The sequence below is a fragment of the Microchirus variegatus genome (assembly GCF_963457635.1).
Source record: "Microchirus variegatus genome assembly, chromosome: 23".
Classification (NCBI taxonomy): Eukaryota; Metazoa; Chordata; class Actinopteri; order Pleuronectiformes; family Soleidae; genus Microchirus; species Microchirus variegatus.
In genome coordinates this window covers 11,267,190-11,337,922 of record NC_139824.1, presented here as the reverse complement: position 1 = coordinate 11,337,922, position 70,733 = coordinate 11,267,190, and the positions used below count along the sequence as shown (strand labels likewise).

Here is a 70,733-nt window from a genome sequence, read left to right as displayed (position 1 = left end):
ACCTGTGCGTCATGTCAGTGTCTTTTGTTGAACTGACTTTTGAACAAACAACAGAAAGAAAGAAATGTTTACTAAGTGATTAAAACAACATTTGCAGTGAAGAATCACAATCAATTGCAGTGCCTTGGAAACAGCATTGATTACTCAGTGTCCTCGTCTGCAGACATAGTGAGTGACTTTTCCCTTGTGGCTGCAGCAGCTATGCTCAACAACAAAAAACTGGAATATACACTTTATTTATTTACAGCATTACTATTATCATAATCATATTCTGTTACGCCTAAACAAGGAATTCACTGTGTATTACATTTCCTTTATATTTTATTTAAGACTAAGAGAATCAGTAGATGAAGAACCTCGTTATTTTCAATGAATACAATTTATTTCCGTACAAAAAGCTTGCTGTCACTTGTACACATACGACTTAAATAGTGATTACATTTTGGAAAAGTAAGCGATGAATGTAGTTTAATTTGTGTTAAATATGAGCTCTAGACTAAATGGATTATTCTGCAGAGCAGTTCTACAGATCAAGCATTTCAATATATAATTATGTCTGAATAGAAAATTAATAAGTATCATTTATGGAACAAATGGCAACAATATGCAAGACTTAACTCCTCACTCATAATCTGTCCATTGTTGTCATGCAGCCACTGCGTGAAATACAGGATTAACATTCGTGACATCCCTGAAAGCCTCAAAGTTGCAGTGCAATTGGAAATGTAAAGATTTTAGATACACTTTGCATGCTTTCTTATCCTTTATAACCAGACTAAATGTTAATTATTTCATTTGTAATTTTGTATTTTAATGTTTTAATTAATTGCTTTCCAAATGGCGCTGTGGAAAAGGCCCACACAAGACCACATCTGACAGGGAAGATATAGCCAATACTGCAGGGTGGCACCTGGGGTGGAGAAGCAGGGTTGCCTCTCACATCCACATGCACTTTAAAGTTTCTCCAGTTAATATAATCCCAATGTCAGTCCGGTCTTTGGACAAGGAAGTGTCCACCAAAAGCATGAAAAACATGCAAAAATGTTCAAATGAAACTAGAATTCGAACCAAGACACTTCCTGCTGTGACACTTGTACTCAGCTGTGCAGCAGAGGTGACGTCGTAATACTAAAACTAAATGATCTCATTCATTTAATCTTCAAATGCGAACACAAACGTTCCCCCGACTTCAATTTCCAAACATGTCTCACATGCGTCTTCTCTCATTAAATGTTTTTTCACTGCCTCCTTGAGGCCAGAATAAACGAGGAGTTTCTAAATGAAAAGGGGAAATGGCTTCCAGTAATGTTGTAATAACATATTATTACTATAATATTGCTATGTTTAAATCACATTTTAAGCCATTTTTTGACAAAAGAAATCGGTTTATCGGTTGATCATTGCAGTTTATGTTTTGGCTGATAAGGATGTGTCATGCACTCTCAGTGGATTACTCTGTGTTAAATATCAATCAGTGTTGAGTGCTATATATTAAGTGTTTGTGGCAGAACTTTTAAGAACTTTTAAGAACTTTACAACGTTTAAAAAACATAATAATGAATGGAATTCATTTCACTTAACAGCTGAAGGATAAAGTTTCACATTTATTCCAAAATATTCTTTCCTCTGGAACAGATAAACTTAATTTTTTTTTACTTATTATTACATAAACTGTTGAAGTGCACACACTCACCTTCGACATGAGAAGACGACTCGTTAGCTTTTTCCGTGAAGTAGATGGCGATGAGGCCGACGCAGGCAGCAGTCATGGCCACAAAGAGAAATATCAAGCACTTTTCCAGGGTGCTTAATCCCCTGGACTGACGGGAACCTTTCTCTTCATCCATTTTTTCCATTTTATCCATCAGGGCAAAGGAGATGCACCAGACTGAGCTTCATCCAACTTCTTCACCAGCGTTTTATTCACACGAATTCAAAGGTCCAGGAATTTTGTGCACAGTGTAGAATGGACCTTGAACTCACGCTGATCATTTGCATAAAGGCAGAGGTGAAGTGGGCGTGACATGATAGGTTTTTACGAGTGTTGATGTTGTTGTTTCCCAACAAAATCGCTCATTATGGGCTATCTTTAAAGCGAACTGATGGAAATAAAAGGTGAAAACCTCGGATCTGTGCCACAGATTTCAAATGTCGTGTTTAAGTTCCTGTTGTTGACTTCCAGACATGGAGCTTTTATTTATTTTAAATTACTAGGATTATCACACTGCACCGTTTTGGAATAAGAGTTCCAAAAGTGTCCTTCACAAGGGCTGAGGTTCTACCTGGAACCATTTGCTTCTGAAAAACCCTTTCCCAAAAAAAGGGTTTTTCAAGGGTTCTTGGTGGAACTCTGCACAAGTGCTCCAGGTAGAACCTATAAAAAGGTCCTACCTGGAGCCAAAAAGGGTTCTCCTATGAGGACAAGTTGGAGAACCTTATATGGTTCTACTTAGCACTTTTATTTTTTTTAAGAGTGTGAGATAAATCCACGGGCTTTACTTAAAGTGTTCAAAACAAAATACATCGTTTTACAACAACGTTTAAAAGGTTTCATAATTTAATACCTAAAACTTTTGGACAATGTTTGGAGACTTATATATAAACTTAAAGACACCATTTATCATGTGGTATGAAGTTCTGTCACACTCATCTTCCTTTTCTGTTGAGTTTTTCTGTCACTTCCTGTTTTATTTTGGTGACGGCTCCCTTTCCTGTTCATCTGCACTGTGTCTGTCTTTTCTGATCGCCTAAATGTCTTCACCTGGTGTGATTCCTGATTACCTGGCACCTGGCTCACTCTTCGCATAGGCGTCTCCCTCCCTTTGTTCGTCGCCTGTGTGTTGTATGTGCCCACACTCTTTAATTTTTGGTTTTTAGATTTAAGTTCTAGTTTACTCTGAAGATCAAGTTCAGCTCAGTTACAATTTTTAGTTCTTGTGACTCGTGTTTGTTTTTTGACGCAACTTAGAGCATTAAAACACTTAACTACGCTCCGGTCTTGTCTCGTGCATCCATCCTTAACAAGTTCCCACCTAAACAACAACTAGACCAATGTTGACTCAAGCATAATCTACCTAAAAATAAAGAAACTCTATCTCCACCTTGGTTAAACTTCCTGGGTTGTTTTATTGTTTAACCCTAACCCTCATTCATTTGGTTCTGGTCAGACAATAAAGCACCAAGGTCAGATGTAATATGTTCACAAGGTGGATGCTCGTCTGAAAATTTCTCTGTTCTGGGAAAAAGTCTCTTATCAGGATCAACTCCTGGACTAGGTTTGGATGAATTCGAAAGTGAGTCAGCAGCAATCTGTCTCCTTTACTATAATACTTTATTATCTCTTAAGACAATGGCTTTCCTTTCATTTATCTCTGAGACAAGACACAGAAAAGCTGATTTCCTCCATACCGGTCCATGAAAGTCTGAACAAAATGATCACAGTGACGATGGGAAAAGACGCCGTCCAAAAAAATAAATGTAGTATATTGACGTTCTGTATGTGCATGAGTCTTTCTGTGTCTTCCTGTTCCTTCTCTTGCCGTTTCACCGTTTGTTTTGGATGGTCTCATTCCACCAGGGGAGCTATGATTTATGGGCTCATCTGTCAGCCATAATAAAGCAGTCTCTAATGAAGCCGGGAAAGGTGACCTTTGTGTGTGTATATGCATGTGTGTGTGTGTGCGTGTTCAAATGTGCATCTTTCCAAAAAAAAAAAACTGCATGCTCTGCATGCTCTCTTCCAAAGGCGACAAGGTCATGAGCATGTGCGCTGAATGGTAAGCAATCAATGAATGGAGACATGTCGTTATTAAAAAATCATCCTATCCTCAAAATAATGAATGTTTTGGTGCGATGCTGAAACCTGGAAGTGCTCGATGAAGAAGCGCAGCCCAATTCTGCACCGCAAACAAATGTAGGCCACGTATTCCACAGGGAGAGCGGAGCAGCCATCAAGAAGATGAGCTTCTCCTCCAGCAGCATCTGGCTGATACAACACAAGGATAAACCCACGGCAGAGAAGGCTTACAGACGGTTATATGGGCGACATTCTGGCAGAGTTTAGGTCAGCTTTAATAACCCCACTGTTAAAAAGGCTTATCCTTCATTATGATTTCATCATTGTATAAAGACATGGGTGTCTGGAACGGAGAGAAATGGAGGATCGGTGAGAAAACGGGGAGTTGGGAGGAGGAGGAGGAGGAGGAGGAGGAGGAGGAGGAGGAGGAGGAGGAGGAGGGGTCACAGTGGGAGAATGAAAAACATCCGCACAGCAGTGGTTGAAAATGGAAATATTGTAAGCCTTTGCATGAGAGGAGTCAAATCTCCTGAGCCTGGCTTATGTACGTTTAAACGGTAACACTGTGATCATCAGCCACTGCTAATTAGCCACTCCACAATTTACAACAATTATCACTCATTCCCTTGATAAAAGTGTGTCCGTGGACACTTTGGATCCAGTGACTGGACACGTGCTGTAGCATCTGTATCTCTGTAAGAGTTTCTGTGGGAGCGGAAGAGGCGGCTGGGTTTATGAAAATAACTGGGTCACTGAAATCCCAGCACCATGGACAGCAACTTGTCGTCGAGCTTCAGTTACGCCTCACAAATCCTGCTGCTCAAAGGACGCTATCACTCATTTCTTATTATGTCTAAGTGTCCTTAACAATACAAGGGTTAGGGTTAGGGTTATATTCACATTAAAAACAGTCTTTTGCAGACTGCAAATCATGTTTATGTTTTGAAAATAATCATTTTGGCATGTGGCGCCACCTACCGCCGTCTACCAATCATTGCAGTCAGTAGAGTCTCAGCTGCCGAGCAACCACGGGATGCCAGTTACGTCCGAGCTACAATAGCGGAGAAAATGAAACCTCGTGGATATGCTTATTTTAAAACAAATAATAATAATTCTTCTGCAAAATTTGGAAAGTATACACTCTTAGAAATAAGGGTTCCAAAAGGGTCCTTCTACAAGGGCTGAAGTTCTACCTGGAACCATTTGCTTCTGAAAAACCTTTTCTTCTGGAAAGGGTTCTTGGTAACACTAATTGTTCCAGTAAGAACCATTTTGATCCAGAGAATCCTGAATAAAGGGTTTTAAAAGGGTTCTTGGTGGAACCCTCCAAAAGGGTTCTCCTATGAGGACAAGCTGAAGAACCTTATATGGTTCGACTTAGCACTTTTATTTCTAAGAGTGTATCAGGTGACAAACTGATGCACAGTTTCTTATTCTTACAGAAACATATAAAATGTCTCCTGATATTGTTACATTAGTAAAGAGGGATATGGTTGCACCATGAGGGTCTCAGGCCAAATTCAACCCCAAGATGTTTTTCTATTCCACTTGGGTCAGAAAACAGTGAGCAGCTACATGAGTTCATTAAAATGCCCCGATATATATATATCAGTGAGAATACTGTCATTTTGCTTGTTTTTAATCTTTTTTATGCATGTGCCTTTGAAATCCATCGTTGACTTCCTTGTCACTGGAATGAATCTCCCACTGTGCAAACCACTGCCTGTGGTCAGATCTAATTTGCTGCTCCAACTGGGAGCTCGTCATAATGACACGCTGAGCGGGGGGGTTTATTAAAATGCGAAACGCAGCTTATTAAAAAAAAATGGGGTGAAGGGGGCGCAAATGAGCTTGAATTACGGTTGGTGATTGGGGTCTTTGGAAATGGACAGAGGTGATGTGAAGAAGCCACAGAGGCACTGTCGCCTCAGGGAGCATTCACACATTCACAGGCTCTTGTTCTTACACAAATCAAGGTTAGGTGAAGGACTGGACAATGCATTTGTCCACTTTGGATCAAAAGCAGGTGTAAGGCATTTAAGTCTGTCTGAGACCATGAGAACAGAAGACAACCCCCCCCCCCCCTTTTATCACGTCATGACATAAACAGAAAGTGACAAGCTTGTTAAGACAATAACAGCAGTCATGAGGAATCAGTGTTGCGAAAGGCGGAGCAGTAAATTCACACTGAAAGCAAACGATCGCCATTATATAACAGCTTTCTGAGCAAAAAAAAAAACCTTTTGAGGAACGAGACATGACCGCGTTATTGCTCTGGATAAAGGACGTCTGACATCACGACATCAGAATATTGTTCAGACAGAATAGAGCCCTGCAGTTCAATTCAGAAACACTGGCTCCTCCTCAACCATTTACAAAGTCATTATAGCACCAGCAATTATTTTACAATATTAGCTGTCATCTTATAAAAGGTCTTTTTTAGTGTTCCTCTCTTAGGGCTCTGTGTTAACCACATGGTGCACACTTCTATATAACAGTAATACGTCGGTGCTGTTTGTATCTGAAGTGTAACAGACACTCCTATGACTCTGCTCTAACTGCACATCATCTAATCTGATCAAAAAGCTTATCTTAACCTTTGACTTTTAAACCAGCAAAGCAATGTCCAAATACTGTACACCATTTCTTGGTGTGTATTGTTGTGTTTTTCTGATTGACACAAGCTACAATGGGCAATTTTACATTAAATCAACAGCAACGTTAACTAAATGTAAACTAAACATGCATATCTCAGAAGCCACCCACCGAAACATCCAATACAGGAGTGTTTAAAGCGGACCTAGACCAGAAGTTCCAATTAACGCTGTTTTTTTAGTGTGTATCTGCGTCATTACCTTGTTTACGAAACCCTGGAGGTTCTAAACAAACAATTCAGCCACTGCTGAGAACTCTGTGTTTTATTGTAATCTCGGGCTCAGTGAGATCTATGAAAAAACCCGGTCCGGTTACGTAAACACCGGTTCTCCGGAACAGCAGATCGTCCTGCTCCGGGCACTAGTCCGGGCACATCCGGTTGCGAACATTGCACCGCAGAAGAAGAATAACGTCCGTTGTGGAGGTGTTTCACGAGCAACAGTGTCTTCTGACTCTGGGTCAAAGTCATAAAGGGACTGCGGCGGGGAGTTGTGAAGAAGCTATTTTTAAACATTGTTAAAACAATGTTTTGATAATGACTAGCAGTGCATCCACCATTCCAGAGGGGGGAGCTGCGCTTCTGAGAGCGGTCGTGCTGAATATGTTGCTTCCGGGTATTGGCCAATCACAAGACAGTTGGGAAGGCTCGACGCTGGCTGGCCAATCACAACACACTCTGTCTTCTGGGCGTGAGAGTTAAGTCTGAAATATCGCAGCTGTGGAACAGCGTCAGAAGAGAGGATTTCTATCGGCTCGTTTACAGCAACTAGGAGGTTTTTGACCATAAAAACAAGTTAATGTATGTAAGTAGACCTCCATAACTAACATATATGTGCAACAGGACCACTCTATGTGAGATTTAACATGAGTCCACATCGCTCACATGACCATTCCAGAGTCTCTGTTTGACACCTATGTAATATTTAGGGGTTTGGGACTGTATCCGATCAGATTTCATGATATTCTTTTACCAATATTTGATCCAGACCTTTTTAGCTTGCATTGGACCAACACCAAAACTGATTATTGTATCAGCTCTTCGCTATTTATAACCTTGTTAGAACTCACAGAAATGTCCCACTGAGCCTGACACTGGTTTATCAGCAGCGTATCACATACTGTACCTTTACTCGCACTGTTACATCTCCTGTGAATATCGCACAGAAATCTAATTAATTACTTCTCTCTTTTTACATGACTGAGACGCTTCACTCGTTTCACATCTGTTAAAACATCACAAATGAAGAAAGTGTACTTTTTTTCCGGTTACTTTAATAGAAAACCATATAACAGAGATTAAACAGTGCATCCCCCCCCCCCCCCGTTTTTTTTCTTCTTCTTTCGGAACAGCATAACCACTTACTAAAAAATAAATGTGCACAAAAAGAAAATACAGCCATCTTATAAATATAGAGCCCTAAAACACCTCAGGAGCATATTTAAACGCACCGAATGTAATGAGATGTAGGTGTAACACAGGTGTTTGCACAGATATTCCGACAGTAAGTAAGTAATATGTCTATTCCATGATCGATGCCATACAATGTGAAGATCTGGATTCATTTATAAGATATACAGTACAACTGCCATCGTAACTAATATACATGCATTTTACTATTATTGCCTTTATTATTTAGAAATTGCTAGAAGTTTTCTCTCTTGTTTTTTTTTATATTATCTATTTCTAGAAAATAAGTTGTTCATATCGTTTTTTTTTCTTCTTCTTTTCTATTTCCTACTTCCTTTGATCACAAACATCACAAGTAGTTTGACTCTTTAATGCGACAACATTCCGGTATACTCACTTACGTACAGGGACCGTCAACCCGTTAATGTTTCACTTGGCATTTGCAGTCGTGACGACGGGAGAGGTCAAAATTTTGACCTCTAGGAAAACACAGGAGCCCGACATCGACTCTTTTAGTCGAGGACGGACGAGGGAGGGGGACGCGCGCAGCAGTTGGGCCGCCTGACATTTTGCAGCATTGACCTGAAAATGTTCTGCTGCCTCCTTTTGTTCTTCCTGTCAAGTTGTGGTGAGTCGACGGCAGAGACTGACTTTCGGAGCGAAGTCTGGGCTATCAGTTTCCTCTCTTGCTCCTTGATTTTGCACTGCAAGTGGCTCTGAATGGCAAAGCCGAGGGACTCCGGGTCGACAGAGGCCCCGTAAACCTCCCAAGTCATGCCTTGTTCGTCCCAGACGACGTCGTGGACGCTCTTGTCTTTCTGCTTTCCCGACTGATCGCCGTCCTTGCTTTTTCCTTCCGGGCCCGTCTTCTTTTTGCCCGCGCTCGCCTCCTTTTTTTTGGACGCGGTGTTTTTCGCTGCTTTCGTCGGCGGCGCCCGGTCAGGCTTGGCTGCAACAGCAGCCTGAGACTGTGGTGCAGTATTGTTACAGTCAGCAGATACAGGCTTGGAAGCACCCGCTGTCTCTGGGGGAGTTCCCGATTTGAGAGCGGGAGCTACGGCAGTGCTTGTTTTTGCTGCAGATGTCTGAGCTGCAGCTTTACACTGGGAGTTACCGGTCTCTCCCTGCTCCTTGTGGCCGCTGTGTTCAATGTTGATTTGATAAACTGGCTGGATGTTACACCGAGCTGGCACAGCTTCTTTAAGCTCAAGTCCTCCATCTGGTTTGGCGTTAGAAACCACGGCTGCAGTTTGGTTATGGCACATCTCTGCCTCTACTGTAAGTCTCTCTGACCTTGGCTCAGTAGAGGTCGACACAGGAGTCTTGAGACCCCCACCCCTGTCCTCCTGATAGACTAAAGCCAAGCTCTGCACGTCCTCCTGAGGGACCGCAGCGCCGCTGAGCCTGCGGGTCACAGCGAGCGGCAGCAAGCTCGGACTTGTGGCCACCGATTTGCTGCACATGTTCGCCACCGCTTGAACCTCCATATCGTGACACTGCTTGACTACGGATGAGGTCATCGTGGAAGCCTCCCTGTAGAGTTTGCCGCGCTCCCGCTGCCCTTCAGAGACAGCTGTGTTAGTCTGGCTGGCTCCTGCAGCCACCTGCCCAAACGCCTGCATGATTTGTTTGGCCTGCGGCGGAGAAGCAGAGTGTGTCGACTGTGAGGACAATGGCTGATGTTTATCTGAGGGGACTTGTTTTTCCTTCTCCAGTGGCTTCTCTGACACAGTTGAACTTGAATTGTAATTTGCAGACCTGTCTTCTTCTTCTCTGCCGATGGACAGAGGCTGAATAGAGCTGAGTGGAGTTATAGTGTCCGGTTTGGGAGTCTCTTGCAGACTCTGTGAAGGATTTGGTATATGATCGGTGTCTATAGATGTCTGTATTATAGCTGTGTCCTTGTTTTTGTTAGCTGATATACTTCCCTGTTGGCGCGCAGACGCAGTTTGTTTCGAATCGCAGGCATTGATAAGATTTTTATTACTTGTCGAAACGTATTCGTTATTGTTGTCCTCTCGCGCTTTGTCTTTGGCCGAGGACGCCGGCTTCACACGCTCCTCCGCGGCTGCACTTGGCTCTTTTATTCTGCAGTCACTGGCGCGTATACCGACTGTTGACGCTGTCAGAGCAGATGGCACACCAGCCGCACTTATATCCTTTTCATCACCCGGGCTTAACATTTTCATATTCGCATTAGAATCCCTCTGGTCGCCCCCTGCCTCACCCGCACCTTTGCCAGGTAGAGAAGGATCTGGCATCTGTTGTTCTCCACCTGTCACCTGCTCAGTTTTTATCTGCTTTCCATGATCTGGAAGTGGTTCACCTCCTTTGGTGGCTGTTTTTTGGCTATGTGGGATGATGTTAGTGGGAGCAGCAGCAGCAGTCACTGGTAAGTTGTCCTGCGTGTGATCAGGAGATGTGAGGATGGGGTTTGGACAAACCTGTGAGAGTTTGAGGTCGGCCTCTGTAGTCCAGTTGGCATTAGGCTCCTTATTGCCCAGTGCGTCCACAGCAGCCAGCTGAGGCACCATCTGGACCGTCACTGTCCTTTTTGGGTTAGTTCCCATGTTCCCACTGTATTTAAGTCTCTGGGTTTCGTTGTAATCCAAACTTGAAAGCAGTTGCTTTACCTACGTTTCTGAAAGAGAAGAACAGAAAATGACTAAACTCAAATTTTATTTTTTTTACCACATTTCACTCCAAAGTTCCAAAGTCCTTGTTCCAAAGTGAAATTTGACATCACTGTCACATTAAATCAGTGCTTGATGCATGCTTTTATGGGCTTTTTAATGCCTGAATCTGAATTCTTTTAATTTACATCTATGTTTTGTTTTGTTATTGTATTCCCATGTATTTACAAGACACTTGTTATATTATTAATTTAGCTTTTATAAATATTAGAAAAAAAGTAATTCCAGCACTATTTAATTCAATTATAATATTCCAATTGATCACAACATATAATCAAAAACATAGGTATATTTGGTGGCAATATGGGGTAAAACAATTACTTGTGTAATGTCTACATTTATTGTAATCTGACCTCTCTGTCCCTCATCTATGCTCAATGAAACTTGGAAACGAAACAGGCTTTTTGATGAATGTAAAAACCACAAATACCAAAAAATACGCAATTTTTTAAAGTAAGCAACAATACACAACATACAGAATTAGGATTTTGACACTTTAGGCTGAATTTACTGATAAATAAGGGATATTTATAAATAAAAATGAGTGACGTTTGTTAGGTTTTTCTAATGTATTCGTGTTTATTTAAGAAAATATCAAGTTAGTTTGTTTTCAAACAGCCATGCGACATGCAACGACCCTAAAAACAACAAAAAATAGATATTTTAACATGTATCAATCATTTGATATGTGTTATGATGTGTATTTAGACCGTTGTTGGTCTTGTGATCATCAATTCAGTCTAGAATTTGTCTAGAAGACAGATGTCTTCATCCGAGGCCCGATGAACGACTCCATCTCAGTCTGTCTCCTCGAATGTGTTCAACTATCTGGGCCAATTCTGCAAAGTAACGTGCCAGCGTCTCAGCAGACGTCTGAAATATCTGACGCTTTGTGGAGTCAGACAATCTGAACTGCACGGCGATGGAGACTTTGATTACACACAAACACACACACACACAGACAGAGACAGAGACAGTGGCCGATGCAAACAAAGAGGAAGCAGAGAGCAAACAGCAGCAGTGGGCCCTTTACATTTTACATATTCACTGTAGGGATGATCATCCATTCTGCATTATGCTCAAAACTGTGAAACCAATGTGAAATCAGCCTTCTGCACCTCTGTGGTAGAGAAACACAATCTATTTTATACTTAATGTGATAAATATATGAATGTTTACTCCAAGGAAAAACATAATTTCACCCACTACAGTGATTATAAACGATGCTTTATTGCACTTGGTCACCTGAAAGCACAGTTGGCTTATGTTTTGGGGCCATATACAGGTGTAGATCACTGCTGCGTGTGTGTGTGTTTCCCCACCATGCATCTGCCTGTCTGTTGGCAAAGTGCAAATATTTATGGAAAGCATATCCTGGCCCGTAATTAGACACTGTGCGTGAAAACGTCCCAGTGTCTGCAGCAGCAGCAGCAGTTGAGGGACAATAAAGAACGCGAGGAGCGAATGCACAAAACGTACACGTACCTTAAAGTGACGCACACACACGACCCCGTTAACATCTCTGTCCCAAACACCACGAGTATTTGCTGATTGGGTTTTGACCTTGCGAATGAATTGGCACGAATGGTGGAAGCTGAAATGAAGCAGGAGGAGGAGGATGAGGATGAGAATCGGAAGGAGGAGGATGCCTGACTTACCTTCACAGACGCTTCTCTTCTTTTATGTCCCGTGCCGCGCGGTGCCGTTTGCGCGTCCGTGGGTGAAAACCTGGGAAATGAACGTGGAAGAAGAAAAAAAATCAACCGCGTGTCAGTGACACCAAAGCCACGCCTTACTCAGACTACCACAATATGGGCATTAGAGGTTTCATCGATCCTCCACAGCGACGCGTAAAATTCACGCACCCCGACTGACTGACTGACTGACTGACTGTGCGCAATGAGTCATTTCTGTCTGTCCGATGGATGATGATGATGAGGATGCTGCTGTTTTAGACTCTTCATCAGTGCTGCTGCCTCATGATTATTAGAAAAAGTGAAGCTCTCACAAAATGGACCTTCATAGTGTGTGCGCGTGAGAGTGTGTGTGTCTGTTTGTGTGTGTGTGCGTGTGTGTGTGTTATCCCAGACTGAACTGGTCCAGGCAGGAAACGTGGTGGTGCAGCGGAGTAAAAGCCACAGATGAATGGGTGAATGGAGGGGGGGGAGAGAGGGGGAGCAGTGCGGTTACACTGCATAGAGGAGGTTCACTCACTCTTTGTATCTCAGGTGATTTTAATTTCTTTTTATTATTATCATTCCACTGCATGATGAGTCTTTTTAACGCTTTAAGGTACACACCAAGAAAAAAAGCAAAGAAAAAATTATTTATTTGTATTTTATATTATTTTATATTATTTATTTATGATAACAATAACTACAATCAATATTTACATATATATATTTTTAATTAGACCCTACAGTATTTCAGATACAGGCCTCTACCAAACGGTTGAGATGTCTGTTTATAATTATAATGACATAATATTACATCATACATTATAATGAGATTAACATAACAAGTGTCATTTAGTGTTAGTGAATTCAGCTTGATGCATTTTTCAATGAGATATAGTGACTTAAAGTGTGGTCGACCAAATGGTTGAGTAGTACCTTACAGGGCTTCATGAGACATGCACATTTTTTCTTCCTCATTTTTTCCCCACTCCAACTAAGACACCCACAAGATGAAATATAAATAAATAAATAAATAAATACATGTGGAGCCCGCTCATGTTTTCCCCTTATATGCAGTATATAGTGCATGACTATTAAAGTAAAGGAAATACTTGATTTACATGATGTTTAAGGAGTTGATGATTTAAAAACCAAAGTCATTAAATTAGTTTCATTTAAAATCACTGTCAGGACACTCAGTGCTACAATTTGGATGAATGCTAGGCCACTTTTTAAGTCAAGTCAAGCTGGTTTTTTATTATCATTTCATGTAACAGAGCACTAGTACTTGTAAGCAAGTGACTTTTGTGATTCTACTGCCCTCTAAGGTGAAAAAACCCCCCCAAAAAACAAGATGTGGTGTAAATAATTAATCAATGCAAGTACATTGGTTCCAATAACAGTCAATAATAGTCAATAACAGTCAGGCCCCAAAATCAAATTCCGCTTAGGGCACCATAAAGGCTTGGGTCTTTCATTTCAATCTCCTTTTGTCGTTCTTGACATCATGCAAAGACACACACTGAGCTGTGTTATTGTTGAGGCTCTACAGACAAAGCGTGTGCTATATACATATATATATAATATTAAAGTGTGTGTGGCTGGTGGCATGTCTGCGGTGATGAAATGCTCCGAAACTGGAGGTCAAGAGATGCTCAAGAGGCTATGATGAGGCAACTGAAGGATCACATGATGAAAAGAACAATCAGAGTGAGCACTGAGCATTTAATCATACAACATATTATCATATATTATATATATCATTGTCACACCGCACAGATATTATATAAAGTGAGTCACAGTCTGCTGCAGGGAGATATTCAGATGCTGTTCTTTGTGAGGGAGGGGGGGTTATAATTTAAAGGGAAAACTCAATATGTGTCCACACAACCATGAAAAACATGTGTGTTACAGTTAAAGATGGTCGATAAAGCAATGTTATCCAAGTACAAATGTTATCGAAGTACAAATACATTATTTTTTATGAAGGGTGAAGAAAGGTTGTTATTATTATAATTATTAATACTAGTACTATTGTTATTATTAGTAGTTGTAGTACTATTATTCCTCACCGTCATCAATATTACTATTTATTTTATTATATCCACACAAATATTGGCACGTTTGTACTTATTTGGATTAAACAGGGCTCAATAATAAATTATATGGGTCTTAGCTTAATGATGATGATGGTGCATGTTTATTTCTAGTGTTTGTGTTGATAGATAGATTTGAATATATATATAATATATATATATATACTAAAATACCTTGCAATAAGACATACATTTGGATATGGTTTACTTTGTTATAGGGGACTTTTATTGGCTAAATAAATGATTGAGTGGGAAGCAAGGGATAGGAGCTAATAAGCATATGCTTCTTCCCACTCATTTTCGCATGATTAACATTGAATGTGTTTTAAAAAAAATTTATTATTACACCCTGACAACAGTGGTCAGTTATTTGACATCCTTCAGCATCACTTAAACTCTCGCAGAGGTGGTAAATGAGGAGGGTTATCTGACCATAAAACAACTGGAACACAAACAGTTCAATATTTAGGGCCTGTGTTGATGTTTTATTATCATGTTTCATCTTTTCCCGAGGCGCTACAACAACGGTTTTGTGTTTCACCCACCAGTGGTGCTGTAACATCCCTACATCCTGACTCATTCCAACATCATCTCTCAGACTGTAATCTACTGTAAGTGGTTGCTTTGGGGACTTTTTCAAATATAGAACGTGTCTCCTCTTGGAATGCACTGATTGTACGGGGTAGACCTCCTGCCTTTATAAGCCCAGAGGGACTGATTAGTCAAGAGAGTAAACTGTGACTTAATTACAGTCGAGTGCACCAGTGGTGAGCGACTCCACGCTGGCTTCATGCATCACTGACATGGCAGACTTGTGCTTCAGGGTGACTGCGGGTCGCCAGCATGGAAAGTGACACCGTGGAAGAGAATGAATGTCATTTAACAATAAATAATGTGTGACTCTAGTAATGATGAGTAAAGATAACAACAATAAAAGGCTTTTAAAGGAATGTAATGTAACAGAGACAGTCATACGGTGGATCTGTCATCATCTTGTGGTTAATTTGGGTTAAACAAAACACTTTGCTTGTCTGTGTTATGGTGGATTAAACCAACATGATGTGCAGGAAATTATCATTTTAGACAGTAGTAATAATAAATCTACTTCCTGGCTAATGCATGAAAAGTGTCACTCAATAGTACAAAGTCTATACACCAGGAGGCAGCAGTTACAGATTAAACGGTTGGAGTTTGTTATTTCTTTCTGTCAGGACTAGGATAATTACAATTTAGGATCATTTATATTTAATACAACATATTAAATATAAATATTCACTTTATTTAAATATTTATTTATATATAATTACGATTTGCAGTTAGTTAAAGAAAGAGGAATTGAAAATATGGGAAATTTGACCTGTGCCGGCTGCAGTACGGTGTGTGAACAGTAGATGACGCCAAAGCAGCATTTAAAGCACAAACCGTTACGGAAATGGTTGGCATATGTTGTGTTCAAAGACATCAAGTCACTCAGAGTTCTTTAAATATAACCTAGGGATTTATAATCTGACTTATCCAAATCATGTCCACCATTTCGGCAGGAATGTTGCCATCATTTAAAAAGAGGTATTTAAAAATATATATGCATATGTATTGGTTAAAAGTAATGATACACGTGGCGTGTTATCATTGTGTAATTAAGAGCGAGCATTCAAAATGTAGCAAAGTTTCCGGTGTGAACGCGAACGCATCAGAGTCAGACTGTTGTCAAGAGAAACGTCGCTGATCTCGGCTGCGCGTCTGTTAGCACCGACAAGAGAAGCTGTGTTTGACTTTATCGTCGTCTGACTTTATTGTCTCGGTAACACTGCGGTAAGATGTACTTTATGTTCTTAATGAATTACAACGAAGCACATAAATATTTTCCACGCGCAACCTTATTTGTGCAACGTAATGCTAACAGTTAGCTAACAGTTAGAATAATACAGTTACAACCTGTTGTCCAAACTGTCATGAGATTTGAGGAAGCTTCGAAAAAGGAGGTGGCTGTTATTGATATCCAGTTAGGTTGAGTGTTTTTTCCTGAAGTGACACTGAAGTCGATAAATCTTAATCAACTGAACAGTCATGATTGTGTCAAGATAGCATTAGCTGCTAGCATTCCATTGTTGTGACCGTTTACATGTCCTCATTGTCCCTCATTGTTTTCACGCTCACTTAACATAATGGCGTCACGTTTGTATTTGTTTTTATTGGAATGTAATGTTTGAATAGCGACCAACTTTATTTACATTTTAATTCATTCATGTCACACGAGACAGAGCAGTCATAACTGATCATAGTGGAAAGTAACTAAAGGGCCATTACACAAAAGTGCCTGTAATATCTATAATATGTATCAGAATGCTTACTGATCTTTTTGTTGTTGTTGTTTCAATAATTTCCTTGTTCTAGATGTTGGGGTATGTGTGGCAGTGGGTCTACACTTCCTACCTGAGATACTGGCTGAAGTGGCTCATCAGACAGGTGACAGGGAAATGTGAGCTGCAGAGAATATGCTCCACATATAAGCCCGGGGCTACAAGGACAACAAGTGCAGGTGAACTGAGACATTCTATGATTTTTACTGCTTACTCTGTCATTTTATTCTCATTATATTAATTTTCTTGTTTGTCCTGTTGCAGAATACTCTCTCCGGTCATCTAAGAGCAGCGTAAGATGATTTTACCTTGAACATAAATCCCTTTAATATCCCTTTAAAGTGCAACTACACCCCCAAGTTTTTCCAATCGTGCTTCTATTTTGGAAATTAAACAAGCCTCGGTGTGGGCAGTGCTGGGATGACACACAAAAACACACTCTCTCCTACACTGCTGCCACTCGCACCTGTCGCCACCCCCTCCCTCAGCTAGTTTAACTGCATTAGCTATGCATGTCAACTGCAGTTGCTGGTGCTGAGGACATGGAAGAACTGAAGGTAGAGGAGAGTGGATGCATTGTTCTGAATAGTTGACTATTGCCCTCTTCAGGACAAGGATTTTGTGGTTTCTGGCATAACAGAACAGACTGACAATTGCAGTATTCACAGACATGGTTTTGCACATTATCTTGGACAGATTTCATGTCACCACACTTAGATTTATTTGCTATTTGCAGCAGGGTTTCACTGCACAAATCTTTCTCTCTCTGAGAATCTTGAAACAATGAATGCAGCCCCCTCCCCCCCTCGACCGACTTATAGGTATAAAACAAAGCCGTTGCATTTAAATTGTGTTTTTTGTTTGTTTGTTAGAAGGTAATTTGCATATATGCAGCAATACTGTGACATTTTTTTGGTAAATATTCAGTGTCAACCAGGCAGCATGCAGGCCCAACATTTTAGTATATACACTGTGTTAATGTATTAATTTTAATTAATAAATTATTGTTTATGTTAATTGTAGCCCAGCTGTAATAACCACATACATGTTTTGAAGGATATTCCAGTTCAGAAATATAGTGAACTGCACTGAACTTTTGTATCCCGATCTTCACAAGAAAACAATCAATGGGAATTATTGATCCTAGTCTTGTGTGTTGTCTTGAGTCGTAAGTCAAGGTTTGGATTTTGACCTCAGATGATTTTCAGATTACAAAGTGGGCCTCGGCACTCTTAAATTTGGGAATAGCTGCCTTTAGGTATTTGGATTGAGTTTCTTGGATTTAAGGCCTTTAATGCCTGAGTCAGGTTTTCAGAAAACAGTCTTTGCCACTGACCTCTTCATTGATGCTGTTGTATTCATGAAACCCAGTAGAGACATATCATATGATCTTAATCAGACTTTATCTTACAACAACACTTGCCAAGCACAGATTAACTGATTTGACTTGTCATTTATGGTTACAGCGAGTTAAGCATTTTCTAATCCTCAGTCCAGGTCAGTGTGAATGCTCGGTCATCGTTTTTTCATTTTGTCTGAGGTTGACTTAGAAAATATTTCACTATAGTTGACGGCATAGATTATATAGCAACCAGTATTCTGCCCTGTGAATTTGCTGTTTTATTATTCCTCTGTTGCTTTCTCCTCATTGCCCCGTGCTTTCTTCCACTTTAGATTTTAAGAGGAGCTTTGGAATGCAGCCAGGATAAACTCCAACAATGTGTGGCTGAAACTATGAAAGAGAAGAATGTGGAACACCAAAAAGATCCCCTGTAAGTTTGAATTTATCACCAAAATTCTTAAGCGTTCATCACATTTAGTTAGACGTTTGTACATTCTTCTTCTCTTTCTAGGTTTAAGGACAGTCTGCACACCTGTCTGCTACAAATAACTGGATACAGCAGCCTCTATGTGTCTGTGGAAGACTTGAGAAAACAGGTCTTCAGCTCGGAGAACGCAGGACATGAGGCGATGATTTTGAAGGTATGTGTGTTCCTGCTTCTTCATCTATACATAAAAGAGGAAGTTGCTCTGCATGTCATCGTTGCATAACAATGTTTTAACAATGCTATAATGTCCATACAGTATAATTATTTCTCAATCAATTTATTGGAACTATCTTCTACAGGTTAAAGTGTCAAGCATTTAGTGTGGCGATTGAACATAACACTTAAACTGGAGTGGAACCCTGAGAAATCGGATAGAGTAGTGAAAGAAATGTCTATTTAATGTCTGTTTTTCTGCAGTAAATGTGTTAAAGCACATGTTATTTTTAAAAGCTCATTTGAAACCGCTTCGTCTGTTACTGTTTTAATGGTACAGTGAATATTAAAATGTGTGCGACAAATATTTGTACCCTGTAGCTGTGGGACTTGTTGATGCCGACCGTCAAACTGGAATCAAGATTAACCAAACAGTGGGGAGACATTGGATTCCAAGGAGACGACCCCAAGACTGATTTTAGAGGAATGGGCATGCTGGGACTAGTCAACCTCATGTGAGAGAAACAATAGAATATATATTTATTATATATATAACAATATATTTACCATTTGATGTGCAGTTTTTAACCTGATTTTATTCATATGTTTAAAATGCCCATAATTGGATTATTTAACTCTCATTCAGTAGCAAAAATAAATGTTGAATTATATGCAATTATCAGTATTGACTAATTATTATTCGTTATTATCGTGAAAACCTTTTCACCATATTAGTATTACTAGTATTTAATTTTAGCGACAATGTTTTTGCTTTCTTTTGCAGATTTTTCAGTGAGAATTACCCAAAAGAAGCTCAACACGTGTTGTCACACGCAAACCATCCTAAACTTGGGTAAGGGCCATTTATATATGAGCCCCAGTGTATTTTCTATTCATATATTGTGTGAGTTTTTACTTTCACTTTTGTATTTTTTATTTTTTTTTAGGTATTCATATGCCATAGTTGGGATCAACTTGACAGAGATGGCCTACAGCCTACTGAAGAGCGGCGCCTTGAAACCACATTTCTACAACACGGTTAAGGGCGCACCAGAGCTGCAGCACTTTCACCAGCTGTACTGTGAGTAGACTCAACCCGTGACTCATTAAACCCTTTAACACCGAGCGTGTTGCAGATGGCACGTTGGCGATTTGCGATGCCGTAGTTACGTGAAACGTTTTCTGAAGGATGAGTAGTTGCAGGTCAAAGCCAACATGTGGTTATTACGGTGATGTCACTTGCGCTGTTGCTGGAAGCCGGCAAATCGTCAAGCTTAGGTTTTAAAGGGTTAATTATTTTTATCTTCTACAGAACATCTCTCTACATTGTAAGACTGAACTCTCTAAATGTGTGTTTCACTCTCTTCTAGGTTACCTGGCGTATGAGTTTGATAAGTTCTGGCTGTTGGAAGAACCCGAAAGCATCATGCAGTTCAATCAGTACAGGGAAAAATTCCACAACGTGGTCCGGACACATCTACAGGAGCCCGACGTGTCTCTCAAGCTGACTCTCCGCTCCAAAAACTAACGTAAATAACAGACTGCAATGGATTCTCCGTAGCCCACCCTGGTGAAAGAAGGCAAAGAGGTTCGGCACAAGCGATGTCGACAAACGTAGAGGCTGACTGAAACTCACCTGTCGCTCGTATGTATTTTTCAAAAGTTCCGAAAAACACATTAGGTTTTGTGTTTTATTTATCACATTCAGCTCCTGTTGCCGTCAAAGAGCAGGTTTTAAATTATAGCACAAACCAAGCACCCTGTACCTCAGTGATGACCATTCCAGTTTCAACTGTTTTTCAGATAATTGTGGTAATAATAATGATGATAATAATAATAATAGTAGTCTTTAATGAGTGTTAAAGCACTTTCCGTAAGCAAGCAGCCAAATAGTTTGTGTTACAGTGACTGAAATATGGCGATGAACTGCCATATTTTTTAGCTGTCATGTTAATATTTGTTCTCATAGTTGTCCTTCTCAGGAATTTGATATTTACACCCACCGATCATGGTTAAAACTTCATGAATGTCATCGTGGTGTTCCCCGTCTTAAACATTAACGTCCCCTCTGTACCATCAATGGAATCTGTATTCATTTGTGATTTGTTTTTGAGGACCTCATGTGATTATTTATTCACCTAACCTATAAATTCCCTTTTTGATGTCTTGAGATGTCCGCGTCCGTGTTTTGAAAGGCCAAATTAAAATAACAAAACAATTTACAGCATCTGTAAAACATGGCAAATATATTTACTTACAGAAATGTGTTTTAAATCTTTTTTTTTTGTCATATTGGCACCATGTTTTTTTTTGTTTTTTTACATAAAGCTGCCTCAAATGTATAAGTGACAGATTTACATTTTCAGAGCTCTTAAAGTGCAAACTCGGCTTATCACAGGAGTTCATTACAAGAATGAATGTGCTCGTTTACTCCCGTAATATTTGGAATAGACTCAAATTATAAAAGAACTGCCTCTCTTCATGTCTTCTTATGCACACGTTGTACATGTAGATTGTCCTTTTTTTTGATTGTCGCCACAGGACAAGACGGTTGTTGGATATAATCCTAAAACAACGGTCGACATTTGTTTGGTTTCTTCATCCAGTGTTTTCTTTTTCTTCTTCCATTTTAGACAAACTGAAACATCTCAGTTTGGTGCTTCAATCCTGCCCTTGGCCACCATCATGGCCCTCTTGATTTGTTCGAAGGTGACAAACATGACGACATTCCACGATCCTAACCTCAGAAATGATGGCACAAATCTACGTTAAAAAAAACCAAAAACAAAACGAGAGATCAGAGACGTGTGGTGAAAATTAAAGGTTCAAATCTGCATTCTTTACGCTCAGGCTTTTACCCTTTATAGAAAGCTGTCGGCCCCTCTTTGGTCATCATGGTCCAGGCACAGTTGATGGCGCTCTTGTACTGACCTGGCGGTGAATTCATGTACCTGGTCTTCACCACATCCACCGGTGACGCAATCACTGTGGTGACAAAGCCGGCGCCAAACGCCGATACAAAGTGGCACGGAAGATTATCTGGAGAGAGAGAGATAGATGTCTTTGGCTGATACTGATTTTTAGAATTCAGGGCACAACATGACCCATAATTGATGCCATTTGTTTGTTTATTTTGCTCGTATATTAAGCCAGATTTCCCTTTTTCCCTCCATCTGATCAAATATAAATGTTTACTGACAACAAATAATGTAAAAAAAAAAAAAAAAGCTTAACTTAAGTAATAATAATATACTTAATATGTATAGCACCTTTCATAATAGGATTGCCGCTGAAAGTGCTTCAAAAAATAAAAGGAAAATACAGTTTAAAAAGCAAATACAACGATAAAATGCCACATGGTGGAAAGAAAAGGAAATGTCATAAAGTAAAAACGCTGCTTTAACCTTGAAATAAAACGTTAAAAAATAACACAGGGAGGAATAAAATAGGAAGAGGGTAGAGTCAAGAGGTTAAATGCCTGTATTAACTTTAAAATGAACTAAAAATGCAAATAAAACACAACACAGGGTAAGGAGCTAGTTGAAGGCTAGAGTAAAAAGACGAGTTTTAAGTCTTCTTTCAGTATCCAGTTATTAAACAATACTAGCTACTACTTGAATGAATAGTCATTTCATTGAAAGTAATGTATCAAATGCATGGAACGGGTCATTAAACTATTTTTTTTGTAGTTTATGAGCACAAATGTGTAATTTGTAATAACTGGCGGTCGGTCTTCCACAGATAGAGACAATAGAGGGGTTGTATAAATATTATATAAACTAACCTATTTACTACATTGGAGGGGAAAACAACCACCCTGTTCTGTACCAGAGAGTGTGTTGTTATCAGCTGTGGGTGAGTTGACAAGGTGAGAGGGTGTGTGGGTTTCTGCCCAATCAGCTGTCTCCCTGTGTGTGTGTCTGTGTACCTGGTTTTCCTTATGTTGTGGGGACCTAAAACTGTTCACACGGTCACATTTGGGGGACTTGTCTTCCTTATGGGGACCAAAATCAAGTCCGCATGATGTAATTTACTTCATTTTAAGGTGAAGACATGTTTTTAAAGTTAGGCTGAGGTCAGGTTTAGGATTAGGATTAATCCAGTAGTAGGTATGGTTAAGGTAAATCAATGTAATTTCCTCCTTCTTTCTCACCTGACAACAGGTTACGTTTAAGGATAGCCTCCTTGATCAGGTCGTACGTGACCAGCTCTGTGCAGTTGACCAGTGCGTTTCTCGTGATGTTGGGTAATGTGCCTGAAGAGGAAGAAGCCACAACAAGAATTAACTCCAGTCCCGCAGTACTCCTACATCTTAGTTTTTACAGATGGATTAGAATACGAACGGCACCTTTCCAGAGACCACGCAAGCCTTCGTTCTGGAAGATGTGTCTGTAGGCCTGCATGGTGCCATTGTAACGACGAGCCACTCCGTCCAGGTTCACCTGGGCTTGAAATCGAACCTTGACGACGTCGGTGGGTTGTGCAAAGCTCACCGCCATAGCACCTGTGGTGCAGCCGGCCAGGATACGGACCAGCACACCTGGATCTGGAGAAGAATAGAAGAACAAGCATGAGTAGGTCATGCCCAAGTACATCGGAGTACCCCAAAGAATCTCTAATTTGACCCCTAAACATGGACGGAAATTGGTGAGAAATATATGATATAATAATGTAATTTGTGGAAAAACCAATGCAAAATGGCTCCGTAGCGCCCCCTCAGGTCAAACACCTATGGACATTTGGTGTGAACGTCGTTCAGCCCAAGACAAACAAAAAAATTTCCATTGGGACCATGACCTTGACCCAACAGGAAGTCTGCCATTTTGAATTTTTCGGTTTGCAAGTTTCGTAACTGAAAATTTCGACCATTTGCTACGAAACAGGAAGTGCGCTATAACTTTGCCGTACATTGACTGATTGGCACGAAACTCGAGACGTGACATGAGAGACTGACCCTGAACACGTCTACGAACGAGAACTCGCCCCAACGCGATGTCGGCCATTTTTAATTTTTGTTGTTTTGCTGTTTACACCGTGACATTTCAGATATTTCATGAAGGTTTTGTTTACCTGTTGTTACTTTTGGCTACCCAACCATATTTAAAGTTGACCTTCACATTGATACTTTTACTTTATTCAAACTGAGAAGTTGTAGGGGAAAAATACCTAAAAATAACTTCCCCACCATCGATCCCCTTAGGTCTAAACACTGCCTGAGACTTGTTTACTTAATTTATTTTACTTTTAGTTATCTTTATCAGTCCATATTGGGATTGTGTTGTTCTGCTGTTGCTTCTGTCCTCTCTCTACAAACACGCAGTTATTGCACATCTGCAGGAGGAATTCATTTAGGTTTCACATTTTAGATCCTGTTTCTCTTGTAAGATAAGATAAACTTTATTGCACAGTATCTGCTGTACACACAGGATGTTCAAGCCCATTTTCTCTCACGGGAAACATTTAGAGAACTATATCTTCTGCTGCTATCACTTACTGTCTTTTCCACCGGTGTAGAAGTTTTTGACGTTGTCGTAGAGGCCGATTCTGATGGAAGCGAAGCACAGCTGCCTCTGTAATCCTGCCACCAGCCCGTTGTACAAGGACCTGGGTCCCTCTGTGCGCACCATGGTGGTGATGGTGCCGAACACGCCTCTGTAACGGATGCCTTCCACTCCTTTCTTCTCTCCCTGGATCTGGGGTCACAGATTGTGTCGTCAAGGCTAAAAGCAGCTTTACAGAGCAGAGGTAAGAAGACCTCTGAATTGTGGACAAAGTTGAGAATCAAGCTGGTCAATCAGTATGAAATGGAACATAATCCAACATAAAATCTAACAGACTGACTCCTGCAGGTGTGAATGATTTATTTATGGTTTATTTATCATCGTTGGCAGTCAGACTGAATAGATACCTGTAGTCTGACTTTAGCCGTGTCCAGGGGAAACGTGATGAGGTCTGCGATGCATGCTGCTGCTCCAGCGCTCGCCATCTTCACCCCCAGAGGAGGAGGAACATCTGTGGGTTTAAGTCCTACCATGTTTCCCGCTGCTGCAACACGACATCAAATCAGTTGTTGGATTTTATCCACAAATCATTTACTACAATTTAATGGTCGTATTTGGGAAATACTTACCTCGTGTAAAGCGTCCTTTTGATCCTCTGGCAGTTTATAATCCATAAAGGGCCTCACTCTACCAAAGGGAAAGAGACATCTTTTGCTCTGTATTTATGCATTTTCTCGCAGGCTTTTTTTTTTTCTTTTTATGACATCCACAGAGAGGCGTTACTGTCTTCTCCTGTGCACTCAGGTCAAATCAAAGTCCACTGACTGTCAGAAAGTCAATGTTCAAATTACCCCACAGCCCCAGAAAAACAACCATTTTACTTTTAGCCTGGGACAACACATGAGAGAGTTTTCATCCAGACAGTCACATATTTCCAATAGCGTCTGTAAACTTTCATTAATATTCCTAAATGCCATTATTTTTGCCTTCTGACACGATCAAACATCAATAAATATATATATTTTTTGCATTGGGCTTCAGAAAAGTAAGTCGAATTTTTATTTTGAGATTTTATTTATCAGTGAATTACTGCACCATAGGCCAAGTGCTTGCACATTCATAATAAAACATAATCAGTGGGGTTCATCGGAGGCTTGTCTCTGCTCTGAGCCAATCACAGAGCGTCTGTGTGAACAACAAGGAAAAGCGTTCAGCGGCGATTGGCTAAAAGCCGGTGTCCGTTCAGAAAAGTGGTGTGGCCTGTGCTGTATGTGCCCATATGTCCATGTGTCCATAAAAGCCTTTATGGTTTCTAATCAACAGTCACATATTTGTGAAAGTGGACACACGGATGGAAAGATCAAGAGCTTCGGGGGCAGAAAGGTCGGACAGTTGTGACGTCAAGTGGTGAACAAAGGTCATCGTGGGGTAAATAAGAACTTTGCATCACATTATTGTTTGTCCGCCTCTCTGCATTTTGGCAGCAGCGGCTCCTGTTTCATAACAGCCAACTCCAGCATGAAATGGTATGCAGAGAGGAAAACTTATATATATACATATAACATCACATTATTTTGAATGTTATATTTAAATACATGAGATATGGTCACTGTGACTGACTGTTACCTCACAGTGTTCCCGACTGATTAATTATTGCTCGTCTTGCATGTGTCTGAAAGGAGCCGCCTCTCATTGGCTGCGAGCGCAGATGCGAATGAGCTCACGGAGCTGTGATTGGTCGACCTGAGCCACAACCCTGAGTGTGATTGATCCAGAGAGAGAGAGACTTCCTGTAAGTGTCAAAGGTCACTGCTGCTGAGGTTAAGAGAGTATTGTTTTATTTCATGAACTTTACTCTTTTGAGTAACTACAAGTTTGACATTTAGTGGAAAAAGTAAATTGATTGAGCATATTGAAGAAATAATAAAGTAGTACAGGATTTGAATAGATGGACATTTCATCACTTTATTGTGATCAGGAGCATAGAAATCTTCAATCTTAAAAACGTTCAAACCCCTAAAAGTGCTCAACAGTGTTTGAATTAATCCCATTTAGTGGATGATATCAAACTAGAGTAGATGTAAATCTGTTATTTACTTTAGATATATGCTGTTTTTCAACGAGGTGAAAAATACGGAAGCCCTAAAGGGTCATACACCAAGAAATGTGAATAAATTAAGGAGATGAGGTTTTTTTGTTAACATTTTAAAACAATATTATGACAAAGCAGGTTTTAGTTATTTATTCTTCGCTCATGAGCATTTATTTTCAAACTTTACAAACGGTGTGGACCTGCACTCACTTCTCCACTGATACCCGGGGAGGCTGCTTTGTCTTATCGTCACTATCTGTTCATAAAGTTACTGATAAATGTGATAAACATGTGAATTATAGTTGAAGATAAACATGTTGAGTGAAAGAATCTGGAGTTATACAACTACTTTTAACACATTGTTTCTAATAATATGATCACGTTTTCTGGCCTGACTTTATTTTAATATTTTATGAACACCAACAAATAACAAACAGAACACAAATCACAAAACACAAAGAGGAAAAGTGGACTCCTCCTGGCTTAGTACGGTCCACGCCCTCCCCTCTCAATAAATCTAATTGGAATTATCCACTTCCTGTTTGCCAGTCAGACCTTCAACACATGGAGCCAGGAGGAGCAGGAGGACGAGGAGCAGCAGCGAGAGACAAACATGTGGTAACTGCTGCTTAAAAATGATCCACACATTTCTTAGATGTTCTGTTGACGCTCTGTTTACAACTGTTGTTAACATCCGACCTGAGTGATCTGATCACAGGTGTTCAGATTACACCTAGCTGCTGCTGCTGCTAATGCTAATGTGACGTCACTGCTCCACAGTAAACACACACCTTTAATTTAAGTTCCCTTCACATACAAATGATGTTGTTTTCTGTTTGTTACAGAAAGACAAAGAATCCAGGAAATGTTAATGTTATTATTTTCTTTGTTTGGTCCAGAAAATGTTTGAAAAATGTTCATCAATGTTTCTCAAACCTGGAAATGATGATTCTCAAATGTTTTCTTTAATCCTCAAACCAAAAATGATTCTGTTTGAATTATTTCTTTGTTATAAGGAGCAAAGAAACCAGAAAATGTTCATTGTTGGTCATTTAAAACAACAACAAACAATTACCAAAAAAACAAAACAATTAATCGATTATAGAAGTATTTGATTAATTTAGTAAGGGTTTAATAATGCAGTAATTGCTGCATCCCTAATTGTTTCATGTATTTAAAAAAAACAAAAACATCAGAGACACAATGATACGATTTCAGATATTTGCAAAATCATATATTGCGTTATACTGACAGAGCGAGTGAAAGTGAGCACTTGGCACCATCTAGTGGACTGAAATGTTGATTTATTTTGTTATTTTTTAATGCCAATCCACAAAAACGTTTAACATTTATTTTTAACAGCAGTTAAAAAAAAAATACGCTAAAAAAAGTGTCTCAAAAGTGATATAATAATGCATTTACACCTGTACTTATATGTATATAACTATATATATTTATTTATATATATCTGATAAAACTTTTCAAAGTCAATATCTGCCCATACCGATAATATCCTGCTTCCCGCCACATTTCGATGTCAGGTGTGAACCAACAACATATTTTGCTCTGAATAAACTAGGGCTGAAACAATTGTTTTTTAAATAAAATTAAATCAAGCTTTCTGATTATACAGCATCTTAAATGTCAACATTTTCTGCTTTTTTTGCTCCATAAAAACAAAGAAATCATTCAAACTCAATAATTTTTAGTTTGTTGACAAAACAAGACGTTTTAGAACATCATCATTTCCAGGTTTAAAAAAACCTGATCAACATATTCTGACATTTTATGGACCAAACCATGAATCCAGACAATAATGGACAGTTTAATCCATTATGAAAACAATAGCTAGTCACAGCCCTAGAACAAACACAAATGATGTACATGTGTATTTGTTTATGGAGCAGTAAAGTAGGATTCACCTGTGATTTCATCACTTCAGACGGACGTGAACAGCACTTGTCAACAGAGCCTCTGTTTAATGTGTCTGCATTGATTTTCATTGTTAACATGTGACTTTAGTGAAAACCACATTCACCTGTTTGCTGCTTTTTCATGCTTCAGTCAGTCCAACTCAACTGCAGCTGTTTGGAGCTCTTCAGTGTTGGGATGTTTACACAGAAACTTGATAAACACTCATTTTTATCTTTATTCAAACACTTTAGATGATCCATGTTTATCTCACTGCACCTTCTAAATACCATTATTGTTCACTACTTGACTCATGTTTGAGCCACTCCCACATTTATACTAAACACAGACTAACAGCTGCAGTTAAAGGGATAGTTTGGGCTTTTCTCAAGTCTGCTACACATCATCAACACTGACTTTGTCCATCAAGCAGCCTGGAAGCCACACACTTGCTCTGCCTGATAACATGGCTGACAGCAGGGACAGCCTTTTGTCTTTGTCCTTCTGTCCCTGCTGACAGCCACGTTATGAGTGAGAGTGAGTGTCTGGAACACAGGCTGCTTGATGGACAAAGTCAGTGTTGATGATGTGTACAAACAGACTTGAGAAAAGCCCAAACTATCCCTTTAACTGCAGCTGTTAGTTGGTGTTTAGTATAAATGTGGGAGTGGCTCAAACATGAGTCAAGTAGTGAAAAATATTAACAAGGTGCAGTCACCTACGCATGGATCATCTTAAAGTGTTTGAATAAACAATGTTTATTGTCCAAAATGAGTGTTTAACAAGTTTCTGTGTTAACATCCCAACACTGAAGAACTCCAAACAGCTGCAGTTGAGTTGGACTGGCTTCAGCATGAAAAAGCAGCAAACAGGTGAATGTGGTTTTCACTAAAGTCACCTGTTAACCATGTAAAAATGATGTGCACACATTAATGACACAGAAGTCTAATTAATGTGCGGATGATTTTTAAGCAGCAGTTACTGGACACCTGGACCCCCACTGTCTGGTGGACTTTCCAGGGAGTGAACCCTTGTCATTTTTTTGTGTTTTTTTTATGACTTTTTGGGCAAAAAATAAAAAAATAAAATGGCATAACCCCTTACTGTCATATCTCTGGGGGTCCGGGGGGGCACAAGCCCAGCCCCGTTCTCCCACCTCCCGTGTCACCACATGCACCACCACCTGTGAGTAATCTCTTGGGACCGCGAGGTGGAATCGAACCAGCCATCACCAGACTGACACAACCTTACGGTTGTTAACGAAACCACTACGCCACACATCCCTGTGAGATTTAGGAGCTCTTGGTGCTTTTCAGTGTTCACTTTGGATGTGGAACCTTAAATGTTGGAGTATAAGGGAGTTGAACCCATAACCTCAAGATCCTCAGGACTGCTTCTTAACCCACTGAGCTATTCCCACACTCCTTGTCTAATTTTCGAACACCTATTTACTGTTTTTAGTTGAATTTTGTACTTAAAAAATGACTCCACCTAAGATTTGAACCCTTGCCCACAGGAGGTCAGGAATTTGAGTCTTGCTCCTTAACCAGCTGAGCTAACCCCACATTTATTTTTCGGTTTTCGAACACCTATTTATTCTTTTTGATTGAATATTGTAGTTAAAAAGTGACTCTAGTAAGATTCGAACCCTTACCCTCTGGAACCTCAGAAACTTGAGTCGTTCTCTTAGTCATATGAGCTATTTGTCCTTGTATGCATTTGCCTCAAATTTGGAAGCCTTTCAATAATAGAACCCATGACTTCAGAATATTGAGATATTTAACAATGTCAGTCCGGAGTAAAAGGCCAAACGGTTGGTGTAATGCTTTACACGCTTGCCTTTGGTGCAGGAGTCCTGGGTTCGATTCCCAGTTGGAATAAGTTCCTTTCTGTATGCAGTTTTTTCTCCTGAAGGTGTGGGTGGTTTGTTGGAGGAAGGTCCACCTCCACATGCACATGCACATGCACATGCACCCCCCCCCCCACACTGATTAACTGTGTGTGTGTGTGTGTGTGTGTGTGTGTGTGTGTGTGTGTGTGTGTGTGTGTGTGTGTGTGTGTGTGTGTGTGTGTGTGTGTGTGTGTGTGTGTGTGTCTGTCAGCGGGACCTTCCTCCCACAAATACGGGGAGAACATGCATAAAGGTGCTTGGTCTTGAACCCAGGTCTCCTGCACCAAAGCCAAGCATGTAAACCATTACACCAACTGTTTGGCTCTCTGTGCAGGACAGACATTACTAAATATTCCAATTCTCTGAAGTCATGGGTTCTATTATTGAAATGCTTCCAAATTTTAACCTAAACCTCAGAAGGACAAATAGCTCACCTGGTTGAGCACTGTTGTCTGACTTGCAATCTTACTTTTGGACCAGGGTTCGATTCCCGGCTGGAACAAAGACCTTCATGCATGTGGTTTTGCATGTTCTCCCTGTGTTTGTAGGAGGAAGGCCTCGCACAGACACACACGCACCCCCCACCCTCCCACAGTTAATCAGTGTGATGAACTTACACACATACTGATTAACTGTGGGGGGTGCGTGTGTGGGCCTTCCTCCAACAAACCAAACACACCCCCAGGAGAAAAAACGGCGTGCATAAAGTAACTTACTGCAACCGGGACTCGAGCCCAGGTCTCCTGCACCAAAGGCAAGTGTGTAAACCATTACGCCAACTGTTTGGCTGTCAATACCAGACTGACGTTGTTAAATATCTCAATATTCTGAAGTCATGCGTTCTATTATTGAAAGGCTTCCAAATTTGAAGCAAATGCATACAAGGACGAATAGCTCATGTGACTAAGAGAGTGACTCCAGTTCCTGAGGCTCCAGAGGGTAAGGGTTCGAATCTTACGTAGAGTCACTTTTTAACTACAATATTCAATCAAAAAGAATGAATAGGTGTTCGAAAACTGAAAAATAAATGTGGGGTTAGCTCAGCTGGTTAAGGAGCAAGACTCAAATTCCTGACCTCCTGTGGGCAAGGGTTCAAATCTTAGGTGGAGTCATTTTTTAAGTACAAAATTCAACTAAAAACAGTAAATAGGTGTTCGAAAATTAGCCAAGGAGTGTGGAAATAGCTCAAGTGGTTAAGAAGCAGTCCTGAGGATCTTGAGGTTATGGGTTCAACTCCCTTATACTCCAACATTTAAGGTTCCACATCCAAAGTCAACACTCAAAACCACCAAGAGCTCCCAAATCTCACAGGGATGTGTGGCGTGGTGGATTTGTTCACAACCGTAAGGTTGTGTCAGTCTGGTGATGGCTGGTTCGAATCCACCTCGTGGTCCCAAGAGATTACTCACAGGTGGTGGTGCATGTGGTGAGGTGGGAGAACGGGGCTGGGCTTGTGCCCCCCCGGACCCCCAGAGATATGACAGGTGGGCGTTATGCAACTTTATTTCACATTTTTTGGCCCAAAAATTCACACAAAAAAAACATAAAAAATGACAAGGGTTCACTCCCTGGAAAGTCCACCAGACAGTTGGGTCCAGGTGTCCAGTAACTGCTGCTTAAAAATCATCCGCATATTAATTAGACTTCTGTGTCGTTAATGTGTGCACATCATTTTTACATGGTTAACAGGTGACTTTAGTGAAAACCACATTCACACGTTTGCTGCTTTTTCATGCTGAAGCCAGTCCAACTCAACTGCAGCTGTTTGGAGTTCTTCAGTGTTGGGATGTTAACACAGAAACTTGTTAAACACTCATTTTGGACAATAAATGTTTACTCAAACACTTTAGATGATCCATGTTTAGGTCACTGCACCTTGTAAATTTGAGCCACTCCCACATTTATACTAAACACCGACTAACAGCTGCAGTTAAAGGGATAGTTTGGGCTTTTCTCAAGTTTGTACACATCATCAACACTGACTTTGTCCATCAAGCAGCCTGTGTTCCAGACACTCACTCTCACTCATAACGTGGCTGTCAGCAGGGACAGAAGGACAAAGACAAAAGGCTGTCCCTGCTGTCAGCCATGTTATCAGGCAGAGCAAGTGTGTGGCTTCCAGGCTGCTTGATGGACAAAGTCAGTGTTGATGATGTGTACAAACTTGAGAAAAGCCCAAACTATCCCTTTAACTGCAGCTGTTAGTCGATGTTTAGTATAAATGTGGGAGTGGCTCAAACAATGAGTCAAGTAGTGAACAATAATGGTATTTAGAAGGTGCAGTGAGATAAACATGGATCATCTAAAGTGTTTGAATAAAGATAAAAATGAGTGTTTATCAAGTTTCAACATCCCAACACTGAAGAGCTCCAAACAGCTGCAGTTGAGTTGGACTGACTGAAGCATGAAAAAGCAGCAAACAGGTGAATGTGGTTTTCACTAAAGTCACATGTTAACAATGAAAATCAATGCAGACACATTAAACAGAGGCTCTGTTGACAAGTGCTGTTAACGTCCGTCTGAGGTGATGAAATCACAGGTGAATCCTACTTTACTGCTCCATAAACAAATACACATGTACACCATTTGTGTTTGTTCTAGTGCTGCGACTAGCCATTGTTTTCATAATGGATTAAACTGTCTATTATTGTCTGGATTCATGGTTTGGTCCATAAAATGTCAGAAAATGATCAGGTTTTTTTTTTTAAACCTGGAAAATGTTGACATTTAAGAAGCTGTAAAATCAGAAAGCTTGATTTAATTATTTTTTTGAAAAACAATTGTTTCAGCCCTAGTTTATTCAGAGCAAAATATGTTGTTGGTTTACACCTGACATCAAAATGTGTCGGGATAAACGATATTATCGGTATGGGCAGATTTTGACTTTGAAAGGTTTTATCGGATATCGGCAAACACGGCGAGATCTGCCGATATGACTAATGACTACAATAGTAAACTGAAAAAGCTTCTACCTCCTTGACTTCTATCGGCCCAAGCACTCTGATTTATCAGCATATTGGATATGGAAAAAGGCCTATATCATGCATCCCTAAATATACGTTTTCTGCGATGAGATTGTAAAGGGATATTACATGACCACTTGCAAGTACAGGTGTAAATGAGCCCAAAGGACAGATTGTTATCCGATCTTCCAAACCACTACGGGAGGTGGTCGGAGACACATTGTGACAACATTGAACAGAAGTGTAAATGCAACACTACGATGCGTCTCCAGTGTCTAACGTGAAAGTGGCGACAAAACTGGTACAATACTGCAACTTTACGTACAGCTAATGTTGTTGTTGATTATTAGTGATGGGGGAGGGAAAAACAAATACAGTGAAATATTGCGACAGTTTGTGTGGCAATATTATATCACTTTTGAGACACAAAGTATTAATTTTTTAACATTTTTGTGGACTGGCATTAAAAAAATAACAAAATAAATTAAAATTTCAGTCCACTAGATGGTGCCAAGTGCTCACTTTCACTCGCTCTGTCAGTATAACGCAATATATGATTTAGCAAATATCGTGATAAATCTTATCATTGTGTCTCTGATGATTTAAAAAAAAAAAAAATATATATATATATATACAATATATATATATAAAACAAGTAGGGATGCAACGATTACTGTATTATTAAACTTTTACTTAATTAATTGTCAAATACGTTTAATAATCGATTAATTTTTTTTTATTACAAATGTTGAACATTTTCTGGTTTCTTTGTTCCTTATAACAAATAAATAATTAAAACTAAATAATTTTTGGTTTGTGGATTAAAAAAAGACATTTGAGAATCATCATTTCCAGGTTTGAGAAACACTGATCAACATTTTTCAAACATTTTCTGGACCAAATAAAGAAATACTTAACATTAACATTTCCTGGATTCATTGTCTTTCTGTAACAAACAGAAAACAACATCATGTGTATGTGAAGAGAACTTAAATTAAAGGTGTGTGTTTACTGTGGAGCAGTGACGTCACATTAGCATTAGCAGCAGCAGCTAGGTGTAATCTGAACACCTGTGATCAGATCACTCAGGTCAGATGTTAACAACAGTTGTAAACAGAGCGTCAACAGAACATCTAAGAAATGTGTGGATCATTTTTAAGCAGCAGTTACCACATGTTTGTCCCCGATGCTGCTCCTCGTCCTCCTGTGTCTGCAGGCTCCATGTGTGGAAGGTCTGACTAGCAAACAGGAAGTGGATGATTCCAATTAGATTTATCAAGAGGGGAGGGCATGGACCGGACTAAGCCAGTAGGAGTCCACTTTTCTTGGTTGTGTTTTCTGTTTTTGTCATTTTGAGATTTGCAGTTGTGTTTAATTTGCAGTTGTGTGTTGTTTGTTTTTTATTTGGTGTTTTCTTCCTATTTGTGGGAAAATTGCTTTTTGGACCCAATAGGTATTTTCTGTTGCAGTACCCAGAGTGGCCGCCATGAGGCTCTATCCTGTTCTGATCATACATACATGGCTCAAACCTGTTCAAAACAGTCGAGTCTGCCACCTTGTGGACCAGGACAACACCACAGTTGTTGAACCAAACCTGATACAAACATATGACATGAGAACTTCTCTTTATGTTTTCTTACAGCTTTTGACTGTTTACATTGAATACTGAACTCACGAAAATTAACATTTCAGACTTACAAGTCTTATTCTAATTTCATATATATATATATATAAAAATATATAAATCACTGTTGCTGTCTCAGTTTTTAAAGGACTTGGGGAAACACTGAGAGGATCAAACTGTAAATTTATTTCGATGGATTTCGATGGAGTGATACACAAATCATCAAAATCAAGTTAAAACAAACCGACAATTAAAAAAAAACAAAAAAAAAAACAATGTGCATACAACAACAGAAAAAAAGGGAAAAACATTATAAAAAAGAAATACAAACTTTAAAACATGTAAAACATTTTTAAAGAAATGGAAAATTGCAACATTTCAGTTGGGAGTGCAAGGCGACAGTTGCGATTTAAAAGGCAGGCGAATACATTAGTGAAATCACATTATTGTAAACATAAAGAAAAGTGCAGAATCTTTCTCAGTGTAGTCTTATTTATCAAGAACATTCACCTCACGTTGATTTCCCGAACCGTCAAAAACATCTCTAACAAACTGTCAATCATGGTGTCAGTTTTTTATAGCTATTAAGAACTATTCAGGAAATAAACTATGGGGCGACATTATTCTGGGAAGTGAAAACTCACGTACATGTGTGACAGAGATTATAGTTCCTACCAAAGTGACCCGTTGCATTTCAATGACACTGAGCTACAGAGAGTCTACAAAGTAACATGAAAATTCACTCACATTGAATTTTCACAGCTTTATCATCTTTTAAGAAACAAACAAAACAAGGGTATGCCTTAGCAGCAAATCAAATCATGACATATACAGTATAATGTTAGGTGATTGTACATACCGTAGACTACTGGACTGTATCTGTGGACATTTACATATACATAGCCTAAGAGTACAACCGATCACAACATCCACACCTATGTGTAATGTCTTATAAAGTACAGCTACTACATGTACACACAGTTTTAATTGGAGCAAACCATAAATATTAATGTCCTGTTCCTTCAGAGCTGGACAGAATCTAGTGATTGTTATAATAAAAGTCTTTCACATCTGGTAAAATACATTGCTTAGAGCAGTTTTTGGTCACTTTCATTCAACCACCGTACATTTACATGTTCCGTTTACCTTCATCTAGACCTCTCTGTGACGCTTCGACATCGCCGTTCCTGATTAATGGCGCTTCCCTTTTAAAAGTCCGAGTGAAGTCTCCTCTGAGACTTTAGCCTGATAGTGAGATCTCATAGTCACTTGTGGACAGCAGGGGGCGCCCGATTTTATGCACATTCTTTGCGTTAGTTATGCGAGACGCCACGTCCACCGGCTTCTCAAAGTAATGTACGAGGGCCTGCTCGGTGAGCACGGAGGCCAAGAACTGCTCAAAGGTAATGGCCCAGTCTTTGTCAATGCTCGTGCTGTGAGGCAGACCTCTGTCCAGGGGTCCGCCTCCACAGGGCCGGTTACTCCTCTCACCGTTGGCGCCAGAGTCGCTGCGCACCAGCACCGTGTCCTCTGCGATGTCCTCACACTGCAGCTTTTCATCCAGCTCGTGGGAGCCGGCGCTCAGCACAGAGTAAGATGACATGGACGAGTCATCTTTGGTTTCATCATCAGAGATGAGCATAGCGGACGACGTGCCGGTGTCTTTGAGAGACGAGTCCTCCAGCTTGATGTCGTGCAGCTGCTCGTCCTCTTCGTCCCCTTTTCCCTCCCCGCACGGCCTTGGCTGCTGCTGAAACATGCCATCCAGCACAGCCTCCTGGCTGATTTTGGGATCCGTGGCATCTCTTGTGTATATGCTCGGCTCAGATTTACCCTCCATGTTGTGGTCATTTCTACCAGAGGACGAGGACGAGGACGAGAAGAGCTTTCCCACCTCTCCCATTTCCAGCAGCAAACTGGTGACAGTGGCTGTGGCATGATAGAGCTCCTGCTCTGAAATATCCTCACTGAACATGCAGTACAGGGTCTTGCAAAGTTCTATGAACTGACTCTGAAGAAACAAAAACATCAGGTTATACTAAAATACTGTGTACTGATTTTGTCATAAAAAAAAAAAAAACTCTACATACAAATACAAAATACCTGATTCAGCTTGGGGAGGTGTTTAGTGTTTTCTAGTTTAGGCTTGCTCTCCTGGTTCCACAGTTTCAGGTAATGGTGGTAGTCGGGTGGGTTCAATTTCTTGACTGTAATAATAAAAAAACTGTTTATTTATTTATGTCACAAGCTCAAAGGGGAAGCTCAGATTGTTGAACATTAAGCATTCACCTCAAAATCACTCCCACTGTCGAAGTGCAACATGGCTCACATGGACCATTTCCTCAATTTCATAAATTCATTAAAATGATTCCTTAAGAGGTGCGATAATATTTTCAATGGATCCTTGTTCAGAGTGATCCTGACTGTTATCAAAGCAAATATCAAGACATTTCACTCTGTTTTTTGAATAAAGTCACCTCAAAATCACTCCCACTGTCAAATTGCAACATGGCGAATGGATCATTTCCTTACTTTCAAAAATTCATAAAAAATAAATTCAATATTCCTTAAGAGATTTGTTACTATTTTCAATGGATCCTTGTTCAGAATGATCCTGACCAAGTCATTTTATTGTATGGTTTTTGAATAAAGTCACCTCAAAATCACCAAGTGCATCATGGCGAATGGATCATTTCCTCAATTTAAAAAAATTGAGGGAATGATCCATTTTGAGGTGAATTTATTCAAAAAACATACAGTAAAATTACTTGATAGTTTCTATACTAATAGTCAGGATTTAAAACAACAATACATTGAAAATATTACCAAACCTATAATTTTCAGCATGTTTAAACATTGCACCGTGTATAAAAACTGCTTTCCCATTCATTTTGGCCACTTCAGGCACCCGTACCATAAGTGCAGGAATAGTTTTCACAACCCTCGTTCAACTACAAGCTTTTTAAAAGAGTGGACACAGGTTTCTTGAGAAGAACGGTCCCCTCTAGTTATATATCTCATTTGGGGAACCACTATTAGCCTCTGATTTCGCCGTCTCCTCACTTTAGCCGATGGGATTATACTGAACACTCTATTAGAGCGACACATTGGGACTTACCCTTCTCAGTCTTAAAAGTGACTCTGACAAAACCATCATCCTTCTCACTTCTGCACTTCGAGTCATGACCTGAGGAGAGATGGAGGATGACCGTGATCAACATTTGTTTGATTCATATAATGGACATTTTCTGTTTAAAAAAAGATGATAGATTCAACGTTTATTATGTGTTCCACAGGGTTGTTTAGAATCCAGAGCCTTTAATAACATAATTTAAAACCTTTAGGGCAGCAGAAACAGTGCTGCGTTGCTGTCTAAAAACCAGACCGTTTTATTTTTACTTTATTTCTTTGTGCACTGCTCTTCGCAGAAGTAAGAGTTAAGTGAGTAAAGACACAGTAAAGAGCCTCCGGATCTTTCTCTTCCCTCAAACATGTCGTAGCTGTGGTGTGAGATTGTGATTGTGCTGCTCCACTTCTGAGGATGACCTCAATAATAAAACTGTGGTCAGTTAATGTAATTATGTAATTAATAAATGAAGTCTATGCATGTGTTTTGTAATATGTCTTTATATATCAGTATATAATTCCACAACATTTATTTCTGCTGTGACGAACCAGAGAAGAGGAACGGGACTTTTTCACCCGTTATGTGTTGTGTTGTAGCTTTCTTATTTATATAATTTATGATGTTTTCTTGTCATAAGTAAGCATTTCACAGTTCACATTTCTTTATGGCTCCATGTGTCTGACTGGAGTTTTTTTTTTTCTGGGTTGTTTTATGCACATTGCGTCAGAAATGCAACACAGACAGCCTTTCAGAGAAAAGCCTTCTGTAACATATTCCGTTTTACAATTTCATACCAAATCTGCACACCATATATTTATATTTATGATTGTATAACTACACTTAACTCTTTATGTATTTATTATACTACAATTTAGTCTTTTTGTTTGTCTATGTAAGTGTATTTCACTTTCACTGTGTCAAGAGAAGAACTAGATAATCCAGATGTTTTCTTTAAATGTCCTATGAAGCTTCTTGGGTAGATGGTTATTACATCATGACACTATGATCAGAAGATGTACGATCAATTTACTGAATCATTTAGATGCACTTATATGACCAATATGTCAAAGGATTTTACAACAAGTTTGATCGCCACATAAAAAAAACTCTCCGGTCCTTACCGAGTGACAGGTCTGGAGTGATGTCTTCAAAGAAGTACTGAGTGGCTTCAAAGGCGGAGTCTGGCTCCTCATGTTCACGGGTAATTTCTGCAAGAAAGGAAGGAAAACATCAACGCTAGTTCCTTTGTACTGCTATTATTAAGAGATCTATGACTAAAACATGGTAAAAACAACGTTTGAAGCTGAATTTTGAAAGTCACTGAACTGCACTGATGAAAACTCACCAGGCAAAACGTGCATCTTGTACAGAAGCTTCAGCTTCTCCGTGAGGTCTCCGTGACACAAAACACCTACAACACAAGCAGCACAAGCTTTAGGGAATTCATTCTTTCTGATCCGACTTGAGCGGGAGATACAGGACGTCCGTCTTCTCACCCAAGCCGTTGATGAAGTCCCTGAAGTTGATGAGCGCGTCTCCATTTTCGTCAAGGAGACGGAAGAAGTGCGCCGCCAGGGGGTCCGAGTGGGCGCCGTTGGCCCAGGGAAACAGCAGGTTGAACAGGCCCTTGAACTGCTCCACGTCGATGCGGTACTGCTCCAGGTAGGGCAGGCTGGGGTCGTGGCGCTCTGTGGGGTTGCTGCTGCCGCCCCAGTAACAGCTGGTCAAGTGCTCCGCCTGCAGAGAGGAACAGAGGGTGAAAACTGACAACTGGGACTATGGGAGTCATTTGGATGAAAATAAATGTTAGGGATTGACTAGAAAATAAAATACAACAAACACCTCAGAGGCGCATTTAAACCTCAAGGCATAAAAGAACAAGAGTGACAGCTTGTTTTCCCGTCTATATTTCAGCCTCAAGATAGCGAGAGCAGGGCAAGACTGAGTTAGACGTACTGTACATCAGGAAAGCGTGAGCTCTTACTTACCTTAAATAGCATGTAAAGTTCCTCCAACTCATCAATAGTGAAAGCAGTCTCTGTTACAATGGTTCTGACCTGTAACATAATCACATAAAGTAAAAAATAGAAAGAGAGAGTGAGGTTTAAAAGTTAAGGACGAGCCGAGTGTCTGATGATAACCTGAATGTGGTGCTTTCTTCTAAATTCAAATCTAATTTGAGCTGCAGCGACTTAAAGAGTGTTAAAGTCTGTTTACACGACAGGGTTCAGCAGAAGTCGGGTCAACAGGGTCGGAAAAGCTCACTGTATACTTACACATTTACTTCATTCCAACATGTATATGTCCTTACCACGTTGCGTTTTGTCGTGTCCTCTATGGTTTGAATGACCTTCAGCCTCTGCTTGAAACGCATCTGTTCAATCACGTCTGCACGGATCGAGCCAAATTTCTGATAGAAGAGGAGGAATCAGAGAGAAGCAAAGGTCACACTCACTGTACGGCAACTGAAAGAGTGTATACATCTTCAGTTTTTCTCAAAGTGTCTCAAATCAAAATCACAAACGTCCCGAGTTCAAATACCTCGTAGGAGCTGCGGACCAGCTTGAAGATGTCGACCTCGGGATGTGGTTCTCCGTTGTCCGTCAGTAAAGAGTGCAGGTGGGGGATGGGAGGTAAAGTGCTGTCCTTATTGGTCACACTGTCCAAGTACCTACAACACACAGACAGAGGGGAGAGTCTGTAAGTGCTACCAACATTATGAAGCAGCAAGACCCTGCACTGCTGTTGTAGACACACTAACACTTAAGCACAATTGTGCTAAGGCCATAGTCTGACTAAGACAGACAATCAGACAACTAGCAGAGTCTGAGTATACATGCGGAGGAGAAAATTGATTTATTGGCCGCTTTATTCCTGCAACAGTACTGCAGTTTGTCTCCTTCTACTTCCAGGTCAAAACCAGGGAGGAAACTTTGGTGCATGTGCAGAACGCCAACTCCAGTCCGACTAAGCATACTGTATACTAGGCAAGTAGTCAGACTATGAATGGCATTATTCAGGCAGACCAGCCTGATTTTAGTCAGACTAAGCTGTTAACATGAGGTGAAGAAACCAAATGATTATCTTAGTCTGACTAAAATAGGACTTTTAACATTTAGCATGTAAACGCAGTGATTATGTTAGATAATTTCGGTTCATGAAGCAGAGGCAGGATAATAATATCAAAAAAACACCAAAAGTAACTTACAGCAGCTTTAAAGGTGCCATATGTAAGAATGTGGCCAAAAACGGTTCCTATATTCAAATTCAAAATACCGAGGCCTTTTAAGTTTCGTTTTCTGACGTAACTGGCAACCCGTGGTTGCTCGGCAGCTGATTCTACTGACTGCAATGACTGGTAGACGGGGGTAGGTGGCGCCACATGCCAAAACATGATTTCAAAACATAACCATGATTTGCAGTCTGCAAAATATTTTTTTTAATGCAAATATTTTGGCTGTACTGTTGTTGTTGGTGAGTTCAGTTTGTTATATGAACATTATTCCTGAGTCTCTGTGACATATTAGGAGGATTTTATGGCCAATTGCTTCAGATTTATTACATAATGCACCTTTAAGCATTACTTTGTGAATATTATACATTTTATTGTCTCTGTTTACTTGCTTGTTGTTTTTTGAGTTTGATTTGTGCTCTGATTAGTAATGACTGTGACTGAATAGATAGAAGTACAGACTGAAAAGGACCACAACAGTGTGTTTTGCCAGTACTCACCTGCCTAGCACAGTCATGGCCTCGCCGTCATCCTTGGCGCACAGCAGCTGGTGGATGTTGGCGTGCAGCACGGAGAGCGCCAGCTGAAAGATGACCTTGATGCCGTCGTAGAAAAAGCAGTCCACCACCACCACTGCGCTCTCGAACGGCATGACGGACAGGAAGAGCGTGAGAAACCAGGAGAGGGAAATTGTGGAGATGACGCCGAGGTCCTGCATGCAGTCGTACAGCTGTGGAACGTACTCCCGAGCGAGTTCCTCGAACACGCCTTGATCAACGAGAGCTCCTGAGAAGAAAAAAAAGAACAAGAAGATGCTAAAACATGCTAAAAGCACGTACTGTACAATTCTTTGCACACAGAGAACACAGAACAAAAGCTGATACTGACCTACAACCCTTGTGTTGTAGTAATCGGGCAGCATCCTCTCACAGAGCGCCACAAGCAGCCAAAAGGCCTCCTCCTCTTTGGCGTAGAGCAGCAGCACAGATGTTACAATATTCATGGCCTGTGGTTTTGAGGAAACATCACGCATGTCAAGCACCGCCACTGATTTCTGCCACATTCACGTTTAAAACACAAGGAACTCTTCTACCTGACAGTATCCAATGTTGGGGTTCCTGAAAGCGTAGGCGGTGAGGACTCTGCGGAGGGCAGCGATGCCCATCTCGTTCTGAAAGGCCGGGTGTTCAGGCAGAGAGCGGTGCAGGTCTCTCTCGATCTCCTCGGTTGCCAGGTTGTATTTGCCCATCGACTTCTCCACCAGGTCTTCGTAGTATCCGGGATGAGTGGCCATCTCGTTGATTGCACCTATTAAAAAAACAAACAAATAGAGTTTAAATGTTGATATACTGTAAGATTAACTCTTCTGATCTTACACTTTTATTTATTTAGAGCAAACAAATCAAAACAAATCATAGAGAGACGTGATAAAGAAGCTTCTGTTTTCTACAAATCCACTCTCAATTGATTCTTTTTAAGATTCACTTGTCACCGTCGTAGACAGTCAGCAGTCACTGCCCTATTTATTGACGTCACATGCTCTGTAAATGTATAATAAGCAGTAGTAAATAGGCCATATCATCAATTAATCTGGCATTTAGTGTTAATGCGCTGAAAGTGCTCGAGGTCTGTTTACAGGTTTAGCAAGTTATCGGAAACAGCACAATAAACAGAGCGCAGCGAATGAGTGTATGTTCCAGATTTGAAAAGGCATTTGCTGCGCTCTGTCGTGCAGACGATTACTGGAACAAGCCCCAGGACAGACTCTCACCGAACTAGCTCCGACAACCTTGGATCTAAAATTAGACACCGATTAGGCAACAGCTGAATGTTCAACATAAAGCTTTGTAAATATGTTTATTATTGGAGATTAGCGCGACAAGAAAAATACATTTCTGAAAGCACGTGTTGAGGTGACTAAGTCTATTATAACGCAGCTATGCAACAACAAGCAGAGTGAGCAAAGCTGCTGCTGCTGCTGCTGCTGCTGCTTAACATGACCAGTCCTGTCAACACTCATGTGCATACCTGAATATTAAGTATGTGCTACAGAGGCCTCCTTCAGACTGGGTAGTAACATCTGTCTCAAGGAAAACGGCTCTTAGTTACGGATGCAAAAGGAGCCATTTGGGATCTAGCCAATGGGACCACATTTCAGGGAGATCTGGGACACATTTGGCCTTATTAGCAGAACAAGCACATGGTAGAGATGCTCTGAATACAGTAGCCCTGTTCATTTTTTTGCTTTTAACAGGTCCCTAAATCCCATCGGCAAAATTGCAGCTGAATTTTTCCGTGAGTGTGAGCGCAAGTGTCACTTTTCTCTCAGATCAATGAACAACGGCGTTATTGTAAACGTGAAACTTGTTCCCAAAATGACATAAATCATCCTTTTAAGCTAATATGAATAAGCACATTGTCAATGGAGAATAATGAATTATTGTTTTTCTCAAGCAACATATAAAGTAATCAAAGTGTACATTAATACATGAAGGTTAGTGAAATGATATTTTCTTAGATCCCAAAGAGATAAAAAAAAAAAAAAGATAGTACCACTTCAAATTAAAATGAAATGAGTGAAGACATTAACATGTAAGCGATTTAAAAATCTTGCTTATGGCAAAACCTTAGCTGGACTGTTTGAAAGACAAATTCATTCTTAAATAATCTAAATCGAAGGTCCAGTGTGTAAGAATTAGTGACATCTAATGGTGAAACTGCAGAGTGTAACAAACGGAAGGTTCCTCTGCTCATCCCTCCCATTTCCCCAAGCACGGCAGGCGACTATGGTGGCCCTTGCGAGCCAAAATGTGTTGTTTTTCTTTGCTTTTCTCAGCCTCAATTGCGAAATAAATGCAAGGCTTGTTCATTTGTGGTGGTGTAGAAACATGGTGGCCTCTGGAAAGGAAAGCACTTGCCTAAAGTACATGTAAAAGCCTTATTCTAAGGCTACAAATCCAAATATCTTTGCTAAAAATCTAAATTTAAAGCGATTTTACATTAAAAACAACAACATACTGAGGGTACATTGAATTTCTGCCTATAACTCCTCCTAAATACACACTGGACTTTTTATACAGCAGTAAAAATGGCTTTCTTGTGTGTTTAATAGAGCCCAGCTTATCCTATAAAATACAGGTCACTCTAGGTTAATAATGGTCAATAAATTACGTCACATAGAATAAAATAATAATCTATGCTGTGATCGAATGTAAGCATGTAGTCTGCAAAGGTGTGGTCATATCTGGTCCGGCTGATAAGTGAGTCAGTTGCAGTAGAGTTCGCTCACAGTGAACTGAGCCCTTGTATAATTCCTCACCAGAGAAAAGCAGCCAGAGTTCCCCTCTCATGTTCTCAGGAATCCCCTTGAGGACCAGCTCCTTGGTTTTCTCAGTGCGGTACATACACACTCCCTGCCCGTACTCAAAAAAGTGGCTCTTCCACGCCTGCTCCTTCATGAACTCTTTGGCCTGAGAAAAAGAAGGGGAAACACTTTCATGAGATGAAATCACTGTGACTTTATTTTCCTTTATATGTCCTGCTGTTTACCAGCAGTCTGGGATAAATCGATTAATGTCATACTCTAAGATAAAGAGTCCATTGAATGAAGGAAAAATACACATAAAGATTTAATTAAACAGAACCTTGGAGGATAAATGTGTTTGCAGAATTTCTCCACGCTGTATAAGTTATATTCAACTTAAGTGTATGTACTGTAGCGCTTTTGTTTTGAACAGACAAAGTGTAACTGCACTCACCAGCTTTGGGTTGAACTCCTCAGGCGATCGACGGCGGTACATGGTCATGAGTGCTTGCGTGGCCGTGGGGACGCTGCTGTCGTTGAGGTTAAACGTTCGCTCGCCCTCTGAGCCCAAACTGTGCGGTGGACTGCTGGAGAGCAGGGAGCCGTGCTGCGAGTAAACCTGCGGCAGACGCACGCCATCGTTTTTATGCAATCGTGCACGTTAAAAACACAAACAGCGTCACAAAGAACGAGCAAAAACTGGGTTATTTCCTTACCTCGTCATCAGAGCTGTTCAGGCTGCCAGTGAGTTCCCTCTCCAGGCAGATCTTGGAGGTGGTCTGCTGCAGAAAATCTGAGATTCTTTGCACAAGGAAGTCTCTGTCCTTGAGGTTTGCAAACAGGAAGGTCATGCGGTTCTTGGTGCTGATAGAGACCGGACTGGGCAGCACGTTGGAGCTGTCCGCTTTCTCCACGATGGTCACCTGGAAGAAGGAAAATTCACATTCTTAGTCACCGTGAACCGTGGAAAACACTGCTTTTCACCTTTAAACAAGTGGTTTTGGGATTTAGTTCTTCTTTAACAATAGGGTATAAAGCCTTCATATATGTGTCAAACAGACAACAAAACAGACAGCATTTAGAGAGAGCGACTGACCTCACGCAGAGGGATGATGAGGCTGCACAGCGTCTCCTCCTTGCTCGTGAAGCAGATGTAGTTGGTGGAAACAAACATCTGTCCCAGGATGTGCATCTTATTAAAGGGAGTCCACAGGGTGCAGTCTGTGTGTCCATCCAGTTTTTCATCTTTGGGCAGACGGAACAGAGCCCGGTAACGCTCGCTCTTAGCTCGGGCATCGAGGTCCCTAGAACACGTAGAAAGTTTGGTTTAAGGCTGGTATTTTGCTCAGAGAAACAAAAAAATGGGATTATTCAAAACCTTAAGACCATTGGGAAGTTTAATTTTCTAACATTACAGAGTTTGGATGAATGAATGGATCTGTTTTCTTATGCATGAACAACCTCCTTATTTAAATGAACCAGACCACAGAGACACAGGGACCTAACACAGTTCAAAACATACTTCTTTAATTTCCTCATTTATGCATGTTTTACACAACTTACAGCACTTTCATTATCTGACCTGAAGCATGTGGATTACCAACCACATTGCCAAGCAAATAACACATTCAACTTCAATTATTGATGTATGATAAATGTTCCTGGAACACTGCATCAGCTCTTTCTCACCTCTTGAGTGCCGACACCTTCTTGGGAGACTTTTTCTTGAGCTTGGGCAGCGAGCGGTCCTGCTCGAAGCCCTTGTTGTCCAGGAGCTGACGCATGGCGATGTTGGCCAGCTGCTCTGCCAGCTTGAACGTCTCGTTGATGTTGAGGAAGACGGAGAAGACGTGCTCGTTGGTTCGCGTGCTCACCTTGATGCCGTCCGGCAGCAGGAGGGTGGCGCTCTTCTCCAGCTGGGTCATGTCGGCCCAACGCACCACCAGTTTGACTTGGAGTAAGAAAGACAACAAAGACAAGGACAACAAATGCAACACGTGAAAAGTGTGTGGAAGAAGCCAGAGCTCATTTTAACCACAACACTTATGGTGTTGCACTTCTGTGGTATCTGTTAATAAGCAACCCAAAACCGTGGAGCTGCTGAGATAGATTCATGCATTAAGTGCCATGTTTTGGTGCATCCGCCCCCTCACCAACAGGACGTTCAGGGTTTATTTCAGAGTCAACAGTTTGACCTACTTCTTTGACCAAAGAATAAAAAGACGGGCCGAACATGAGATATTTCCATCTCAAAATAGACAGACGGGCACAATATCGCAATGGATGAGCATTGTGACAGCGTGAAAGCCCCCTAATAATACTTTCAAGCACAATTTATCCAGGTATTTATTAAACTAATGATGGATGCAATGTTCTCCCTATAATTCCCCTAACATCGCTATGTGAGACGGGATGGAAGCAACATGATTTCTACCCATATCTTATCCAAACAAAGTCAAAGTTGGCACTGCACACACTGGTGCCCTTAAAATGGCACCTGCCAAGTTTGAAGCCTGTCGTCAAGCGACTCATCGGACAGTTATGCAATTAACAATTACACCTTGCTTTGATGCATTCAAGTCAAAAGATGACTAATATGACATAAGATCATTTGCAGTGTGAAACACTACTTTAAAACCAAGAAATAATTCATGTCCAACCTTCTTTTCCCAGTAAGTAGGAGTAGAAGCAGAGGTGGTTGATGCTGAGGTAGAGCCATCCCTGTCGAGGCACCTTGCCTTTCCAGTAACTGCAGGAGTAATAGTTGACCAGCTTCTCCTCGTCGGGCATCCCGAAGATCTTGCGAAACTTGGCGCTGGCCTCCTTGAACTTGTCCGTGTCGTCGTCCTCTTTGACGTCGTGGTTCTTATTGTACTCTGCAATGATGCCCTGCAGCGAGACGCGAGAGCAGAGGAGCGAGGAAATGAACACGGAGAACTCAATCATGTATGATCTCGTACACTTAACATGCGCCGATTAGCCACAACCATAAAACTTGTTGACATGTCCTAGCTGTGCTTTTTATAGGATGTACATCTCGTTTTGAACTTCAATTATTCTCCATGGAACAATACAACCAGTGAGAATCAGTTTAGGTGTTGTGGCTAATCAGTGTACACTGACAACAAACTGGGAAAAAAGGTGAGCACATAAGGACTGTAAAAGCGGAAACTGGAGGATTTTTGAATGGAGACATTGCTCACCCAATAAAGGTGAAAAGTAGGTGATAAAGCCTGTCCCACACTAGAGGATTTTCAAATCTGACTTGACTTTAAAAACGTGGGCACAACTGATTTTCAATGTTTTAATCCTGAGAGAGCACAGACCAGACGATCCAGTCAAAACGATGGACCACACACTTCAGGAAGGAATCTGTTCAAATCGGAAAAAATCAGAAGACACCCACGATTGTGAATTGAAAATTTGGCCAATTATCCTCCAGTGTGGGGCAGGTTTAACCGATTCTCTTCCGATTCGTCTTATAAATGCCGGCTAAAGGATGACGTGGTAGATATTTCAAGTCAGCTAAAGCACGATATATCAGATCAGATTCACAGTTTTTTTCACCCAATACTTGAAAAAAAAGGGGTATGTGGATGTGACTCGTTATTATTAACCCCCAACATTGAAGAGAAAGCTGCAGTTACCTGGACCTTTCCTTTGACAAAGTTGGTAATATCGTTCTCATTCTCAAAGATGGAGAGCGTCTGCAGCAGGTTATGTTCCAGCCACTCCCAGTGCTCTGTGATCTCTTTACGGGAGGTTCCTGCAGAAGAGGGAGGAGGGAGGAGGGCAGGTCAGGGCACAGGAGGAGCAACGAGGTGTAATGTTTCATATGAGATGATCAGACTATTGTACGTATGGAGTTTTTCTGACAGTAATGTTCAAGTATAGTCACATAAAATGCACTTATTCTTGTAACTTTATATGGTAATGATCCAAAAGTCACTGGTTCCAGTTTCGTAGTGGCTTCTATGATGATGGTGAATTGGATATTATTGAAATTTTAAACTGTAGTTCAAAAAAAAATATGAAGGAAATTATGACATTTGAAGAACAGGTTAAATCCAAGGTTGACCTCATTGACTTCATGTCACATGAAAAGAACAAAGACTAAACTGTTCCGTTTTATATTTGAACAAAAAAAACTCCAGGGTGTCCATTTTGTTTCGCTCAGTAATCAGAGAAGAAGACCTGATTTTTCACGGCCAGAGGAGAATCACATTGGCCATAATGGCTGCCATTGTGGGCCATTATCCCTCAACAGTGCTGCAAACAGCACTTCAGTGAGTGCACATATACTGCATTAGCCACGTCTGGCAGACTGCTCCACTCCGCTTTCTCTGGGCTGCAGAATCAAGAACTGGGAAGGGAAGGGTGGGGCATGTGGGGAGAGAGAGTCGAAAGACAGGGGCCTAGTCTTTAGTAAGCCAGGCAACACAAATATTTGTCATATGCATGGATTTACTGGGCAACTGCTGGATTAAATGCATGCCAACACCATCATCATATTACAGTGTCAATGTCCATAAATTAAATTACTGTATCTAATACTGTGATGTACTCACGCCTCATACTGAATGACTGAGTTTATTGGATCTAGTTTACTACAGCACATGTGCTTATTTGAATGTAAACGGCAACACAAGAGGAGATTATTCTTCTAATGGCTTTTTAATGTGTCTTCATATATTGCACAGCAAATGCTTTACACTTTTTAAAGATGGCAAACCACCATGACCTAAATCCCAGTATCAGTTGAACTAATAACATTATAGATGTTATCTGTAACACCTAATATCATGTAACCAACAAAACCAAACAATCTCCCATCCCAGTCTAAGTAAATGACGGCTATATACTGTAGTATGTCCCAGATTAAAAAAACATTTGACACAAGATTTTTGACAATTTGTGATATATCAAATGGGTTATTCTTTTTTAACGAGAAATGTCTCAAATGCAGTGGTTCCAGCCTCTTGGTTCTACAGTATTTCCTGGTTTTGTAAGGTAGTAAAACACCACTGGACTCAATGAAATTAATCAACTACTAAATTAAATTAATTGATTCAGCAGCTTTTGAAGCTTTTTTCATGATTAAAACAAGATTTCTGATTGTTTCAGCTTCTTAAATGTGACCATTTTCTTTGTTTCTTTGCTCCAGATAAGAAAGAAATCATGAAAAACTGAATCATTTTTCGGTTTGTGGACAAATACAAGACATTAGAGGACATCATCGTTTACATTTTCTCGGGTTAATCGAGAAAATAATCGACAGGTAAATCAATTATGATTCGCAGCTCTACGTGGATATGAGAAACACTCATGGGAACAGGAGGTGTCACATGAATAGAAGCAGATTAAACCGCCATAAACACCAGCAGATGACAAGAGATCATAATGAACCTCCCTCAAGTGATTAGCTGGAAAAAAAAAAACACACACACACACACATACAAAAACAGCCAATCATTTTAAAGGTATTGATTTTTGAAAACGTTCCTGTAATCCTGCCCTTTGAAACCACTGGGGCATGATGTAATGTTTGGCATGCAGCAGCCATGGGGAAAGTGCAGGATGTTAGAACATCATGTGTTGTGTGGAGACTTAAAGTAGGGAGTTGCAGCGAGTTAAATTACAGGGGGGTCTATCCTGTCTGAGTCTGACTGACCGAAACGGATCAATTGAAGAAAAACTACCGCTCTCTGTTTGGATAAATGGGTTAAAGTGTGCATACCATGAGCAATGATTGAGTAAATTAAAGAGTCAGGAGTCTGGTAGAGGATCCTGTACGGTGCCATCCGAGCACTCGAGTCCAGGACGACATCAAGGGTCCCAACCAGCAAACCTAGAAAACAAGAGAAGTAAAGACAAAGTCAGCGTGACAAACTAAGAGCATTAACTTTCGGGGTCAGTTACAGGGGGGGAAACCCACGAGACCTTTGTGGTTAAAGATTAGGAGAGAATGAAAATCAGCAGCAGCATGTATGTCACTGTGCTATACTGAAGATTGGTTTAGTTAGTTAGACGTGTGGGTTTAATGGTGATGAGTCACGTATAGACAATAAAATGCCAAGACCAACAAACCAGAGAACAACCAACTACAACTATGTTATATTCAGAGACATTTCATTCATTATCGGCATTTAATTCATTCAATTCATCCTAATAAGCACAATTCAGATAAAAGAGTATCTCATACTCAATATCACCTTATGCACATAACCCAATTTTCTTTCAAAACCCTTTTTAAATCTGTAAACTTCAGATTTTCAAGAACAAAATGAATGATTCCTGTTCTTTTTACTGCATATGGGTAACATTATTAGCAATGAACGAGGCCATATTTAGTATCAGAGAAAAGCCTGTTTGTCAAAACACGTAGCTCTTGAAAATGACACCAGACACACTTGGAGCTTTATGTTTCACACTCACAGTTTATATGGAGAGAAAAAAAAGAAAACAATATGGGAAATGTCCCTTAAAAAAGGTTCTCTCCACACTAGTCACAGTCATTAGGCCTGATCTGTCACAGGTTTCAACAAGACTATACTCCAAACAAGTTCTAAGTGCAGTGAGTAATTGGCATGATAACGATGAGTAAATCAAAGGTCATCATAACCTATGAATCAATTTAGCTTGTAAAGTTGTAAGGTTTTGAAGATGAAACGTCATCGTCTGGTATGTTGCCACCTCCGGTTTTATCCTGAAAGTGTAATGGCCCTTTAGGATGTGACGTGTCCTTTAACAGTTTAAAAATGGTTTTCAAAGGCACAGTGTTTTGTTGCGGTCGTAAAACCTGAAAACCTACTTAACAAGCAAAGCAGAGTGTTTGATAGACGTGTGGTGTGTTGATGAAGAAAGGATGCCGTTCCAGTGTTTTCGTTTTTCAAACCAGACTTTTCCACTGCTCAGCGTTTGATCACTTTTATATTCAATTTGCTCATAGTGCACACACATTCACAACAGAATAATAATAATAACTAGAAAAGCACTCGGAGAGCGCAGACGTCTGCGCCTATAAAATACACCCTGGATCAGACAGCGAGTGTTGTAACCGGTGATAGCATGCATCCATGGATCACGGCCAAAATTTAATGACTTGTTACTGGTCCCATTGCGGACATTTCCTGAAAATTTCATCCAAATCCGTCAGTGACTTTTCGATTTATGTTGCTAACAAACAGACAGAATTAACTTAGCAAATGTTGTATAATATACAGGCCATTTACTTAGATGCATCCAATCATGCTCAAAGTCGATTATTCTTTACATTTTTAAACATCCTAAGCTAAAGGCCGTGCACCACTCAGTGCAGGGACATTTCAAAGGTCACACATTAACCTTTACACTTGCAGACTTGATAGATTACAGCAAGAAAGTACTATTAATGAATGATTAACATTTACGCGACGCACTTTTGGGTGTTGACTTGCATGTCTCTCCAGTCAACACATAAAGGGAATTTCATTTGTCACCTAACAGCGACAACACTGCAAGTGTGATGCTTTCCCTCAAAGTGTGCTATTACTGTGGTTCAGAGGAGAGGTTATTTTTATTCAGCGCGAACTCACGATGAGTCACACAGAGAGAGAGAGAGAAGAGGAGGGTAAGAGTATACGTGTGAAGGGAAGTCTCATCTGCTGTGTCATTTTCATCGATAAAACACCAACTCTGTGACAATCAGGCCATGATTTGAAGTGGACATTAACTGTCAAACCTTTTGCTCTCTGCCTTCACTGATGCGTTATCATATCTTTAAAATGAGTTAAGCCTCTCTGTAAAAGGTGACCAGCACATGGATGCAGACATGTCAGATGTGGTCGACTGCTGAACCTGATCTACTTTTCAACAGTGACGTATGTCAGTACACTCTTAGAAATAAAAGCGCTAAGTAGAGCCATATAAGGTTCTTCGGCTTGTCCTCATACACTCTTAGAAATAAGGGTTCCAAAAGGGTCCTTCTACAAGGGCTGAGGTTCTACCTGGAACCATTCGCTTCTGAAAAACCCTTTCCCAAAAGGGGTTTTAAAAGGGTTCTTGATGGAACCCTTTTAAAGTAAAGGTTCCACCTGGAGCCAAAAAGGGTTCTCCTGCACTCTTAGAAATAAAACTGCAAAGTAGAACCATATAAGGTTCTTCGGCTTGTCCTCATAGGAGAACCATTTTTGGCTCCAGGTAGAACCTTTTTTAGAAAGGTTCCAGCAAGAACCCTTTTAAAATCCTTTATTCAGGAAAGGGTTTTAAGGGTTCTCTGGATCAAAATGGTTATAACTGGAACCATTAGTGTTACCAAGAACCCTTGAAAAACGCTTTCTTCGGGGAAGGGTTTTAAGGGTTCTCTGAATCAAAATGGCTCTTACTTGAAAACCCTTTCTTCGGGAAAGGGTTTTCCAGAAGCAAATGGTTCCAGGTAGAACCTCAGCCCTTATAGAAGGACCCTTTTGGAACCCTTATTTCTAAGACTGTAATGTAGGCCAATCACGTGTTGACATCCTACCCACTTATTTACCCACTCATTACCACATTATACAAGTACATGGTGCTGCATTATGACACATACAAAACAGTATACAGTCCTGTATATATTCTGGTATATCTTTATATTCATATAAGTGAGACTTTTCTTTACTGCTCTTGAATCCCTGTGTCTAATATTTGCATTTGACTAATGCCGACGCTAGATATAAAAGCATGTTCCAGGAAAAATTCAGGGCTAACTCTAATTTGTCCTTATTTACTACAATTGTAGATTAATTGAAGGTTATAGCAGACAGTTTTCATATACCATGTGCTGCTGTAACATGAAAGGATAAAGGCATTTTCTTCTTAATTGCCTGTGAAAACACCTATGAAATTCCCTGCATCATCGTCATCATCATCAACGGTCATGTCAGACGCCGTCACAGCTGGTAAAAAAGAGCACCCACTGTCCTCAGTCCTAATCACACTGAAACCAATGAGAGGACACAGCGTGACAGTTTGATTTTACCAGTTAGTGACAAACAATCATCAGTTGTGTGAGTGGAAACAACTTCCTCTTACACGACCATGTATATATGTATGTATTAAAGTCGTCGTGAGGAACCAAGCGACACAGGCTGTAGGCTGTGAAAAGTCACAATAAGCAACACACGTGGAGCTTTGTTGTCATGTCGACAATATTGAGCAATATTGAGGTTTAGCGCAGGAAAATCACACGTAACGCGTTAGAAAGGAGATCACTGAAGGTGTAAGACCACTTCACAACCACCTTTTCCGAAAAAGTGACAGAAGTGACTTTGTTTGAATACAAGATGAACTTAACCCAAACATCATATGGAACATGAGAAGTCCACATCCTCTTTCACACCTCCGCTTTATACACAGAGATAATTTCCTTCCATGAACTTGATGAGTGGGCGCGAGCGAACCGCAAAACAAAAGGCAAAGACGCGCAGCTGTTGCAGTGGCACATGTTGTGCTTATTATTTCTGGTTGGCTGGAAAAAATCCCTCAAAGTGCAGCCGTCTGCTTGTGCACAGAACAGGCCATAAAAGCATGTGATGCTTTTTGCACTTCTTCTCACAAACCGACACACGACTTCCTCTGATATGCAAGTGAATTGGGAACCAAACCAACAGCCCTGAGAGGAAAAAAAGAAAAAAAAACCCTACTTGGTTGTTTATGTTTTTATCGTCTCTGTGTAAAATAGGAAGAAATAGAGCTTAAGGGGGAGGGTTGCTGGTGCAGGACGTTTTCCATTGATTACACAGTAGCAAACAGACCAAAAAAAATCAATGGTGTATCAGATAACAGCGTCACATGCAACTTTCAATTTATCCACTTGTTAACTGTATTTTTGCTGCTTTTGTAACATGCTACATGTAGCATGGGTTATCAATTGCAAGGGAATCACGTGACCTACAAAAGAACGGGGTCATTATTTACCCCGTTTGTCTTGTACTCTGTGACTCTGTGCACTGAGAACTTTTCTTTTCATTTGCTGTCGTATATATCCGGGTCTTATTGCGTGTCCCTCTCCAAAATACACTGAATTTGAATAGACATAATTAGGAAAAGATGGATCTCTGAGCTCTCCCTACAGGCACAATCATGTATTGTTATTTAAAACAATGACAAGGAAGGAACTTGAAACTTAAAGATTACCAGTTGACCGGTGGAGTCTGACCTTTGAAAAGCTACAACAATTAATCGATGAACAGATTATTAATCACAATAGATTTCCATAGAAGTTTCAGTTTGAATTCTCTAATTTCTAAGGGTCAATATTTAGTGAATAGTGAATTCTATATCTTTTTTATTTATGGACAAAGAAATAACATTTGAACGAGGGATGGCACGAAAACACTTTTTTGTGTCTGATACCGATATCACAAACTTGAATATCTACTGTTATTGCTATTATTCCGATATAGACTTTTTATACAATTTATGAACTATGAAGCAAGCTGTGAACAACACATTTGTTGCTTATATTGCTGATTTTTACGGTCTGTGCTTAGTGAAGCATTTGATATACACTCTTAGAAATAAAAGTGCTAAGTAGAACCATATAAGGTTCTTCGGCCTGTCCTCATAGGAGAACCCTTTTTTGCTCCAGGTGGAACCTTTATCAAACCCTTTATTCAGGGTTCTCTGGTAACACTAATGGTTCCACAAAGAACCATTTTGATTCAGAGAACCCTTTAAAACCCTTTCCTAAATAAAGGGTTTTAAAAGGGTTCTTGATGGAACCCTCCAAAGGTTCCACCTGGAGCCAAAAAGGTTTCTCCTATGAGGACAAGCCGAAGAACCTTATATGGTTCTACTTAGCAGTTTTATTTCTAAGAGTGCAGGAGAACCCTTTTTGGCTCCAGGTGGAACCTTTACCTTTTGGAGGGTTCCACCAAGAACCCTTTTAAAACCCTTTCTTCAGGAAATGGTTTTTCAGAAGCAAATGGTTCCAGGTAGTACCTCAACCCTTATTTCTAAGAGAGTATAAGATTTTATTGATTGTAATCGGATTTTATTTTTATCTGTTTATATTTTCCTTAATATTATTCATTATATTCATATTCATTATAATCCCTTGCATATGGCACCAACTTTGATGTTCCTCTTACAGTTTTTACAGGTACAAATATGTCAAATTAGTCAAATATAAAAAGTAAATGTAGGAAAAATAACCCCTAACCCTAATCCAAACACACAGTTGCCATTTTCAAGTCTCAGGACTTGTTGGAGTAGAAAAAACGCCTGTAGAAACTCTGTGAAACTGCTGTGTTGTGGTGCTGGCCAGCGGCTTCTGCTCTCCAGGCAGCAAACGGCTTGAGAACAGTGCCAGTGTCACGGAGAGGTCGGCACCGATTGGCACGAGTCGGTGAGCTCAGCATGGACATAACAATGACATCATCCCCCAACAGCATTTAGCACTTATTTTAAACTATTATTATCTAGATATCCCATTCATAACACCGACTATATTCGGGTTTCACATCAATTAGACGAGGTGCATTCTTTTTGTTAGTAGATAGTTCACCGGATTTATTTTGTAAAACGTTTGTTTCTAACCTTGAGGCTGGGATTCCCACAGCAGGAGGAGAATGATTTGATTGAGTGAATGCCAGATAATTAGGCTACGGCTATTAGGCTTTTTTTTTTTTCCTCCAATCAGTTTTTGCTTCATCTTGTGGCTTCAGTCGATCACGGAGTTAAAAGGGATGACAAATCACTGCAGCAGAACAAATCCCTACACACAGGTGACTTTCTGAGGCATTAGGAATGGTGATGATACACATCCCAATACAGGGGTGATGATGTGATATATCGGGATGCTATAAAAGGCAATATATTGTGGGTTGTTTCCCCCAAATAGTCTATTTTTTAGGAAAAGTCCCATCATAAATATTACAATGTTTTCTTCCTCTAGTAAACGTAGTTACTCAAATTGAGTCAAATGGCCAAAAGTCTAATATCTAATATTTTTGTGATATTTAAAGGTGCCATATTTAAGAATGTGGCCAAAAACAGTTACTACATTCTAATTCAAAATACCGAGGTCTTTTAGGTTTGCAATGATTGGTAGACGGCGGTAGGTGGCGCCACATGCAAAAACATGATTTCAAAACATAAACATGATTTGCAGTCTGCAAAATATTGTTTTTAATTCAAATATTTTGGCTGTACTGTTGTTGTTAGTGAGTTCAGTTTGTTATATGAACATTATTCCTGAGTCTCTGTGACATATTAGGAGGATTTCATGGCCAGTTGCTTTACATTTATTACATAATGCACCTTTAAATACCCATGTTTGACATTAATGAAGATCTAGCATAAGTTTAGTCACAAACAACACTGTTGCATGACTCAACTTTCTCTTATCCATCAATGATTTGACCTCCCTAACCCTAAAGGTCACGGTCCAAAAGTGGTAACGGATGCAAACACACACACACTATTCACTACTCATATGCATTCAAGACTCTTTCAAGCACATTATTCGGTCAAATCCGTAACAAATTCATTCACTATAATAATAATCTCCTGACCTAAATGACAACAGGCTGGACTTCCACTTCCTCAAAGAGAGCAACTTCCTCCAAACAGCCAGGCACACACGAGATAATGTACTCTACTGTTCACTCAATTTGTTTAAAATACAAAATGATGTAAGCTTAACAGACAAGAGGACCATTAAGTGACACTTTTCTTTACTGCTCTCGAATCCCTGTGTCCAATATATGCTGATGTTCTATATAGAAAAGCATGTTCCTGTTATTTGTCCATATTTACTACATCGCTTAAACTGGAATTTGTTTGCGTACGTCACTGCAGAAAGACGCAACATAGCAAGAGCAATGTAGGTATCAGATTATTAAACTGTGACCAGTCACTTCTATGACCTGTCCCGCTTCCCTTGCTCTGCTGCTGCTGCTGTTTGACCCATTTTGGATGGTATAAGCAAGAGGGAGGAGGAGTGAGAGCTGAAGGAGAATGATTCAGCAAAGATCGTGCAAAACAGACGCTGTCTTTAGTTTCACCGAGGCCCCCCGAGCAGACGCACAACAAAATAATAGACACGGAACACATGAATGACATGACAAAAACACAGATGTACACAAAAATGTGTTCCAATGTAACAAAAACATGTTACAAAATGTAATACTACAATAATACGTCATGTAATGTAATGTCACAAACACAATGCACTAATTGTGAGCACTCTTGTCACACGAGTCCATACACAGTCATTAATGTCACTTCCTTTGTGTGCATAATAAAGCATGACGTCATGTGCTGCACTCTGACCCTTCAGTGCTGTCATTTGTTGTTAAGTTATGTTATTTTACTCCTTAATAATAATAATAATAATAATAATAATAAAGTGTATTCAGACTGTTTTTGTCCTGCAGCCCATCAGCTGCTCTCGTCTCTTTTCTTGATCTAATCTCCCCTGGTAACAGACACAAATAAATGGTAGAAGCCCTTAGGTTTTTCCTTGTCTTTATATTTCTTCTGTTTTGTTTGTCTTCTTGTATTTTATCGGCTCTCGTCTCCATTTCTAAGTCAGTACAGGCTGAAAATGCATACAAGTGTACAGTTTAAATCGCTCTCGTTCAAACGCCTGCTGGATTAAAAGCAGGGGTCGGCAAGTAAAGTAAGTACTGAGACAAAACATCATATATTTTATTCTATTGACCTTTTTTCTTCAAATCTAAACTATTCAATCTTGTACAAAATATTTGAATTTGCCAGAAATACTAGTTACTAGTGTGTCTGACAACTGCTCCTGGACTCAGTTCCTCGTTTTTCAAAATAAAAGACAATGAATTCTGTATGGATCTGTTGTTTTTGAGAAGATAAATTATTATTATTATTATTTTAAATCATATTTTTTTTAATTCATCTACCACGCCAACTATTAATGGTAGTGGGAAAGTTTTGGCCCTGACCACTGATTTTAAGTGTGCAGTGGATCTTAATCCCTTTCCAGTGAGTGATCTGAGGTCAAAGTTCACGGAGCTACAACGTGAGTGATCCTGGAATTCAGAGTACATTTTTTGGCTACTCTACCCACATCTGCTTTTGTCATGTATCTTGTTTTCATTTGTTGTTGTGCGCATATTTAATGGTATTTATTTTTCAGTCTTTATTCCTTACCTTATTTCTACTTGTCTACCTTGTTGTGATTGTTGAACACTTCTACAGTATTTCTTAGGTCTATTAGGTCACACGTTTTATATCTTATGTGTTTTATTTATCTCTGATGTACAGCACATTGTTTCAACTGTTGTTGCCTTTAAAGTGCTTTATAAATAAAGTTGGATTGGATTACATGATTATCTTATCTCTTATATACATTGGGTACACATTTGGTTGATTTTGCTAAATGGAATATATATATATTATTTGTTTTATTTAACCTCTGATGTACAGCATATTGTTTCAACTGCTGTTGCCTTTAAAGTGTTTTATAAATACATTTGGATTGGATTGGAATAAATAATTATCTTATCTCTTATGTACATTGGGTATACATTTTGGTTTATTTTGCTTAATAGAATATATATATATATCATTTGTTTTATTTATCTCTGATGTACAGCACATTGTTGCAACTGTTGTTGCCTTTAAAGTGCTTTATAAATAAAGTTGGATTGGAATAAATGACTATCTTATCTCTTATATACATTGGGTATGCATTTGGTTTATTTGGTTTGAATGGAATATATATACACATATATATATATATATATATATATATATGTGTATATATATATATATTTTTTTTTTTAATGCAATAAAGGCTCAAACTGTGTTGGGATGAACAAACCCATTTCTGCACATTCAGGTGAGAGGTCACCTGTGACAGCTGACTCTAACCACGTGGTTTTCTCACCTTTCACCTGAGCCGTTTCTTCATTGCGTCTATAATCATCATCATCATCATCATCATCACAGACACACACACACACACACTCACCAGCCAGTCCTCCGCCTCCATCCCCGTGGCCCTTCCGTTTCTGGAGGATGAAATAGGGGTTTGCTCTCTCGGTGATCCACAACGCTCCCGCCAGTAACACATCTTCAGGAGTGACCCACATTTTTCTCCAGTCTTATTTTGTTGTTGTTGTTGTTGTTGTTGTTTTTTTTTTTTTCTTAAGAAAACATTAAACTCACGCTTTCGCCAACGGCGACCATGAAACTGGTCTGTGCGGTGTGAGGTTTTAGTGATAGAATGAAACAAAGAAATAAACGATGATGCCTTTACAGACACAGAGTTGCTATAATTAAACCTGGCAGCAGCAGCAGCAGCAGCAGCGCAGCACGGATCGGCCAGGATCGGCGTCCAACATGGAAGCGCAGGAGAAGACAGTAGATTCCCTTCACACCTCCTCTTCCTCCTCTTCCTCCCTCTTCCAGGCTTTTCTCTCTTGAGCAGCAGCAGGTTCGGTGTGGAGCAGCTCGGGTGTTTTTGCTGCGGTTGTCTTTGTTGTCGACGGCCGGTTCGGCAGGTGTGACCGGACTCTGCCGATGTTTATATGCTCGTGGAGGTTAAAAACGACGCCGAGAACGAACCGTCAACCGTCAACCGTCTCCCTCCCGCTGTGCTGTGTGGTGTCTACGAGTGTCACGGAGCGCTAAAGACTGCGCTGGTGTTTACGCAGTAATGACGGTGCGGTACAGTCGTCTTTCTCCTCCTGTCTCCTTCTCCTTCTCCTTCTCCTTCTCCTCCTCCGCTGCTGCTGCTGCTCACAAAAATAAAGACAGCGCGTCACGGGCTCGCCATCGCGAGACGTCACCGAGCAGGAAGCGCACGCGCACGAGAGAACACCATGGAGAACAGAGGAAACAAAGCCAGAACAATAGTGAACCTGTGGAGTCCACATATGTCTGTATTTTTATTCTTATTTAACTTTCATGTTTGTATATGGAAGCAATTTCTGCCAGTGTGATGAAAAATAAAAGATCCTGTAAGTCATTATAATGACTTAATATCTGAAAATAATTAGTGTCATTATTAATGAAATTATCTCTACATAATGACTTAGTATCTCAAAATAATGAGAAAGTATCTCAATATAATGACTTATCTAAAAAATAATGACTTAGTATCGCAAAATAATGACTTACTATCTCAATATATTGACTTAGTATCTCAAAATAATTACTTAGTATCTCAAATTAACTTGCTATCTCAAAATAATGACTTAGTATCTCAAAATAATGAATTAGTATCTCAAAATAATGACGTAGTATCTCAGAATAATGACTTGGTATTTCAACATAATGACTTACTATCTCAAAATAATGACTTATAATGACTCATCTCATTATTTTGACATACAAAGTCAATATTTTGACATACAAAGTCATTATAATGAATTACAGGATCTTTTATCCCATCACACTGTAGTAAAGTAATCTAATCTAATGTTTGGGGTAAATTTAAACTCAAGTTTACAAACGTTGCTTTTCTTATTGATGGCAGTTATTATCAAAGGTCTGACATTCGTGATGAAGACACTTTGAAAAACAATGGCCTGAATACACAAAGTTGATTTGTGGTTCAGCCGCTTCAAAAAGCAAACAAACAAAGACAATTCAAGTGATTCAAGTCGGTTCACTTCCTTAATGTGACCCTGAAACTGAGGCTCAACCTTACCTCACCTTAATCTCTATCTATCTATCTATCTATCTATCTATCTATCTATCTATCTATCTATCTATCTATCTATCTATCTATCTATCTATCTATCTATCTATCAAATAAAAGTAAGTGAAAACTAAATGGCACACAGACATAAGGAGATTGTGACTCATACAGAAAAGCTTTTGTTGGGTTTCCTGCTCTTTCTTCTTACGTCTTAAAAAACAAAAACAAAAACAGGATGTGAAATAACGTGTGCGTGTGTGTGTACAAACTTTCCCCGTCGATAAATCCACCGTGCACTCATCACCAGACTCACTGCAGAGATGAGTGGTGAACCTTTACAGTACCTAAACTCTCTCCAGTTTGGTTTCCTCTGTGGGTTAGTATCACGGTTGTATCTGATCATGCTGTCACCGCCGGCTGTTTTGCTCATTGCGGCGACCTTTGGGTTTCTCTTCAGTATTGTCTCCTTCCTATGTGAAGGGATTACACTTAAAGGTTCAGTGTGTGATATTTAGGAGGATTTACTGACAGAAATGGAATATACTACCCATAAATAATATTTGCTTAAGGTGAAATTAACCATTGTATATATATATATATATTTGAGGTAAGCAGGGGTGTCATACATGAGTGAAAAGTCCAACTTTTAGTGGGGGAAAAAAGTGGATAACAAAGTGTTCAGTTGGGGAGGATATCTCACAGAATTTCACAATAAAAGCCTTTTGATATATACAGTCACAATAAAAATGTTTTTTTTATGACACAAAATGAATCTATTAATTAAAAAGACATACACAAATCACTCATAACTTGATATTAAGTGGTGGGCAACATGAAATCAATAGGAAGTCCCATGTGGCCTATGAGCCGCAAGTTTAAGACCTCTGTTTTGTGTTTTGACATGACTATGCAAATGAAGAATAACATAATTTTTTTTGGTATGCAAAGGCCACCATAGTTCGCTGATGCAAATAGGAAAGGAAGGAGTGAGCAGAAGTGTCCTTTTTTTTGTCACTAATTCTTACACACTGGGCCTTTAAGGTAGGATGACTAGAATTAGACTTAAGAAGAAAGAAAGTATTTTTCCAAGTCATAAATAATTAAATTCTTCTTATATTGAATCCATCATCCAAACATTCACAGTAAGAAAAGGTAAAAGCATGAAATCATCATCCTAAAGATGAATTATAGTGAGAGGAACTTTCTTTTTTCCTCAGATCAGATCACATCTTATAACTTCATAAGTGGGATAAAAGTAAGAAGGTCAATGACACGGCCTCCACCTCTTAAATGAGACAATTGTGAGGTAGCACATTCTATGGGTTCTCGGAAGGAACAATTATGACCTGTGATAAACAGCATTTATCATATACGCAGCTTTACAGTCTTGTCAAACAATTACTAGCGTGATCATTTCTTGGAAAATCCTGCTTCTCTTCTTAGTTCCTGTATCACGTCCCCCTTTAAAACAAATTGTTTTCAGTTCTTCCTTGAAAAAGGGGAAGAAGAACTTGCCTGTGTGTGTTTTTTTCTTCTTTGGGTGCTTTATGGACTCGTTCATCCCCCCAAATGTGAAACAACAACAAAAGACAAAAAGAGCTTCTTTTCAAAACAAAACATGCTGGTTTATTGTTTTTGGCGTTCAAAGACAACTCTTTCTTTGCTTTTTCCCCCCCACAACCAGTGCTCACAGAGGAAGCTGAAAGAACGGGAGCATGTTACATAAAGCAGGACATATAAAAGTTAAAGTTAAACCTAACTCTTACAACACCGTAGTTTGAAACGGCAGGATGGAAACGTAAGTGGTGCAGAAACAGTCAATAAACATCTACTTTTACAGCCAAATGTTTTTAGGACTTTCGATATTCTGTTTCCCTGCAGACTGCAGTAAAACAAGAGACGTAGACTTTCCACAGGTTATGTATGCTGGTACATAACACACTGACTCATGTTCATCCTCTGTGAGTGTCAGACACACAAAGAAGAAACGCTGAAGAGCATCGTAACCAAATGACGTCCTTCAGGGTTCATTTTAGACTGTCAAAATAACCCTCATCAGTGGGTTTCACCCACAGGTCAGAGGGAATGGCACGGGAAATTATTTTCTATTTATTTCTATATTGAAGAATTCCCCCTTTTCTTTTCACTATAGTCTGTGACACATTCTCATGACACACGTACTGTGCATCATCGTGGGTAGAGCAGCGCTCCCCCTTTGGCAAATTCACTGACTTTCATAATAAGAAAGAAATGAAATAATGCAGTAATGCTACCATCTGTCCACAGAGGGCGACATAACTGTCCTAACCTTTCACAACAAGAGCATGTGGACACGCAAAAGCATTTATATTGCTGGACATCTCATTTCACAGCCACATGCTTCAATATGGAGCTAGAACATCCACATTTTGGCTGCAGAGATTTGAAGTGAGTGATTCGTTGCAGCACCGTCGGCTCATTTGATTTCACAGTTGCTCATGGTTTGGGATTTGCAAACTCCCTTGCCGACGACCTCGAAAGCAGCTCCCTTGTACGTTGCGACGCACTGGCCATCGGTGCGGAGGTCTGCCTGAATCTTGTCCCAGATCTTTTGGAGAGTGAGCTCTTTATCTGGTTCACCTGCAATCGAGACGATGGTTTGCTGCATGAGAGGAAAATAGTGATCCATGCAGGATTTATGATTTCATGACACATTTTTTGGTGCGATATGTAATGTGCTTGCAGAACTTCCTCTAAATAATGGCTTGTGATGTGCTGCTGCAACATCCTTGGCTACAGAAAGACACCAAATTATGGAAATTGGAGCAAAGATTTAATACCATTCATCCACAAGAGAATAAAACAGCAGGAGTGTTTAGGAATGAGGTCAAATGGGTCCAAATATAACATTATTGCATGGTGCAAACACACTATGATGTATCACATATGTAGGATTACTGTATGTTTTACCTCAGATTTGACCTTTTCTGCCCATAATGACATTTTAAATCGTTTTTTCCCTCACTTTCACTCAGGAGCCAAAATCAAGCTTTAATTACTTGGCATATCATTATAACTACTGCTATCAACTAACTAGATTATAGCAGTGCCATTCACGCACAAAACGCAACAATAAAGACCCATGAGCATCATAGTACTGCGTCTAATGCCATGCAGAATCAGGCTGTAGTACCTGGGAAGCCCTGGAGAGTAACTCTGTCCCCTGGCACTGCTCCACACGGAGGATCGAGGATTTCGACCTTGTACGGCGAGCTGGCACACATGACCACGGCCTGGGACTCCTCCACTCCAGCCGTACTGGTCAGCTTCAGGTTACACAGCAGCACTGCCATGCGGTTCTGCATCTGCATGATGGAGAGACAGTTAAATACATTAAATACAACATCTTATGTGCCTCACACAGAGGCTGGACCTAAGGTAGGCTTAAAACACCTCATATTGTACACCAGGCCAACCAGATTAAATCTCCATTGTTCATTCTGCAATAATGCATTCCAGATGCATAAACAAGTAGTTTAAACTGAATAGTTGCGCAATGTTTTTCATGGAGGACTTTGGCAAGCATACGTTCCTATTTAAGTTATACAAAATATGAAGAATCAACTAGGTTTCAACTAGGCGTCCAGTTTAAATCAAATAACTTTATTGTTTTCAACTTTAAGGCAACAGGTAAGGGAAGACCTGCCCTTTTTGTGAACATGACACACACACACAAACACAGACCTGACCTCAGTCACACGTTTGCACACAGAACACTCACTGACACTGAACTACAACCAGTTCCTGACGCATTAAGGCGTTGTTCACACACCTGACCTGATTAAAAACCTGGAGTCACCTCAGATCACCTGATCTTTCTTTATCTGCACTGATGCCAACACTCATCATACATATAGGTGTACTGTTATTATGAGTTGCAGCCCTGATTACTTGTTTGCTTTTATGTTTTGTACTATGCTCTGTATCGTTTGTTTATGCTTTCCATTTGTATCGATTCTTTATTTATATCATTCTGTACTGCATTAAAAATGTGCTCTATAAATACATTTGTGTTGAGTTGAGACTGTATCTAGAAAATATCACATTATATGACAGAAATTCGTAAAAACCCTGCGGGAAAAGTAACATTATGGCACCATGATGTACCTGATCCACTGGTATTTCGTTTGCCAGTTCGCTGACCACCGTCCTGAGAGTCGTCTCTCCCACGTCGACCTGCGCCACGTACACGCCGTCAGCTTCCAGAGGCTGCAGGGCCGTGATGTGTCCAACGCGTAAGTCAAGACGAGACACGTCCACTGCAGCGTCGTCGTCATCGTCGTCCTCCTCTTCCTCGTACTCCTCTTCCTCCTCACTGACAGGCTCCTGCTCCTTTTCCACCTCCTGGCTGACAGGCTCCTGCCTCTTTTTCACCTTTCCCCCAACTGGCATCAAAGAAAAATTAAATAATCAATCATCCAATATTGAAAAGGTGTACCTTTTCTCCAAAATTCCACAGTAAATATGGACATATGGGACATCACTGGAAAGGTGAGGGACTGTAGTATGTGAATCAGGTGACACACTCAACAGGAAACCTTATTTGGCCATTAGGGGTTACTTACTGCAAAGTCAGCAATTGTTGCAATAAAAAGGTAAAAATGTTGATTTTTGAAATGAAATTTTCTCCACAACTCCACAGTAAATATGGACAAGTTGGGCATATTTGGAAAACCTTAGCCTATATAGGAGGTACAAGTTGAATTAAACAAACCATATTCCTTTTCCCCACCTCATGTCTTTTTGTTTAGCTTTGTCTTGTTCCATTCTTGTGTTGTGTTTAAGTCTGCTCCAGCATACTTGTATTTATTGCATCTATATGCTTATGTATGTATGAAGGACCAGACCTGACATAACAATAAATACAGGAATAAATGCATAATTAATTAAATAAATAAATGCTTTAGATTTATTTCTACATTTCTGTATTTATTTATTGATTGACATGTCAGGTCTCGTCCGCCATAGTATGTGCTGGCAATTTACAATAAAGTTTTTTTGTGGAAAAAAACCCCAAAACATCACCGTGGACAAGCTGCCACCCAGTGGCCGAAACATGCAATTTTTAAGGTGGAATCGATCTGTCAGCTTGGAGCCCCAGACATTTGCACACCTTTAGACTTGTATGTTGACACTCGGCCACGGAAGCCCATCTCACGCAGTTCCCGGCGCACAGTCTTGAAGCTCACGCAGGTCCCAGAGGCGCTTTGAAACTCGGAGGTGATCGCTTTGATCGAGGGCAGACACTTCTCCAGCGCCATCTTCTCCAGCACTTGACGGTGCTGCTCTTGCAGCTTGTGCGGTCGGCCGCAGCGGGGCATCGCCGTCGTGATTCCTTCACGTTTCCACCTCAGGATCACGTTGCTTACCGTGGAGCGAGGCAGGTCCAACAGGGCGGAGATCTCGCGAACGGACTTCTTACTCAGGTGGCATCCCACGACAGTTCCCCGCTGGAAGTCACTGAGCTCCTTACTGCGACCCATAGTGTATCTGTGAATGATGTTCTCCTTCTTCTTCTCATCCGCTTCATTCTCCTTTTCTTCTTTGGTTTTCGGCCGATTTAATGTCACTGTGCATAATACTGCCCTCTACAGGACAAACATTATTACAACAATAACAATCCATTCATTTGCGCTCACGTGATCGTGGAACGAATTGTTGTTTTTTAAATTTCTAAATAAAAAAGACTAAACTGTTTCTACGGGCTGTTTGTATTTTGACATATACAAATAATAAAAAAAATAATAATAATAATAATAAGACTACATCCAAAAATCTTATTTTATGTGGCCCACCACTCAATATGAAGTTTGTTAACGTTTGTAACAAATAAATAAAATTAAGTTTAATTTATTAATCATAAATGTGTGTTTTTATTGTGAACTATACAGTATATAGGTCCATATCAACACAGACACTTTTATTTTGAAGGTTTTGTAAAAAAAATAAAAAAAAGAACACCCCTCCTGAACAGTTGGCCCTTTCCACTTAAGCAAAATATGACAAACTATTAAATATCAATTTAAAATATACACAATATCTAATTTTATAATACAGTCATACACTATACAAACACTGCACACATTAATTTCACCTCAGGTAAATAACCACAGCATAACCTACAAAGTAATACAAACTCAAGTAAACATTTCTAATTTAATCAATCATTAGTTGTAAAACAAAACAATACAGTATAACTAGTAGTAATCATTGCCAAAAATAGGTTGTATGCTGCCACCTACTGTTCACTGAAGTGTATAACATGATTTTAAATTAAGGTTCATTATGTGGGAAACAGTTTAATTGATCCAGACTGCATACTGGGTGACTTTATTATGGGGTTTTTTCAATAATATTCAGAAGCAGTGTGGTAAAAGCAACTGTACTTACGGAGTGAGTCAATATCCAATAAACAGGTTTACTAAAAACTGGAGAAACTTGATTCACGTTTATTATCAGTAAAAACCTTAAAACATGCCTCATGGTACAAGAAATGGACAAAGACTCCTTAAATAATACATATATATATTTATACTTTAATACAAAATAACAAGCATTTAATTTCTGCTGATTATAGTGTACAGTACATTGGTACCCTGTCACCCTGCGATGCCCCCGACCGTACGGATTATAGTACAGATAAAATATCACAATGTTATAGAAGAAGCAACAGTTGACATAATGTGCCATGTTCAATACAGCAGCCCTACATAGAAAGACTTCATCAAGTCATTTAGTATAAGCACTCATTATTCACTGGAGGAATGATGACAGGAAATAAGGAGAAAAACAACATCACAATAGATCCAGTGACAGTGTTTTAACAATTATTCTTTCTCCTTATTATTATTTTTTACTTATAGTATGAATTGTACTATAACTCATGAGAATGCCTTATTGATGAATGAACACTATTGCCATCAAAGCAAAACAAAATCTTCAACTCAAATCCTGTTTGTGACACCGATTATGTACATACATTCCAATAAGTCCTTCACTAACACATGAATATTACAAAATAATTTTATTTTCCCCCACTTTTGGTAGTAAAATACAAATTTCGTTTGAGAAAACCTGATCAGCCAATGAATTTCGCATTGTTTCAGGTCAAATTTAGCACTACATTTATAAATGGAGTGACATGGATTACACATCAAGTCTAAAATTCCTTAATTTGTTACTGAAACACAGTATGCTGACAAAATGAGTACCCTAGAGGTTAATCAGTCATGTTTCAATAATCTGCCTTTTTAGAGCCTGTGTTGATGTGCTTTGTTTTGTCTTGTTGCTTGCCTATTCAAACCAAAAGTGTTTGATTTACTTGTGTGCAAATGTGAAAACATCAATGAGATATGTAATGGCAAATTCAATTTCTTTGTCTCAGAGCTAGAGCCTTTCCCTAACACAGAATACCAGGTCCTTTTGTGTATTGGGTATTGTATATCGTGTAATAACGATGTCTAGACTGAACCTGCACCTTCCTACAACATCCGCAGGGAGTCGGCTCCCCGATACCTACAGTAGACAAAGAGGTGTGAAAACATGGCCTGGAAAGGCAGACTCCTTTGTCTATTGGAGGAATGCGAAGGGGGAGTTGCTCAGGTATAAATGTGGAGGGCTCACTATGCTCTGGGTCTAGGACTAGGATCACAAAATAAAACCTTGTAACATAAAAAGAGACAGAAGAAGGTTGTAGAAAGAGAATAAGAAAATAAAGGAGAGAGTGTTTGTGTGTTATTTTGTGTACTCACTGGCATCTGTATCTGTGCTTTTCCCCTGCATGTGAATAAAAAATTAAAGGTGTACAAGGATAAAAACATACTGAAAACTGCACCATTGGAACGTCTGGAGACACAGTACATGCTGTACAATTATCGATTCTTCCAGAAGGCTTTCACACGCTTCACAATAAAAGTACTGTACAGAATGTGCTAGCAACTCATTACAAAGTGAGGTAATTGAAAATGTGTCACGCTTTTTTCCCTCCACAATAAAATGAAATGCAGATGTCAACACTGCTACGTGGACAGAACTTTTTTAACTTCTATTTACTAATACTGACTAAAATGTAGTATCTATGGATGCCAAGCTTTCACGAGACAGCAAAACATTTGCTCATGCATCCAGTGACCGTGCAGTGATCAGGAGAGCATGCACTTATATCTATGTGTGTGTGTGTGTTGCGTAACAGAATCAGGACATCATGGAAACATTGACAGGAGAGAGAAAAGTTAAACCACAAGTTAAATTCCACATCGCTCCATCGATTAAGTCAGCGTGCAAGTCAACAGTTTTGAGAGGAAACACAGGACTGCAAATGTAACCAGTCAGCATCACTGGCAGAGTCTGAAACTGTGTCCCAATTCCATATTTACTATTATAGCACACATGGTTTGGAACAAGGTCAGTATGAAATTCACATGTCACTTCTTTTGTGCAATCAAAAGGAGACTCTAGTTTAACAACACTGGTGTAAATCTATGGCAGTGATCTTCTGCACTTTACTTTATTACGTCTCTCCTTGTTTTTACGATCTTTAATTAAGTACATTGTTCATGTTAAAAATGGCTGTTTAAACATGCCTGCTTTAAAGGGGATTCTTTGTTATTCAAAGGTGTGTTTTGGGGTTTAACAAGCAGCAAACCAGATTAAATTCTGACCAGATTGTCATTACAATGACCAAAAAACATACTAAAACATGCTTACGTGACGTGAGTCACATACCTCTCTGCCAAAGCCAAACAATCCCACATGAATTATTAACAAATTCAAATTTTTTTTTTTGTTTGGCAGATGTAATTACATTAAAATATCGGGACATACTTCAGTGTAAGAGCGAGTCAACATCTAGAAGAAAACCCTTTTTATATTCAAAAATACAAAGAGAGTGTTTTGACTAACCCCAAAAATTAGCTGTAGTGTAACTGTAAACATTTCCATGCTGTAAGGATTTCATGCCATTAAATAATTTAAAAATAAAAACTCTAACCATCTCAAATGAAAGAGTTCCCCCCTTTTCCAATGAGATTTTTCTAATCCTGTTTTACTTTATGCAGCGATTTCGTGTTATTAGACAGTCGAGAGGGAATTAACACGGACAAAAGCAGCGTTTCAAATATACGACTGATAAACTTGGCACAGACTTGTTGACACAAGTAGAAAGTTGTACATGTTGTCTACGTGTACTGTATGTGTGACAGTTGTGTTGTGGTAACTCGTAGACCGGCAGCAGTTTCAGTAGGGCAGTGGGTGACATCACTTCAAACCGCTTGTGGCAAGCTATGATTGTCAATATGTGAGGACACAAACGTTAATTTGGCTGGTTTAGGAGTTTAAAAGTGAAGTGAGACCTCAGACTTAAGAAAGTACAGCATCATGCGTTTCAACTCAACACATCTGTGCTTCAAGTTCACACAGGGTAAAACATGTTACACAAGTCTGATGCTGAAAAAAAGGCTGCTTTCCCACCACCTCCTAAGAAAAAGCGAATATACAGTCGGCTTTATATGTGCTACGTGTCCATGTGGAATACATTGGCAGTGATCTTACACCAATAATATGCACATACTATTAAAGCTACAGTGGGTGTTTAAAAAAAGGCCCTACTGCTCATTTTGTGTCCAGAGCAGTTTCTTTACTCCTCATTAAGGCCAGTGACGTCTCACTAGATTATATTCTACTGTGTAAAATGTGAAGCGGAGAGAGCGACTAGACCACCACAACATGAGAGCTGTGTTCACTAAC

General features: G+C 39.9%; 5 protein-coding genes across 5 annotated transcripts; 1 reads left to right on the top strand and 4 right to left on the bottom strand.

Annotated features, from left to right (window-relative positions):
* Positions 1-8,371: 8,371 nt before the first annotated feature.
* gprin3b (GPRIN family member 3b) lies at positions 8,372-10,429 on the bottom strand (the record flags this gene model as incomplete). Its single annotated transcript, XM_083909373.1, has 1 exon — positions 8,372-10,429. The coding sequence occupies one exon, from the start codon at positions 10,427-10,429 to the stop codon at positions 8,372-8,374; it is 2,058 nt and encodes a 685-aa protein (XP_083765499.1).
* Positions 10,430-16,032: 5,603 nt separating this feature from the next.
* On the top strand, positions 16,033-20,194 carry elmod2 (ELMO/CED-12 domain containing 2; the record flags this gene model as incomplete). Its single annotated transcript, XM_083909694.1, has 9 exons — positions 16,033-16,136; positions 16,719-16,863; positions 16,949-16,977; positions 18,359-18,456; positions 18,538-18,667; positions 19,048-19,181; positions 19,451-19,519; positions 19,614-19,747; positions 20,037-20,194. The coding sequence occupies exons 2-9, from the start codon at positions 16,719-16,721 to the stop codon at positions 20,192-20,194; spliced, it is 897 nt and encodes a 298-aa protein (XP_083765820.1). The 5' UTR covers positions 16,033-16,136.
* Positions 20,195-21,314: 1,120 nt separating this feature from the next.
* ucp1 (uncoupling protein 1) lies at positions 21,315-24,700 on the bottom strand (the record flags this gene model as incomplete). Its single annotated transcript, XM_083909420.1, has 6 exons — positions 21,315-21,429; positions 21,525-21,705; positions 22,820-22,921; positions 23,015-23,212; positions 24,161-24,359; positions 24,575-24,700. The coding sequence occupies 6 exons, from the start codon at positions 24,698-24,700 to the stop codon at positions 21,315-21,317; spliced, it is 921 nt and encodes a 306-aa protein (XP_083765546.1).
* Positions 24,701-34,865: 10,165 nt separating this feature from the next.
* tbc1d9 (TBC1 domain family, member 9 (with GRAM domain)) lies at positions 34,866-59,397 on the bottom strand (the record flags this gene model as incomplete). The annotated part of the gene is made up of 21 exons (XM_083909388.1): positions 34,866-36,659; positions 36,752-36,855; positions 37,767-37,835; positions 38,897-38,983; positions 39,121-39,186; positions 39,272-39,512; positions 39,764-39,832; positions 40,087-40,185; positions 40,317-40,446; positions 41,508-41,793; positions 41,896-42,013; positions 42,101-42,315; positions 44,327-44,477; positions 44,766-44,930; positions 45,028-45,234; positions 45,408-45,615; positions 46,001-46,262; positions 46,972-47,200; positions 47,959-48,077; positions 50,049-50,159; positions 59,277-59,397. The coding sequence occupies 21 exons, from the start codon at positions 59,395-59,397 to the stop codon at positions 35,889-35,891; spliced, it is 3,828 nt and encodes a 1,275-aa protein (XP_083765514.1). The 3' UTR covers positions 34,866-35,888.
* A 3,231-nt stretch (positions 59,398-62,628) lies between these two features.
* On the bottom strand, positions 62,629-66,498 carry LOC310943798 (uncharacterized protein). The gene is made up of 4 exons (XM_083909459.1): positions 66,103-66,498; positions 65,097-65,374; positions 64,123-64,294; positions 62,629-63,569 (listed from the first exon to the last, which is right to left on the bottom strand). Exons 1-4 carry the CDS (start codon positions 66,470-66,472, stop codon positions 63,406-63,408), a joined length of 984 nt encoding a protein of 327 aa, XP_083765585.1. The 5' UTR covers positions 66,473-66,498; the 3' UTR covers positions 62,629-63,405.
* Positions 66,499-70,733: the final 4,235 nt, after the last annotated feature.

Coding starts and splice junctions, on each gene's coding strand:
- LOC310943798 (XM_083909459.1), bottom strand. CDS start 66,472: ATGGGTCGCAGTAAGGAGCTCAGTGACTTCCAGCGGGGAACTGTCGTG. Junction 64,295..65,096: donor ACGAAATACCAGTGGATCAG/GTACATCATGGT, acceptor TCCATCATGCAG/ATGCAGAACCGCATGGCAGT. Junction 63,570..64,122: donor TACTCTCCAGGGCTTCCCAG/GTACTACAGCCT, acceptor TCTCGATTGCAG/GTGAACCAGATAAAGAGCTC.